Source organism: Eubalaena glacialis, chromosome 11, assembly GCF_028564815.1.
Source record: "Eubalaena glacialis isolate mEubGla1 chromosome 11, mEubGla1.1.hap2.+ XY, whole genome shotgun sequence".
Lineage (NCBI taxonomy): Eukaryota > Metazoa > Chordata > Mammalia > Artiodactyla > Balaenidae > Eubalaena > Eubalaena glacialis.
In genome coordinates, this window is record NC_083726.1 from 65,015,640 (window position 1) to 65,084,488 (window position 68,849).

General features: G+C 48.2%; 4 protein-coding genes across 10 annotated transcripts in view; 1 reads left to right on the forward strand and 3 right to left on the reverse strand.

The window, feature by feature from the left end:
* The first annotated feature begins 7,139 nt into the window (after positions 1–7,139).
* RACGAP1 (Rac GTPase activating protein 1) lies at positions 7,140–40,021 on the forward strand. Of its 5 annotated transcripts, none has more exons than XM_061204359.1 (17): positions 7,140–7,178; positions 20,431–20,519; positions 26,222–26,424; positions 27,448–27,584; positions 28,540–28,609; positions 30,281–30,334; positions 31,019–31,099; positions 31,853–31,970; positions 32,453–32,583; positions 33,239–33,403; positions 34,602–34,697; positions 34,785–34,983; positions 36,507–36,612; positions 36,788–36,920; positions 37,035–37,170; positions 38,518–38,626; positions 38,937–40,021. In XM_061204359.1, exons 2-17 carry the CDS (start codon positions 20,435–20,437, stop codon positions 39,010–39,012), a joined length of 1,899 nt encoding a protein of 632 aa, XP_061060342.1. In that variant the 5' UTR covers positions 7,140–7,178; positions 20,431–20,434; the 3' UTR covers positions 39,013–40,021. The 5 variants fall into 5 exon arrangements, with proteins under 5 accessions (XP_061060342.1, XP_061060344.1, XP_061060339.1 ...); XM_061204361.1 differs by lacking the exon at positions 7,140–7,178 and adding an exon at positions 7,591–7,610 and having other exon boundaries at positions 20,435–20,519; XM_061204356.1 differs by lacking the exon at positions 7,140–7,178 and adding an exon at positions 11,292–11,441.
* Positions 40,022–47,987: 7,966 nt separating this feature from the next.
* Positions 47,988–51,877, reverse strand: AQP6 (aquaporin 6). Of its 3 annotated transcripts, none has more exons than XR_009702481.1 (5): positions 51,327–51,877; positions 50,369–50,527; positions 50,028–50,108; positions 49,093–49,365; positions 47,988–48,406 (listed from the first exon to the last, which is right to left on the reverse strand). XR_009702481.1 is itself a non-coding variant. In XM_061204344.1 (5 exons), the coding sequence occupies exons 1-4, from the start codon at positions 51,717–51,719 to the stop codon at positions 49,153–49,155; spliced, it is 846 nt and encodes a 281-aa protein (XP_061060327.1). In that variant the 5' UTR covers positions 51,720–51,877; the 3' UTR covers positions 47,988–48,406; positions 49,111–49,152. The 3 variants fall into 3 exon arrangements, 2 of the variants coding, with proteins under 2 accessions (XP_061060327.1, XP_061060326.1); XM_061204344.1 differs by having other exon boundaries at positions 49,111–49,365; XM_061204343.1 differs by having other exon boundaries at positions 47,988–49,365.
* Positions 51,878–59,005: 7,128 nt separating this feature from the next.
* On the reverse strand, positions 59,006–62,229 carry AQP5 (aquaporin 5). Its single transcript, XM_061204345.1, has 4 exons — positions 61,867–62,229; positions 60,581–60,745; positions 60,125–60,208; positions 59,006–59,335 (listed from the first exon to the last, which is right to left on the reverse strand). The coding sequence occupies exons 1-4, from the start codon at positions 62,227–62,229 to the stop codon at positions 59,150–59,152; spliced, it is 798 nt and encodes a 265-aa protein (XP_061060328.1). The 3' UTR covers positions 59,006–59,149.
* Positions 62,230–66,364: 4,135 nt separating this feature from the next.
* Positions 66,365–68,849, reverse strand: part of AQP2 (aquaporin 2) — an 8,320-nt gene continuing 5,835 nt past the window's right edge. The window contains exon 4 of the mRNA XM_061206348.1: positions 66,365–68,849. This exon is cut by the window's right edge and continues 966 nt beyond it. The gene's annotated coding sequence lies outside the window, so the exon portion shown is untranslated.

Consider the following 68,849-nt stretch of genomic DNA (forward strand, 5'->3'; position numbering starts at 1 on the left):
AGTCTAGGTAAGCCCCAAGATTACAAAGAGGTAGGACACATAGTCTGTGCCCTCGGAGAATCCGTTGGGGACTCTCTTGGGGAATCAGGACACATTCAGAAAAAGTGACTAGTAAGTTGAGGAAGTCTATGCTTATTGCCACTTTTGGTGGTAGGAAAGGCTTCAAGGAGGAGGAGGCCCCTAATCTAGGCTTCAAAAGATTGGTGAGATCTGGATGGGTAGAGGGAGAGGGGGAGAGAGGAATCAGCTTGATGTGTCAAGTGGAAAATGAAGTGAGGAGATCTGGCCAGAGGGGAGGACCACACAGAGGAGGTGGGTTGGGAAATGAGGTTGGAACCAGAAAAGAAGCACATGGAGGTCTAACGCATTTGAGCAGGGCTCTACACTTTCCAAGGCAGTCTCTGTGCTAAGTTGGTTAAGAAGTGCCATTCTCTTAAAAATCTGCCCAGGTTCCCAGCTCAGCCATGGTGAGCCAGGCCTGAGGCCGAAGCCTCGAGCCTTCTGCTCCAGCGGAAGGCAGTGTGGAGTGATGGGACCCAGCAGACCTGAGCCACAGTTCCTTCCAGCAGATAACAATGGGCAAGTTATTCAACCTCCGTGTCAATTACACCTGCCTCTCAGGCTGCTGTGTAGACCACATATCAGATGAAAAACACTGCATGTGTTTCCAGGCAGCCTAGAAATCAATGTTAAGTCCATCCCCTAGCCTCCCTGCCTCGCACCTTGTCCATCACCTGGAGGCTGGGCCGCAGTTGTCTCACTCCCATCTAGGCAGACATGCCACACTGCCCAACTCCAGGGGGCACCATTCACGTGTGGACACAAGGCTAGGAGGAGTTAGGAAAGAGATACTATTGACCAGCTGCTTCTAAAATCTTCCCCTCCAGAATGTCTTTCAGGACAGGTCCAGGACAGTTGACTCCTCAGCTCAGACCTGTTTGACCAAGAAATCGCCTGATGTGCCTTCCCAGAGAGGTTACACTCTCCACTCACTGGAGAGGGCAGGGCACAGAGCCAGGATCCTAGGGCCGGAAAGAACCATCTGGAGCTTCTGGTCGAAGCTCAGTCCCATTCTTCAGCCAGGGAACATACCACGAATTGCATGTAAACAAGACATTGCAACCCTCACAATTGTTTACAGCTTTCATATCACCACTGCCCTAGGAAATAGTTAGGTCTTGTTATTTGCTTCACCCCCACTTTATAGATGAATGGGAGCTCAGAGACGTTAAGTGATGTTGCCCAAGACCACTGAAGTAATGGATGGCTGAGTGACCTCAGGATGTCAAATGCCATGTTGTCCCCCAGCCCACTCTGTTCCCAGACTCAGAGATGCTCAGTGACTTGCAGGAAGTCTCTCGGCTTGGACGCAGTAGGGGGTTAGAACCCAGGCCTCCTTTCCAGCCCCTAGAGCAGTGTTCTTTCTGCTCCATCACCCTGCACCGGTAGAAGAACTGCTGCGGGGAAACAAGTTTGGCAGTGGAAAGGGAGAAATGATGGGAGGGGAGAGGAGGGAACTGGAACCCAGCAGGTGACTGTGGAGGATGGGGTCGATACAGAGACAGGAGGCCTGGGGCACCAGGGTCCCCATTTGGCTGGGGCTGGGACCAGCCCTCCCCATTCCATCAGGCCTGGGGCTGCAGGCTGCCAGTGCTCCTCCATCGAGACCCTGGAGAGCCTGAAATCGAATATTCCTCCTCCCCTGTTCAGGCAGCCTTATTGCCATTGACAGTAAATGTATTGCTCTAATTTTTTCTCATTTTGCCAGGATGGGCTCCATTCTGACCTCCCTCCCAGCCTTGAAGGCTTCATGAGGCAGGAGGGAGGCACCGAGGTGGGAAGTGTAGGGGCTGGGTTGTAATGGGGCAGCTGCAGTGATCGCAGATTTGATATGCCTTATCTCCAGAAGGCTGAAAGAGACTAGAAAATTTGGAGATCTCTGCGGGGGACCCATAACTGAGGGTTCCTCTGGGAAAGCAGATGGGAAAGGCTTGGTGGGCAATGAAGAAACAGGGCCTAGAGCCCCAGGGAAACAGACTTCTGCAGAGCAGACAGGCCTGGTGTGTGTGTGTGTGTGTGTGTGTGTGTGTTGAAGCCAAAATTCTAAGCTTGGGAGATGGTCCTGTTGAGATGGGGCAAGGCAGGGCGTGCCCACCCTCTCCAGAGTGGCAAGTCCCCCTGTCCATCCTGCTGTCCACTCTGCTGCCCAAGAAACCTCACCAGTGTGAATTCCCGTGCTCCTCTGGCTGCTTCTCCATCTGGTCTTCCCTGCTTAGATGAGCACTCAAGCTTGGCAACCTCAAAAAGGCATCCTGGTTGGGCTTCCCTGGTGGCGCAATGGTTGAGAATCTGCCTGCCAATGCAGGGGACACGGGTTCGAGCCCTGGTCTGGGAAGACCCCACATGCCGCGGAGCAACTGGGCCCGTGAGCCACAATTGCTGAGCCTGCGCATCTGGAGCCTGTGCTCCGCAACAAGAGAGGCCGCGATCGTGAGAGGCCCGTGCACCGCGATGAAGAGTGGCCCCCACTTGCCGCAACTAGAGAAAGCCCTCGCACAGAAACGAAGACCCAACACAGCCATAAATAAATAAATAAATAAATAAATAAATAAATAAAAAAGGCATCCTGGGAGGACCAGAGGTGTGGGAGGGCAGGAGGAGTAGTGCTTGCGAGACACTCAGCCTGGGGGTCAGGGCTGGTGTCCAGAGCCCAGGCGGAGGGGGAAAGGGGTCAGGTAGGGCTGAGTGACTGTGGGAAGGAATCTGCTGCTCTGAGCCCACTGGCGGCCACGAGAAGGGAACAGCAGGTGAGTGGAGCTCGGCCAGGGAGGAGAAGTGGGGGGAGTGAGGCAGTGCTCTGGCTCTGGGTCCTTCATTTGTTCTGCTAAAATCAAGCCTGAGCTTGTGTGTGTGTGTGTGTGTGTGTGTGTGTATGTCTGTCTGTCTGTCCCAGGGCAGGGTAGAGTTTGTCAAGGTGAGCACCTGTCTGGCTGCATGCACCTTCAGGTTGAGCTGGAAGCTTTTCTGGATCCTGACAGTTTATGAGTGTGACAGGGCCTCAGCCTCTGGGGTATATTGTGTGGGAACCTACTTCTCTCTTCAAGGTCCTCCGGCCCTTGCCAGGGAGAAATTCCTGGTTGGAGAGCCTGAGGTGGGTCAGAACTCTGCCCAGGGTTCAGCAGGTTTGGGGTGGGGTGGGTGAGAGGGTGACAGCAGAGGAGGGTGCTGGCCTGTCCTGTCCTCCCCTCTGGCTGTGAGCTGCTGCTTCCTATTGCCAGGCGAGGCAGGCGCACATCTCAGCAAAGGTCTTCTCATAATGATTCCTTTCTTAGACAGAATCTCTGCCTGAACTGACCTTCCTGCTCCTCTCTGATTGTCCCCAACTCCACCTTCAGAAAGCATTCCCTGCCTCCACGGATCTCCACCTGTTCCCCACACTCCTGAGGTTCGTGCCAAGACCACTCACTCGGGATGGCCATCCGTGCTTTGTTTGGTACCTTTTCCTTCCTCAGTCCCTTCCCTTGCCTGAAGATAGCTGAGGTGAAATGTGAGAATTTTTCTATGTGCCAGACCAGGAACTGGAGCTCAAGGTCCAACCAGATGGGACTTAGGTGTATGCACTGTGCTGAGTCCCCTCTGGGTCCCTTACCTCCCCCAGCTCTGGAGGTACATCTCCCTTACAGAGCCTTATGTGTAACAGGTCTCAGTTGTGGTCTCTAGACCCAAGGCCACACCCTCTCCCCGTTTGGAACCACCCTCTCACGCGCGGCCCTCAGTTTCCATATAGCACGGGGCTGCAGCGCCCCCTGGTGGCGGAAAGCTCCTTCTCTTTTTGTAGCTTTGTAGCATGGCAGCTCCAAGGGCCTCCAAAGGATTACCAAACTTTTTCATTCCAAAACATTTCCAAGGCCCTGACATGTTAGTAGCTGCATTTTTTGTTTTTTGTTTTTGGCCGTGCCATGCAGCTTGCAAGCTCTTAGTTCCCTGACCAGGGATTGAACCCAGGCCCTTGGCAGTGAAAGTGCTGAGTCCTAACCACTGGTCTGATAGGGAATTCCAGTAGTTGTATTTTTGATATCTGTTGATTGAGAAAACACATAATGACTGAGCTCTGGATCTCATCATTAAAGTTCATTTGTATTTTATTCATCCCCCAGCAATCACACAGTTACACACAGACAGTTAATTACACACAGATGGGTTACTCACAGTCTTTATGGAGCCAGGGGCTAAATCTCCTGTGATCCCTCCAAGGCCTCTAAATTTGGGAACCATGGATTTAAACCACTCCTCATGTCACAGATGAGAAGACAGGCCTGGAGAGGGGAAGAGATCTGTTTAAATTCACACAGCTCATGAGCAGGTTGCACCAGAATTTGAATTCAGGGTAGATATTTGCCACAGGGACTGCCAGTATCAGTCCTATAGGGGCCGAAATAGGGAGGAGGTTGCAGGCAGAGGGCTGGGTGGTGGGCAGGAGAGCAGGACCATCCCCGAGAGGTGCAGAGAGAAGCCCCCCCCCCCACCGACTTCCTTCTGTTCAGCTCTGGTAAAACACACCTAGAGGAGCTGTAAAAGGGGCCCACGGGAAGGAGATGGCAAAGGAACAAACAGAGAGTAAGTGGAGAGGAGCAGCCCGCTCTGCTTCCAGCCCTTCCCCTATTTACCCAAACTGCACACACTCCGGGCAAGTCATTTAACTTCTCTGAGACTCAGCTTTCTCATCTGTAATATGGGAGGGAACGAGCAGTTGAACATTCCCCTTCCTCTGGGAATAATGCCTTTCTTTCTTCACAGGACTGTTGAGAATCTAATGAAATGTGTGTGAAAATTCTGGATAAATAGCAACAACTGAGGAAGGGAACTCTGCATCCGTAATCTCCTTTTTAATCCTCAAATCGATCCTGTGAAGTAGGTTCTGTTATTCTCATTTAACACGGGAGACAGCAGAAGTTGAGCAGAGAGGGAGAGAGCCCAGATTTCATTCCAGGCCTGACTCCGATCACTGGTTCTTGACTTAACTTTCAGGGTTAAGAGTTAGTAGTAAGTGTTACTTGTTACAATTTACATAAATCTCTGGTCTTTTTTCAGAACCAGCTACTTTCCTCTTCACAGCCTGTCACCCTACAGTTCCAGCCACCTTGAACGTGAGTAGGGAGCGTCCTCTGAGTAAAGTGCAGGCAGGCAGTAGCCCTTGCTGGGTCAGGGTTAGCTGAGGTGGACACAATGAGGAGGGGAATACAGGAGTGTCAGCGGGGGGAGAGTGCAGGGTGGCAATACAAAGCTGGTGGAACTCAAACCTGTTTGCACATCAGAATCACTTGGGAAGTTTTTAGAAAATTCCTGAGTCTCACTCTTCATGATTTTAGGCCTTGGATCCATATTTTGGATGCTCATGACCAGCTGGGCATAGGAAAGGGGTGGTGAAGCTACTTTTATTTTCTTGGAGGTAGCCATTCAACAGCTATTCTAGAGCAGTGGTTCTCAAAGTGTGGTACCTACATCACTAACATCAGCATCACCTGGAAATGTGTTAGAAATGCAAATTCTCAGGCCCCACCAAAGACCTAATGACCAGAAACTCTAACAGTGGGGCTCAGCAATCTGTTTTAACAAGAACCCTTGAGGGGATTCTGATGCATGCTTGAGAACCACTGGTCTAGAGCAGGGACCTACTGAACGTCAGGCACGTTGTTAGAAGTGGGACGAGGTTAGGGTGGATGAGCTGTGGTCTCGACTTTCAAGGAGCCTGGAATCTAGTAGAGATGAGTTCAGGACCTCGATAACTACACCTCCTCCCCCAAGCTAGGCTCTGCTGAGCCTGGGCACCTGGGAGAGGCACAGGTGTGTTTCTGAAGGGGACTTGGTTCTACTAGAGTCTGATTTAATTCAACGCTTTATTCATTGTGAGAGGGTGATTCCTAGGCATGGGGCAGGGAAACCACGGATTTGGGAAGATTTTTTGTTTCTGTTTTTTCATTGAGAGGGAGGAAAGAATCAGAAGAAAGAGAGGGAAGAAACAGAGAAGAAGACAGGGAGACACAAAGTAATAATAACTAATACTTATGGGGCACTTACTATGTGCCAGGCACTGTGCTAAGAGTTTTGCAAACACTGTCTCATTTAATCCTCCCAACAGCCCTTTAGACTATAATTATCATCCCCATTTAATAGATAGGGAAATGGAGGCACAGATAAGTCAAGTTGCCCATCACACAGGTCATAAGTGACAGAGATGGACCTTGAACCAGGGCCAGTATAACTCCAGAGCCCATGCATTTTACCACTATGCTTTGCTGCTTCTCTTAGAGAATAGGAAGAAGTACTCGCCTGCCATTTGCTCAAAAACCTTCAATTGCTCACTAGTGCCTAGAGAATTAATCTTAATTTATTCGTCTTGGTATTCAAAGTCTCTCATACTGTGATTTCAAAATTCCCTCCAGTCTTTACCACCCCCCTTCAAGATCCTTGCACTTAGGCCATGCTGGATTTACTTCTCCATTTTCTTTCTTTCTTTTTTTTTAATGAAATTGCTGGGTCTCATGTCAGTTTTCCTGTTTTATTTATTTTAAATTTTTATTTATTTATTTATTTTTGGCTGTCTTGGGCCTTCGCTACTGCCCACGGGTCCTCTCCAGCTGCAGCAAGGGGGGGCCACTCTTCGCTGCTGCCAGCCTCTCTTGTGGAACACGGGCTCCAGGCGCGCGGGGCTTCGGTAGCTGTGGCACGCAGACTCAGTACTGTGGCTCACTGGTCTCCAGAGCGCAGGGCCAGTAGTCGTGGCCCACTGGCTTAGTTGCTCCGGGGCACGTGGGACCCTCCTGGACCAGGGCTCGAACCTGTGTCCCCTGCATTGGCAGGCGGACTCCCAACCACGGCACCACCAAGGAAGTCCCCTCCATTTTTCTCTTAACCCTTCTGACTACTTCACTTCCCACTCCCCTCCCCGTTGGGATCCTGTCTGTCCCTCAAAGCTCGGCTCAGACGCCTCTTCCTCCCTGATTCCCAGCCAGAAATGGGCTTGCCTCCCCCGAACCCCCAGAACACAGTCCCCACCTCCGCACTCTGCGCCGCTTGTACCCCACCCCACGCGGGTGCGGAGCGCACTGCCTGGAACGCGGAAGTGCTCCAGACGTCCTGGTGTAACTGACGGAGGGAACAGTAATTCTCGAATGGAGGTAGGGAGTAAGACCTCTAGAGATGGAGAGCAAATGAGAAGGAACTGGGAGATAAAAACCGAGAAGGGGAGAGAGGATGAAGACAAACACTGGGCGGCGACTAGACGGCCCGCCGCCACGGGCCCAGTCTCGCCCCGCCCCGCCAGGCCCCCCACTGCCCAGCGACCGACGGTGCCCGTTCCCAGGTCGCGATTTCTGGGCAGGCGGCCCGCCGGGCGAGAGGTGGGGCGCGGGTGGCGGCGGGGCGGCGCGCTCGGCCGGTCATCCGCGTCCTCGCATTAGCATAAATCCCATTAGCTGCTCCCGCGCGCCGGAGTGGGGTGAGGGCAGCGAGGGCGGGCGCAGCGGTGCTAACGCATCCTCCGACGGCGCGTTCCAGCCGACAGAGGCCCGTTTACAATCGTTATCTCGCTGGCACCTCCGAACCATCCGGTGCGTGGGGCTCTCCCAATGCGAGGGATTAAAAAACCAGGCCAACATCTCTCGTCTAATAGGTGGCCGAGCTGGAATCGAATCCATGCTTTCTGGCATCAGTTCTCATGCTTTTTCCGTTACAGGTGCAGCCCCAGGATGCCTCTCTACCCAGACAACTATAATTTGGGAAGAAAGAGGTTTAAGACACCCCCGCCCCGCCCTCCCACACACCCTCACCTTTCCTGTGCTTTCTTCTCACCGGGCTGGTGCAGTAGGGAAGGGGGTTGAGTGGAATGGGAGGGGTGTGGTGGTGCTTTGGGTGGAGGGAGGAATTGGGGGGGGCAGTGTCACCAACCCTCATCCATCATTTGGGACAGAATTTGGGTGATGGCGTGGAATGCTTCCACCATCCTGTTGAACTCACCTCCGCTCATCCAAAGGACTGTTTATTGGAGCTGCAAAATCAAGAGATTATAGCAGTAAATGAGAGGAGTACCATCTCTGTTCTCTGGAAGTTTACAGTCTAGTAGGGAAAATCAGGAATATTTACGGAGCACTTACTCTGTGCCAGGAACTGTGCGAACTCTTTTTTTTAAACCTATTTTTGGCTGCATTTGGGTCTTTGTTGCCGCCCGCCGGTTTTCTCTAGTTGCTGGGAGTGTGGGCTACTCTTCCTTGTGGTGCTTGGGCTTCTCGTTGTGGTCAGGCTTCTCTTGTGGCAGAGCACAGGCTCTAGGCGCATGGGCTTCAACAGTTGTGGTGCGTGGGCTTAGTAGTTGTGGCTCGCGGGCTCTAGAGCGCAGGCTCAGTAGTTGTGGTGCACGGGCTTAGTTGCTCTGCGGCATGTGGGATCTTCCCGGACCAGGGCTCGAACCCGTGTCCCCTGCATTGGCAGGCGGATTCTTAACCACTGCGCCACCAGGGAAGTCCTGTGTGCCAACTGCTTTACATGGATATCTCACTTATTCCTCTCAACAACTCTATGAAATAGGTATTATTATGGTTTACATTTGTAGACGAGTGAGCAAAGGCACAGATGACTTCTGAAAGGCCATATAGCTGGTGACTAGAAGAACCAGGAAGATGAAACAGATGAGCTGACGTGTGACAGCGGAGGAAGAGGATGATGGGGAAGCTTGTAGCAAAGGCATGGCTCTAGGCCTCAGAGACCTCCCTGAGCAAGGCAGAAAACATCTCAGCTGCCCAAAAGGCTGAGTAGAATTTAGCCAGGTAAAGAGGCTGTAAGGGTGGGGAAGAGGAACTGCAAACGCCAGAGGGTCAGGAAGTGCAGCTCTAGGGGCAAGCCAGGGCCAGGTTAGGAGAGCCTTATTAAGGATTTTGGTCTTTATTGAGGAGGAAGTTGAAGTCATTAATGGTTTTAAACAAAAGAGAGGCATGATTAGAATTGCATTTTTAAAAGATCATTCAGGGGACTTCCCTGGTGGCACAGTGGGTAAGACTCCTCGCTCCCAATGCAGGGGGCTCGGGTTCAATCCCTGGTCAGGGAACTAGATCCCACATGCATGCCACAACTAAGACCCACGCAACCAAACAAATAAATAAATATTAAAAAATTAAAATTAAAAAAAAAGATCATTCAGGGTGTAAAGAATGCAAGTGAGGGGTAAACAGATTCACTGATGGCTTGGACCACTGAATTGGATTAGGGTGGTGAAGGTAGGAAGAAGTAAAGTGGGTACATACAAGAGATACTTAAGAGCTGTGCTAAGTAATTGGATAAGGGGTGAAAGGGAGAGGGAGAAAGCTGAGTCATTTTACACCCCCTTCTCTCCCTCAACCCCTAGATCCAATCATTTAATAAATTCATTTCATTTCATGAATGTCTTTCCCACCCGTCCCCTCCTTTCCATCCCCGCTGCCACTGGCCTAATTCAGCTCAGGTCCTCTCCCTAACAATGAAGCAAGAGTCTTTCTACCTTCAGATTTTCCCCTCTCCAGACAATCCTCCATGCCATTTGCGGGTATGACCTATGTAAAATGCAAACATAGTCGGAGTCAACCCAGGCCCCATTGTCCTGTCATTGTGTCAATTACAGGATAAAGTCCCATCCTTTCCTAGTCTGGTCATTCTTTGCTAGCTTCTTCCCCTCCTCAGGCCCAAGCTGCACAAGAGGTGTCACACCCACTGAACCCCCAAAGTTACCTGCATGTTAAGGTAAATATTCCTTCACAGCACTAAACCTTCACAAATCCTTTGCTTGTGTATTATATATACATGTGACTCATTTCTGAGAGGTCACATTGGCAGAAATTGCCTCCCCTTTCTATCAGGTAAATTCCTATTCATACTTCAAGTCCAAGCTCAGATAACAAGTCTCTGTAGGCTTTTCTAACACTCCCGCTCCCCTGATAGGATTAATTGCTTCCTCATCTGTGCTTCTAAAGCACTTTACACATATTCTGTCCTTGTATATGTTTAACTGTATTATAGGTGTAAGGAGGCACAGGCTAATGCAATCACCTAAATGAGTGCTCCTGACCTTGAAGGGTTGTGGGAAGGATTAAATGGGACAATATATGTACAGTTAATATTTCTTCATCTCTTTCCTAATAATAAGAAAAATCTTTATTACAGTTTACAAAGTGTAAACTTTGATAGTGTTCCACATACTCTCCTGTTTGATCTAGGAATAAGCCTGTGAGATAGGGTTGATACTGTTATTTCTGTTTTATAGTTGGAGGAAGTGAAGTACAGAAGGGTTAAAAAGTGATGATGCAGCTGGTTCAGCAGTATGCGGAGGCACAAAAGTGCTCCATGGTATTTGTTTAAATGGAGTCAAGTTTTCTGGTTATAAAACCTGTGATCTTCCCCTTAAACCGCACTGCTTCTTGCATGCATTAGCCAGTATTTTTTTCAAGTTGCAGGTAGCTAATCATTAATAAATTCAGTGAGGTAGGGACAACCAACATGGCAGGGGTGGTGGTAAGAGAATAGGAAAAAAATAGTTCAGAATACATTCATGGAGTAAGGATAAGCAGAGTTCTGTACTAGGTGGTTGTAATGTAAAATCTGTTTCTCACTGTGGATTTGGATTAAAAGAAAGTATGAAAGCCCCGTGTTAGCGCAATGCCAAGTTCTAAATGAACGTTTATTAAATGAAATCATGGCGCTTTCATTTTATATTTATTTTTGTTTTCCCGATGTGTAGCTACTGGAAAGCAGATATCATGTCATCTTTATTTTTCCAGTTCCTAGGAGAGTCCTTGTTACAAATTTGGTGCACTTCATAAATGTGTGTCAAATGAAAACCTGGAATGCAGGAATGAATGAAGGCAGTGTACAGCTCAGCATATATGGTTGTAAATGACTGCTGTTCTAGCTCCTTCCGGAATTCTTCCTATTCAATCGAGAGATGACACACTGTTCAGTTAACAGTTTCCAAAAGTCCTATTTCCCAGTCTGGAGAAAACAGTAAGGCCAAGAATAATTTGCACTCAAGAAGTATCACTTGCCCTTAGTCAACATGGTATCGTGAATGGCTTCAGGAAAGGGCTCCGGAGGGTGTGGGGGGAAGGGGGAAACAACAACAAAAAACAAAAAACGGTTGACCTTAGTCAAGATGGCTGCCTTTGGCTTCTTCGCTCTATCAGAACGCGCATGCCCAGCCTTGTCCCCGCCCCCCTCCGTGTCCCCGACGCGTGCGTCGCAGCGTAGGGGTCAGCGCGGGAGGAATAAATTTCTCTGTGATTGGTTGGTGCCGGATTTCAAACACGAGCTGGCGGCGAAGGGCTTCTCTGCCGTTGGGTGAGGCGCGGAGGGAAGTGGAAGGCCGCCCAGGTGGGGCCCGGGGGACCCGGCCAAGTGGGTGCTGGGAGTTGCGAGAAAAGGTGCGTCTGGCGCTGGGTTTGTGGTGGGAGGCAGGCGTCCGCGGTTGTGAGCCGTGGCCTCCTCGCGGGTCGTGGTGGAGGCCGGCACCTACAGCCCCTCCTTTGAAGGCTCTCCATGGGCCGGGGGCGCGGGCGGCCTGAGGGGGCGGTGGCTGGGAAGTGGGTGGCTTCTTTCTTTCTTTTTTTTTTTTTTTTTGGCTTCTTTCTTGGCGTCGTGTTTTGTGGAAAGCCGGGGGCGTCTTTTTGAGATGGTGGCTTGAACAGGGCAGGAGCCACCCCAAAGAAGGGTCTCTCACTTAAAGACAGAGTTAGGGAGTGGGTGGGCTAACACCCCCGTTCTCCACAGAGGAACAAGACTTTTTCGAAGGGAAAAGCCCTGGTGTTTGAGAGGTCGGCGCGGCTCCGAGTGGAGCCCCTCTCCCTAGTGGGCTGTGTGTGTCTAGGTAGGCAATGACATCTTGCCCTTCCCGTCCTAAATCCCAGCCTTAGTAACAACGAGGCCATTTCACGTACATCCCTCTTCAGGATTTCATTCCTCGACAGAGGGTGTGCATAGGAACGTGAGGTGGGTGGGAAGATAAGCTTTTTTTTTTTTTTATTTAAAGAAACGTCATCATACTCTTCAATGTGGAAGGTGAACTTTTCGAGTTATTGAAAGTGTTTAGAGAAGACGCTTTTCCTATAGCTTAATCATTCAACAGGTACTTATTAAGTGCAAAATGTAAGTACAAGACAATCTTACTTGGCTTTAAAGGAGCTTGCAGTTTATTTGGGTTAATAGAACTTAGAAAGGTAACAGATTGTGTTACCTTTAGTAGGCCTTTACACTGTTGAGAGTACTGTGCATTAGTACGGCCCTTTTAGAAAATATTTTGGCACTGTTTATCAAGAGTCATAAGAGGTTTTTACCCTCTGACTTGGTAATCCCAGCCTTGGAAATCCATTTTAAGGCACACGGCCACCTGAAGAAAAACACTGTCCTCGGTGATGTTCAATTTATTTATTCGGTGAATATTTAGTAATCATTTGCCAAGTGTCAGGCACTGTTCTAGGCACCAGGGGCTCAGCGATGAACAAACAAAAATCTCTGCCTTATTGGAACTTAAACTATTGGGGAGACAGACAATAAACAAAATAAGTAAGTTAATATATAAGTATGTTAGATGGAGATGAGTGCTTTTGAGCAAAATAAAGCAGAGAAGTGTTGGGGGGAAAGATGCAGTTTAAAATAGTGTGGTTAAGAATGAGACAATGGGCTTCCCTGGTGGCGCAGCGGTTAAGAATCCGCCTGCCAGTGCAGGGGACACGGGTTCGAGACCTGGTCTGGGAAGATCCCACATGCTGCAGAGCAGCTAAGCCCGGGCGCTACAACTACTGAGCCTGCGCTCTAGGGCCCGCAAGCCACAGCTACTGAGCCCGCGTTTCACAACTACTGAAGCCTGCATGCCTAGAGCCCGTCCTCCACAACAAGAGAAGCCACCGCAATGAGAAGCCCGTCGACACAACTAGAGAAAGCCCATGCACAGTAACGAAGACCCAACACAGCCAAAAATAAATAAATAAAATAAATAAAATTAAAAAAAAAAAAAAAAGAATGAGACAATGACTTTTTTAAAAATTGAAGTGTAGTTGATTTACAATGTTGTATTAGTTTCTGGTGTACAGCAAAGTGATTCAGTTTTATATATATATATATATTGTTTTTCGTACTCTTCTCCATTATAGTTTACTGAATCTAGTTCCCTGTGCTATACAGTAGGACCTTGTTGCTTTATCTATTTTATATATAATAGTTTGATTCTGCTAATCCCAAACTCCTAATTTATGCCACCCCCTTTCCCCTTTGGTAACCATAAGTTTGTTTTCTGTGTCTAAGTCAGTTTCTGTTTTGTAAATAAGTTCATTTGTGCCATATTTTAGATTCCACATATAAATGATATCATATGGTATTTGTCTTTTCTCTTTCTGACTTACTTCACTTATAATCTCTAGGTCCATCTGTGTTGCTGCAGATGGCATTGTTTCATTCTTTTTTATGGCTGAGTAGTATTCTATTTGTGTATATATACACCACATCTTCTTTATCCATTCATCTGTCAATGGAAATTTAGGTTGTTTCCACGTCTTGGCTATTGTAAATAGTGCTGCTGTGAACACTGCGGTGCATGTATCTTTTCAAATCATAGTTTTCTCCACATATATGCCCAGGAGTGGGATTGCAGGATCATATGGTAGCTCTATTTTTAGTCTTTTAAGGAACCTCCATACTGTTTTCCATAGTGGCTACACCAGTTTACATTCCCACCAACAGTGTAGGAGGGTTCCCTTTTCTCCACACCCTCTCTAGCATTTGTTATTTGCAGACTTTTTAATGATGGCCATTCTGACTTGTGTGAGGTGGTACCTCATTGTAGTTTTGATTTGCATTTCTCTAATAATTAGCGATGTTGAGCATCTTTCCATGTGCCTATTGGCCATCTGTAAGAGGCAATGACATTTGAATAAATACCTGAAGGAAATGAAGGAGTGACCATGTGAGAGGTTCTAAGTAGATGTAACAGAAAAACGAAATTACCTAAATGTCCAAGGAAGAGAACAGTTAAATAAATGTTCATGAACTTTTTGTAACTTAATGGAAACATGATATAAAAAAAGTAAAACACAAAATTATGTATAAATCTATGATTGCAACTTGATGAAATATGAGTGCATAATGGGCAAAGATTAGATAGGGAGGTGCATATATAGTTGTTTAGGGTGGTGAGGTTTTAGTTTCACCATTAAAAAACTTTTTTTTTTTTCTTTTTTTAAAATTTTTGGCCGCACCTTGCAGCATGCGGGGATCATAGTTCCCCTGCCAGGGATCGAACCCTCACCCTTTGCAGTAGAAGCCCGGAGTCTTAACCACTGGACCACCAGGGATGTCCTTTTTTTTTGAACATAGAAAATTAACAGTATGAGGCAGTGTTTTATATCTGCCAAATGAGTGTTATAGATAATAAAGAGGTTATTTTGGACTAAAATGGTTAGGGAATGCTTTAGTGAGTTGGTAAGACTTATACTAGACCCTGAGGAAAGGAACAGTTTGGAATGGAAGGAATTCACAGAAGAAAAAATAAGAAGAGAACTTAGTATAACGAACTGGTAATCATTTGCTGAAAAATAGTAATTCAACTTGTCTTATTCCGTTTTTTTGTTTTGTTTCATTTTGTTTTTTGGGCCATGCTGCAGGGGCTTGCGGGATTTTAGTTCCCCCACCAGGGATCGAACCGGGCCCTTGGCAGTGAAAGTGCCGAGCCCTAACCACTGGACAGCCGGGGAATTCCCTCCCATTCTGTACTTTAATCTTCATTCATGTTGGACTGAGGATGTTCTATTTACTCTTTCTGCAATTGACTTGCTCATGAGAACATTCGGTTTCAAGATGTTCCTTCTGCCTGCCAGTTGAATAGAGGCTTTGATATGGTGAAGCAGAAGCTGGACATTTGGGAAAAAGAATTATTCCGAAATGCTTTCATTTGAAAGAATCTTGTAGTATTGAGACAGTCTTAGGGAATGTTTTTTCTTGACAGCAGAGAACAGAGAACCTGTATTGTTGATTTCTTGGGACTCTCCAGATTTAGTAATGTTTGTGAGAATGCTTTTCATTAAAACTCGTCCCTGAAAAACGCACTGCTTTGTGTGACAGTATTTAACACCCTCAATGCATCTAAAACCTGATGTATAGGTCTCTTAATAATGTTGTTTGTAAGGGGAGGAAGAAGAGGCTAGAGACTTTTCCCAGGATACTCTGCAGTAAGATCTGTAATAGTCTGTTATTCTGAAGGATGATCTCTGTTCTCTTGGCTGGGTGATTGAAATTAAATTGGGGACTGAAAGCAATCACATCAAGCTGAGACTCTTTCCTGGTGATGCCAAATTGCTCCCTTAGGGATACTCACAGATTGGGAATCTGTAACACAGTGACTTCTCCACCTCTGGGGCTTCTCATCAATAACAGCTGAGATTCTCTAGCACTTTTTTGTTTAAAGCACTCAACAAACTGATTTCCTTGCTACACACAAGGATCATTTCAGCTTTCCCGAAAGGCAGCCGCCTCTGTAGTGAAAAAGTGACATCTGTTTTACAGCTGCAAAGCAATGTACTGCAATATGACTTTGTTTTTGTTTCCTTTCACATTAGTGTATCTCCTAGCTATGAGCTAAATAATAAAGGGGGGGAAATAAAGAAGTATTCATGAGGGTAAATATGTGACCCAGCAGGAAAATTAAGGCCATTTTCAATTGACATTGAATAGGATGAGTAAATTTTAGCTTTTCAAGCTACAATTTGGCTGAGATATCAGAGTTAGTACTGATACAGAAAGATATTTTTGGCATCTATAAATAATTCCTGAGAGTCACTTCTGTAGCACATTAATAAAAGTACATGGTCCCTTAGCATATAAAGAGAAGAGGATTATATTTTCTAGTGCTGTTGTTGGATTGCCCAAAGTAAATCTGTGTTAGAGGAAAAATTAACTCTTCTCAGATGCTATGAGCCTCATGTAGAAGAGCTTGTTTAAGAGCCTAGACCAGGTCAAGTTTTGCTATCTCCTCCCTTCTTTTTGATCTGGGTTCCAGCTATGATTTGGTAATCACTGTTCTAGGATGTAAATAACAACAATCAGACCAAAACAAAAGCAAAAAATTTATACCCACTATAATACCCTACATTCTTTTTTAAAATTAATTAATTAATTTATTTATTTATTTTGGCTGCGTTGGGTCTTCGTTGCTGTGCACAGGTTTTCTCTAGTTGTGGTGAGCGGGGGCTACTCTTCGTTGTGGTGCGCAGGCTTTTCATTGCGGTGGCTTCTCTTGTTGCGGAGCACGGGCTCTAGGCGCGCAGGCTCACTAGTTGTGGCTTGTGGGTTCTAGAGCGCAGGCTTCAGTAGTTGTGACACACGGGCTTAGTTGCTCCGCGGCATGTGGGATCTTCCTGGACCAGGGCTCGAACCTGTGTTCCCTGTATTGGCAGGCGGATTCTTAACCACTGCGCCACCAGGGAAGTCCAATACCCTATATTCTTATAATGAGTTTCAATTTATACGGTATAAAACTTTTACCTGCATTAATTTGTAACATTCTGTGAGGTAAATAGGACAAGTATTATCGTTCCCATTTATAGATGTGTCTCAGAATTTAAGTGACTTATGCAAGGTTATACGACGGGTAAATAGAGTAACTAAAATTTTATCCTAGGGCTTCTGCCCCCTCACCTTTCTTTTAACTGTTCTGTTTTCATCTATATTAAACATTAATGTTCAGGTACAATGGAAATCCTTTTGACAGTAGAATCATGGGGGGGGGGGGCGTGTGTGTTTGTGTGTGTGTGTGTGTGTGTGTTCGTTCATGTGTTTGTTCTCTGACTTCGATTTATCAAGTATTTTTTAAAAATACTGAGTCTTTGTGCAATACAGTGGTGCAAAATGTAAGGTTTCTCCTCTCAAATCTACAGTTTAGCTGGGACATAGGATAGAAACATGGTAAAGTTAAATTAGAGTATAAGGTGTCTGAGTGCCAATTGAGCAAAGTCGTTGGGGAAAGGCTGGGGCCAGGGAGGCCAGTTGAAGTGAGTGTTAATGACCTGCAAGTGATGACGGGCTGGGTATAACACACATGAGAGAAGAATCCACAGAGTTTGGTGATTATACTTGTAGGAAAGGGAGTAACTTAAGGTGACTCTGAGGTTTGGAACTGAGTGACTGGGAGAATGATAAAAATAAGGAAATCAAAGTTGGGTGTCGGTAGGAGAGGGAGTAGGGTAGGTCATTGGGTAGAGTAGTTGATGACATGTGTGGGGGAAGGATAGAATGATGTCTCAAAATCGAGCTCAACATCCAGGGCATCCGAAACAAATTGAGAGTTACAAGATTGACTTAGGAGAGAGCTGAAGGCTGGAGAGAGAAATGGATGAGTTGTCTGTAGAGATGTAATGACTAAAGTGGGATAGTTTGATATGTTTAGTCAAACAGCTATCTCCTAGGTACTAGGCATCATGATAGGAGAACAGTGTAGATCGAGGTAGTTCTATGAGATAATAGTTACTATGGTGAGATGTCCACAGGTAGGTACTCTGTGTCTGTAGTCTTTTCAGGAATCAGGTTGTATTTTCAAGAAAGTACCTCTCCACAGCACTCACTGTAGGGAGTGGTATGCACAAAGAAAATAGAAAAGAAGAATAGAGGAACTTGAGAAAATGAGGGATTTCTCTTAAAGGAGACAAGGAATCAGGTTGTTGTATTGTCATTTAAGACATAAAAACCCTCTGAATTTTGTGTGGGTGTGTGTTTAAGGGTAGTGCCATTTATTTATTTATTTATTTATTTATTTATTTATATATTTTGGCTGCGTTGGGTCTCTGTTGCTGCGCGCAGCCCCTCCAGCTGCCGCGAGCGGGGGCCACTCCTGCTGCGGTGCGCGGGCTTCTCATTGCGGTGGCTTCTCCTGTTGCCGAGCACGGGCTCCAGGCGCGTGCGGGCCTCAGCAGCTGTGGCTTGCGGGCTCCAGAGCGCAGGCTCAGCAGTCGTGGCGCACAGGCTTAGCTGCTCTGCGGCACGTGGGATCTACCTGGACCAGGGCTCGAACCCATGTCCCCTGCATTGGCAGGCGGGTTCTCAACCGCTGCGCCATCAGGGAAGTCCCTTCTTTCTTTTTTTTTTAAATAACCAGTTTTCAATACCCTAGTTGCACTGTCGCATTTTCCTTTTCTGCATTCCTGGACAGATAGAAGTTTTCCTATGTACTGAGCTCACTGTCTTATAGTTTCAGAATATACAGATGAGTGCAGAGATGATAGAAACCAATAATACCCCATATTAAAACTGATCACTGGGGGGACTTGCCTGGTGGCTCAGTGGTTAAGAATCTGCCTGCCACTGCAGGGGCCACGGGTTCGAGCCCTGGTCCGGGAAGATCCCACGTGCCACAGAGCAACTAAGCCCATGCGCCACAACCACTGAGCCTGCACTCTAGAGCCTGAGAGCCACAACTACTGAGCCCATGTGCCACACCTACTGAAGCCCACGTGCCTAGAGCCCGTGCTCCACAACAAGAGAAGCCACTACAATAAGAAGCCCACGCACCACATGAGTAGCCCCCACTGGCCACAACTAGAGAAAGCCCGCACACAGCAACAAAGGCCCAACACAGCCAAAAAAATAAAAAATAAAAATAAAACAATTGATCACTGGGAATTCCCTGGTGGTCCAGTGGTTAGGACACCGCGCTTCCACTGCAGGGGGCTCGGGTTCAATCCCTGGTTGGGGAACTAAGATGCTGCATGCTGCGAGGTGCGGCCCCCAAAAAATACGCTGGATGCAATAAATGTTTAAAAAAAAACAAAAACAAAACTGATCACTGTCTTTCATTTTTATTGGGAGCCAAAGGAAATCATCATTTGAATAGGCTACTGAATGCCCTGCCCCTGTTTTCTGTCCTGTAGCACTTAGAAGTATTTGCCTTTTTTGTCATATTTTTAAAACCCATGGGCATCTCCATGACTTCCACATCTCTTCCTACCAGTTTTAATGCTATTCTTTTAGTTTTGTTCTTAGTTTAGAGGAAGAGCTTTGTAATAAATTTGTTGGTCTGGTTGCTTAGCAGCTTGCTGTGATTATGTAGCTTGGAACAGACACATTGCCATTTGAAAATCTTGGTTTCCAGCCCTGATTCATGTATATATTGCATCCAAGCTTGGAATTGAAAGCTTTTTTGCTATTAGAGCAACCATCATACAAGTACAAATGAATAAATCTGTAGCATTTAATAGAAAATATCTTTACGTTTATATATTCCTTTTTCCTTTGTGTTTTTTCTGCCCTTTCTTGCCCTCATAGCTTATGGTACAATCTTACAAACATTGTAAAATCACTAAACCTTCGTAAAAGAGTTCTTAAAATTTTATTTAGATGCATGAAAAAAGGGCCTGGACTAGAATGTTGAAGGGGTGATTAGGAGAAACATAAGAAGAATCCTTTAATGGTGTTTCTGAGGACATTCAATTTTCAAATGAAATTTGACTTTTTAATTTCATTTCCTTGATAATTTTCATAACATTCCACTGATTTTTTTCTTTCTTGAAGATCTTAGTTCCTCAAAGTGTTCCCAGTTAAAGTCTATTTGGAATAGAACTGCCTGTAAGGACACCATTTTTAATGTAATATCAGCAAGTCTTTGCGGGGGGAAATATGAAGCCTGAAATTCACTATTACAGAACACAGTAGCAAATGATTTTTCCTTTGCCCTTCTAACTGTGAAGGTGGTGTATTGTCTCCTTGATGCCAGAATATGGTACAACATAATCCTTTGCCTATACTTAGTATAAATTTATTAGACATAGTCCCTGCACGCAGTCCAGCAGAGAGCCCTGCATTACAGAAATAATTCTTGAGCTGCTGAGCTGGCAATTTCCCCACTTAATCACTTGTGTGACGTCATCTGCGCTGTTGGTAGGAAATGTGCTGACCATGTCCTGCGTGTTAAAAGGCAGTTGCAACAGGGGTACTAGCTAAAGATGAAATCAAAAATAAACCTTTTAATTTACATTGAAGGTCTCCAAAGTGCAGCAGGATTAAAGTGGCAAAAATGTTATATTGATAGGCTTGACTAAGTCGTTGGTCACCTAGTAATCAACTGACATACTTGTCCCTAATTGCTTCTCAGCTCCAGAGTGATTACAGAGTGGAGGAAAAGAAGTAGGCCGGAAGGGGTGTTATATTCAGGGGACTGAAATGCGTTTGTAATTTTCAAATGAGTCTTAAACATTCCAACTTTGTTTTTTAATAAGGATTACATGAAACATCAGTTGTTAGCTCGAGATTCTCGTACTGGTAGCTACACATGGAAGAGTCCAGATGTTAGTCACTGATCACTGTACTGGATTGCTTCTGAATCTTTTGTCTGGGGGAGGTGGCAGGACCCCTAATGTATATTTGATTTCTTGGCAGAAAGATGGAAACTATGATGCTGAATATGCGGAATCTGTTTGAGCAGCTTGCACGCCGGATGGAGATTCTCAGTGAAGGAAATGAACTCCGTAAGTCATTCTGAGCTGGCCTGTGTGAAGAGAAAAAACAGATTTCAGATTTGGGTTTTCTGCAAAGCCAAAGTGTATTCCAATCCTAAAATTGTTTTTCATTTGAGTTATCTAAAAAGAAAATGATGGTCATTTATCTATGGTCAAAGCTTAATGGACACTCATTCTAAATGGTCACTTATTTTTCTGTAGTTGTTTTTAAATGGGTTTTACCCGGACTTTTTTCATTATCAAGGTTCTCTTTTCACTAAATAGTTGGCATTAGTTGTCAGTTTCATTTTCTTATCACGAACTGGGCAAAATCTACTGAATTTCTAAGGATGTTGCCTTTTTTCTTTAGAGTAGTAGTTGTCTACATTTTTTATCCTGGGTTTTCCCTGTGTTCTATAAAACATTTTCAATTGAAGAGGAGAAAAATGACAGTTTCGTTTTGAAGGAGGGACAGTTCATCTGCTTTCATCTACCTATTTGATGCTTAGTAATAAAGGGTTGAGGTTGGGTGGAGAGCTAGGAAGAAAAAGGAGGTGGTGACACAGTAGTCTTCTGGGAAGTAGATTAGTGAGAAAGAAAGGTGGGGCTGATAGCACTGACCTAAGTGATGTAAGGGAATTTTTCTTTACCAGCTTTTCTTTGTGTTACCATGCTCTCCTATTTCAGGTTTTCATGTATACCTAATTTAGCGGGTGTTGCTGTTAAGTCAGTCTCATTGGTAGAAAAGTAATGTAAGAACTGTGTCTTAAACTTAAACAAAAAGAAAAAAACAATCTCCATAGTACTTAGTATGGTGTCTTGCTTGTGCCATTCAATATTTTCTTTAATTTGATTCATGTTTTTGATTTGATAGCTCTCATCTACTTACAGGCCTTTCAAAACAATATTCTATTTTCTCTCTCTAATAGCTGTTGCATGACCCTATCATCTGGTACCAACTCAGTAACCATGATGGCATACTAATTAGGCTTCTCTTTGAGGTCACATCATCTCAGAAGATGGATTCCTTTGGAGTCTAGTGGGGAGGAGTATAGAATAAGAGATCTTAAAATTCAGGTTCACTCAGCAAATAATGGCTTTATGGAAAAAAGTAGGGTTTGAGTTGAGCCTTAGATTAGGTATAGGGTAGGATCCCAACAGACAGACATGAAAGAGGGCATTTAGGGTCTGGGCAGCCACCTGAGTGGAGACAAGAGGGTGTGGAGTGTGCGGGGAATAAGAGTAAGGGGAAGTGGTTTAATCAGAGCAGTGCTTTTAGAAGGTTACCCTGGCAGAGGTGGAGGCTGCATCAGAAGTGGAGGCTGGGAGGTTGATTAGGACATGGTTGCCATTGCTCAGGAAAGAGGCATTGGGGAGCCCCAACTGGAGTGGTGATTGTGAAGATGGAAATAAGGAGAAATGGGTGGAAGAGATTGTGATAAGATCTCTAGGAGGAGGCAGCTGATAGTATTTGGGGTCAGAGGGAGGAACCTGAGGTTTGGAGTATTAGTAACTAGTGCTGGCTTTTAACTGTTATTTCTGTGTCTGTTTCTCCATCTGTAAAAAAGGAATTTTGCCATGAGGATTTCGAGATAAATGAGATACTAGTTGTGAAAATACCTTTTGAAATAATTATGCCACCCAAAATACAAGATATTTACTTTTACAGGAACCTTTATTTTATAAGCAAATTTCTATCTTCCCTTGATTTCTGTTATAAAATAGAGGTACGTTGGGTTTTTTTTTTAATTAATTAATTAATTTTATTTATTTATTTTTGGCTGCGTTGGGTCTTCGTTGCTGCGCGCGGCCTTTCTCTAGTTGTGGCGAGCGGGGGCTACTCTTTGTTGCAGTGTGCGGGCTTCTCATTGTGGTGGCTTCTCTTTGTTGCGGAGCATGGGCTCTAGGCATGCGGGCTTCAGTAGTTGTAGCACACGGGCTCAGTAGTTGGGGCTCGTGGGCTCTAGAGCACAGGCTCAGTAGTTGTGGAGCATGGGCTTCGTTGCTCCACGGCATGTGGGAACTTCCCGGACCAGGGCTTGAACCGGTGTCCCCTGCATTGGCAGGCGGATTCTTAACCACTGCGCCACCAGGGAAGCCCAGAGGTACGTTTTGTCCCCTCTCCAAATCCCTAACTTGGAATGTTGGCTTTTTTTTTTTTTTTTTTAATTTGGCTCTGCCAGGTCTTAGTTGCGGCATGTGGGCTCTTAGTTGCATGCAGCATGTGAGATCTAGTTCCCTGACCAGGGATCGAACCCAGGCCCTCTGCATTGGGAGTGTGGAGTCCTAACCACTGGACCACCAGGGAAGTCCCGGAATGTTGGCTTTTGAGGAACTAAAGTGGCTTAGTGTTTTCTAGACTCTAGAATCTCCTTTTCTGCAGCCACCCCAGTCTGTCCTCTTCTTAGATCCTAGGAATTCCTCCCATCCCTATGTGTCCCCTGACTCCTTACTCTTGCTTTTCATCATAATAACTTCATTCCTCTTTCTCCTTTTTGTATAGTTATAGTTTTTTTTTTAAAGCTAAGTCCAAGGTTACCGAAAGATCAGAGTGAAAGTTAATATTCAAATAAAATGACTTCAATAGCCTAGATATTTTATCTTTGTTTTCCCCAGTCTACATGATTTTTATCTTCTATTTTTATCATGAGACGCCTGAACTTTTTTGACGTTGGTGTGTAAATTAGGAATAAATATAACTTAATATTTATCAGGTGCCTATTGTGTGCCAACACCATACTAGGTTGGTGCTATGCTATATGCAGTAGGTGATACTAAAGTGTATGTGACATGGTGCCTGTCTTCAAGAAGATTAAGGTATTTAACTTTCAGAGACAGGATTCTGTCTCATGAAACAGAAGATAATACAAGTATAAAAATATATGCTTTGGTGAAGTATAGAAAAATGGAGCAAACAAATTAGGAAAGGATTCATAGAGCAGTTGGGACTAGAAAAATGGGTACATAAAGAAGAGTGGGGAATTCCCTGGCGGTCCAGTGGTTAAGACTCAGTGCTTTCACTGCTGTGGTTCCGGGTTCAACCCCTGGTCAGGGAACTAAGATCCCATAAGCTGCGTGGCACAGCCAAAAAAAAAAAAAAAAAAAAAAAGAGTAGGTAGGGCATTCCATTTGGAGAGCATAGCTTGATCCTAAGTGAGAAGACAGAAATGAACACAGGTCTTTCCTGGGGCAGGGACAAATTGGTTTAGCTAGAAAGAGGGTATTGGGTAGTGATGGGAAGTTTGATCAGACTGGTGAGGTGGGCCTGGATGCCTGGAGTTTAAATTTGATCTGAACAGCAATTTTGTTCAGTCATTCATTGAACATTTAAGTGCCTACTATGTGCTGGGTAGAGTGTAAGGCCCTAGGGATAAAAAAGCAGAAGAGACACAGGGTCCTTGCCCTTAAGAAGCTTAGAGGGTAGTGAGAAAGACAAGGAAGAGCCTGTACAAAGGCCCTAGCAGGAGTGAGCTGAAAAAAACAGGATTTCTGGAGCTGCTTTAATCTCTTTGCTGAACTATGAACCAAGTCCTGATTTTTTTTTTAATGGATCTAAGGTTATTCTTAATTTGTTTTAAGGAAATTTCCCTTCTCCTTTCTCCTTTTTGATAGATGCATTTTGTAATTTAATATACACATAACTTTTTTAAAGAGACAATTTGAATTTAATAAACCTTTTGAATGTATACTTCATGACAGAGGCTAGTACCAAATTGAATTGTGATTCACACACTGACCAAAAAAATACCATTTGTGTTTATTGATCTCCAACATCAAAGTTTTTCCTGGTCTATGGTCCGAAGCGCCTTTTTGACCCATGCTAGCACAATTAGTTCATAACAGAATTGTACATAAAAGTAATATCTTAGTCATGTATGCAAATGCTCTGGTTTTGGTCTAACAAACTAAACTAGTAATTTAACCATTTGTACTATTAAAATAGAAACTCATTCCTTGAAATGAACTGATAGTTTATTTGGTTTCAGTTCTGTTATCCAATTCAGTTAGACCTGTAACGTATGCCAATTAACGATGAATGGGATTTAAAACCCCAATTTAATAAGACTTTTCAAGGAGTATCCTAAGGAACAAGCAAGCCAGCAAAATTAGGTCAAATGAAAATCTTTTCATTCTCAAAATTGTTTTTCAATTCAGTAAATATTGGAGTGTGTAGGCAACACTATATTTAGAAACATTTAATTGACCACAGTGTGGAGCTAGAAAGTTTTTAGACTGTGTAGTTGAAAAGTGTGTTTCCTGTTCTTTATTCTTTAAAATGGAAGTATCACATACATCGAGAAGTACACAAATAATAAGTGCATTGCTTGGTGAATCACGAGAGTAAACATGGCTAAGAACCAGCTCTTGTTTTTAATTTTTTCTTATGAATCTGTAATTTTGAAATAGTTAAATTTGCAAAAGGATATGTTGTTTGTTTTCTTTTTGTTTAAGTTAAGGAGAAAAAAACCCTTAGTAATGTGTTCCAAACTGTTAACTAAACCAGTACATCATTTAAAACTATTTGAATTTTGTAATAATATATTTTATTTTTTGAGATTCTTGATATTTGCATTGTCTAAGATAACTAGGTCATAATATCCTGTTTTGCTAAAATCAATTGTTTACTAAAAACCTGTTTCCCTATGTGTCAGACTTGGTTTCTCTAGATCGAATTGTTATCCTAATTTGTAAGTTTGAAATTTAGTCAAATTATTAAAATTGCTTTAAAAAAGCACTATATTATTTCTGTGCTCTCAGGTTAAATTCAAATGGGAAAAGTGCCCTTACTACCTGAGAATCTGCTAGCTTTGTGTGAATTTGGCCTAGTTTCAGCCGTAAACTGGGTTCGTTTAACCTGCAGCAGATGTACACCTTGGAAAGTTCCTCCATGATGATGGTGGAGTGAAGCTTAGAGGTAGATTGAGGTTAACTAGAATAGTAAGGCATTATAGAATAGTCTTTGCCAGTAACAGGTGATAAGAACGGATGCCACCAGGGTTATCATGCTTTGAGGTGCTGCCTTAGAAGGGATACTTTCTTTGCAGACATTTGAAAAGAGTCCACGTTCCTCTATCAGTGACTCACCCAAAGCTAGTATGATCTTCTCTTCCTCTGTCTTTCCAACTGGAATGTTTACATACCCTTCAGGGCTGTGTTAAACAGCAAAAGCAAATTGGCTCTTTACTTTCAAATCAGTATTTGTATAATTATATAGCTGAATGCAATTGTAGGCCTAGACATCTGTAATATTAATCTGTATCTACTGGAGCATATTACAGCAGTTACATTTGAATTTGCTGTTTAACGCCTCTCTGGCGCAGCAATGCGTGACTCTAAAGGAGGCTGTTTTTGTTTTATAGCTGTAACTGTCCTGGTGGGTGACAGCTGCCCCAAAGGTATCCCCTTTCATTGCCTTCTGTTCAGGAGCTTTCACTGTTAGTGTTACATCTGGAGCCAGGTGACTAATGACTTACTTATTCCATAGCAGATGCCACTGGCTAAGCCAAAAGTAACTGGCCTATTGAAATAGGAATTGCTCCCCACAAAGCTCTCATCCAGAGTGATGAACATATATCCAGGATCTACTCCTGGTTATTTTCAGATGGATTTGCCCATAGTTCAGCTGGTCCCTTAATTATGCATTTGGAGTAAAACTAACCAGAGGACTCATTTATTAGAGCATTTATACTCTGTTTGGTGCTTGAATTATTAAAGTTTCCCCCTTTTCTTAGAATTTATCCAGTTGGCAAAGGACTTTGAAGATTTCCGTAAAAAGTGGCAGAGAACAGATCACGAGCTGGGCAAATACAAGGATCTTTTGATGAAAGTAGAGACTGAGCGTAGTGCTCTGGATGTTAAGCTGAAGCATGCACGCAATCAGGTGGATGTAGAGATCAAACGGAGACAGCGAGCTGAGGCTGACTGTGAAAAGCTGGTGTGTATTGTTTTTTATGCTACAGCTGTGACAGTGGGGACGGGGGAAGATCAACGTATAATGTTTCCACTTGCCCAGATATACCCAGTTTCTTCTTCTGCATTAAAGAACTAAAAGCCGTTTGCCTATGATTGGAGCTGAAATTGCAGCCAAGGAATCCTATTCTTCATAGGCTGAAATTTAAATTAAAAAAATTTTTTCTCCTTTAGACCTGAAACTTTTACTTAATAGACAGATTTCAAATGAGAATTTAAAGAATTAAAATTAGGGGGAAAGGCAGAGAAATCCTAGCATATTTGATCTGTCTCATTGTTGATTATAAGTGCTACCTAGAACATCCTCATATAAGATATCAATAGCTAGTACTTTGTCATTGATATAGGCAGGACAACTCTTAAGTCTTTCCTTCATAACTGCTCTTAATTTAGGGTAAAGGGATAGATGTATTCAACCAATGTGAACACTAGAACATAGAGCACTATCATTCTGATGTACCAGGGTGGGTCATGGTACAAAGGCAAGCCTTTGCTAGGAGGGACTAATTCATCTTGGTACAGTGTTAGATGCCTCAGTCAGCTCAAATTGTCTGGTTCCAGTGCATCACAGCTTTATATCCATTTTAATGCATTTTGCTCCACCATTTAGAAAGGTGGGTGGCTGCTTTGATCTGTAGAAGAAGCCAATAATTGTCCTAATTAGATGACACTAAAGTGTTTTTGCTACGTGAAATCTATTTTGGGACTCTCATTTTGCAGTACTGTCTTCTCTTGGATTAGCGGTTTGATCCAAAAGTCCTGTAGCAGAAACCCCACTATTCTAGATGGAGTTCATTTTACCAGTCAGAAATCGGAGACACAACCTGGGCTTGATGTGAATTAATATGCTATTGGTGTAGCAGCCTTCCTGAAGGCTCATTTGCATAATGCTGTATTTTAATGTCTTCTGGTCTGCCTGTCCCATAAATTTGAGGTGAAGCTTTCTCCCCTGGTTAGTTAGGGTGTTTTACTCTGCTTTGGTCTGTAGGAAAGACAGATTCAGCTGATTCGAGAGATGCTCATGTGTGACACATCTGGCAGCATTCAACTAAGCGAGGAGCAAAGATCAGCTCTGGCTTTTCTCAACAGAGGCCAACCATCCAGCGGCAATGCTGGGAACAAAAGGTGGGGGAACTGCATCTGTTGTTATCTGATCATAAGCAACACAGCTGTCATAAGTTCTTGTTATCTAAACTCTTAGATATACTGCTTCTGGAATGTGTGCTGAATAAAGCAGAAAAAGACTTTGGAGGAAGGGTGTGTGGGAAATAAAGGCGCAGAGGCCTCCCTCTATATTTTATTTTTTTATTTTTCCTTAGGATGTTTCATCATGGGTAAAATTTGATGTTGATGCTGAATTGCACATCAATAACTAATCTTGCACATTGCTAAGAAACCTAAAGGTGGAAGTGGCAGTTCAGCAGTACTTCCAGTGTTTACTCTCTAGAGAGCTCTCGTAGCTCTTCTGGTTTAGAAGGGCCTTCTGTGAGCCAAGACCAGACAATAATTTTGGTTCCACTGCATCGCTATTTAGAATAGTCTCAACCAGGCTTTCAATTTAACACCCCCAATACAATACGTAGGGAAAGGTCAGCACTCTTTTAGAGATATTTATTTTGTTGCCTGATTGTTTTATGGGGAATCTTTATAACTAACAAGATGTACAGGCTTCATTTCTTAAAAAGCTAATGCTGGGTAATACTCTGTCTTGTAGAAAGCAACCACAATTGGGATCAAATTAAACTTCACTCTTCTGCCTTGTGAATTTTTAGTAGCCTGTAGTACAGACTCAGCAGGGAATAGCACCCATACCCCTGACTGTAACTTTCAACTTCTGTTATAAGGCCTTAGCTGAAAATAGCAGCTGTGCTGCATGTGTGCTCCTGCACACATGCACATAGTCCCCCATGAAAACCATAAAAAGCAACCCACCACAGCTAGGGTTTGAGCTTGTAGTTATCTCCACAGGGAAGATGCTACTGTGAAATTGCTGATGTTACCTGACAAGTGTGACTTGTTCTGGTGTTGGTGGATTTTACTTTCCAGTCTTGTTTCTAACACTACTGTTTCACTCATTTAGACTGTCAACCATTGATGAATCTGGTTCCATTTTATCGGATATCAGCTTTGACAAGACTGATGAATCGCTGGTAATGAACACTTGATTTCTGAGAGTTATCTATTTTTCTTAACCCTGCTCCCTCAGGAACCTCTCTCCTGTCCTCTCTTCTGAAATTCCCTTATTACTATTTTATTAGTTGATATGTTATAGATACTGACTAGCATTTAAAAATATAAATATAAGCTGTAAGAGACTGGCTTATATATTTAATTTTGGAAGTGAGAATATAGAATTTAGGATTTGGCATGAGGTTAAATTTATTTAACGGATCTGTGAACTGCCTGTATTAATTGATTACTACATCTTGACTTACTAAAACCCCAGCTAGCAAAAAAAAAAAAAATAATAATTAGCAAGACTCTATCCAGCCAGGGTTTATTTGCTGCTCTTGGGGAGAATAGACTTGTGCCTTATTTCTAAATTAAATTGGTTCTTGAGGAAAACTTAGACATACTTCACAATTAGAAGGAAACCAGTGCCCTGAAACTTCAGCCAGAAGACTGATGAAAGTTTCCAGGCACTAGATAATGCTTTGATGAACAGTGGTTCACCTGTCTAAGCTCTTTGTTACCCTGCTTTTGTGGGGCAGAACCCTTCTTGTAACTTATGGTGGTGTTTCTCCATAAAAGGTCATCTCCTGATATTTCAATCTTTGATGTTCCAGAGACTTGTAGTTTATTGGTTTATGTATCTCTCCTGTTTTACTGGCTGAAAGCTAGCAAACAAAACAGTAAATCAGGAGGTTATTAGTAGTTGGTTTTCTGATGATAGCAAAATAAATGACGACTACTTGTTACATAGGCAGGGTTTTATGTCCAAATTGTCAGAGTTTGACTGGGGAAATAATTGCCATTTTGTAGATATTAGTATTAGGTATCACCTTTTTGAAATAAGGAATGACATAGTCTGGGATATGTAATAAAACTAGAATATACTACTAGCTGATTTTAGAGCTAGACCTATGATGTGGTATCTGTTGTAACTGAAGCTGAATCAAACAACCAGTAGCTAAATTACTTGACCATAAATTGGAGACGTTAAATTTATTTAGCTAAGCTATATACGACTGTTTTTGGATTTTGTGTTTTCAGGGATTATCAGGATCAGGAGGTCATAGGTAGCTACTAAAAATGAATGCAAATGGTTAAAATGAATGAAGTGAAACTAGACCACAGTGAAAGACAAATGATTCTTCAGTGTCCACATGAATGTCTTTTTTAGGGCCCAAGGAGGAGGGATGATTGAGAGATGTAAAACCTAAACTAGAACTTTTAAAGTGGCTACATTGTACAGAACATCTGATTAGATGATAGCAATCCCTTAAGAGTAAGGCTCACATCTAATGCCAGCAGTATAGTGCCCAACATTCTGTAAGTTCTAAAACTAATTACAAAAATAATCAGAAATAAAGGACCGGGCTGAAGATAATCACGACAGAAGTTGATTCTTTCACCTTTTCTTGCCTCTGTGGTATTGATTCCTGATTCTATTATAATAGATTCAATTTTGGAAAGAAAGCATGTTAACTTACTACAGCTCTATAGCTATAACATTTGAGACCCTCCCTTTCTGTCTACCCAAATTGTGAGTTAGGTACTCTGACTCAAGAGGCCTTTAAAATTCTCTGTAAATTTATTTGTACAGCGTTTAGGGGAGGACTAACCAAAGAAAGAAATTAACACAGTGTAATTGTCAACAGGATTGGGATTCTTCTTTGGTAAAGACTTTTAAACTGAAGAAGAGAGAAAAGAGGGTATGTATGGTTTTGTTTAGTTTTGGGGGTTTTTTGTGTTTGTTTTTACAAAGTAACAATAAAAGAGTTTTCTCCAAAAATGTTGCCATTGTACTGCATTCCTGACATGTTGCTCTAGCTGTTGTTAAACATAGATTACAAGATAATCCATGTTGCGGGGGCAGTAATTGATGTTCCTTGATGTCCTAACTCAGGACAGGATCCTGTCCTGTTTCACTCTTCTGGGCTGCTCTCAGTTCATTCATGGAGAGTAAAAGGATATATTTAAGTTTGTTTGAGTTGTCATATGAGTTTTTATGCAGGACTTTTGTGCTCTAATATAAGCTTCAGATGAAATGTGTGTATAATGGGATATACAGAGATCTATCTTTGTGCTTGTTTAGGGTCCTTAATATGTTTCCAAAGACTTCATGTCCTTAGATAGGATTACACTCTACTTTTTCTGGTGCTGTCATCTAAATTTTTCCAAAGCTTGCTTGTTTCTTCTAGGGCACTGAGGGCATTTTTGTGTTGGTACAACTTAAGCTTCATGTGGAAATAGGCAGTGAGAGAGTGCACATTGTTATTTCCTGCAGTCCTGGTACCTAGGACTTGCATCCAAGTTATCCAATGGAATAATTTTATCTTTTGTGCTTCAGATCTTCTATTTGGCACTAAAGTTCTTGGTTTTTGCCCCATCTCTAGCGCTCTAGTAGCCGACAGTTCATTGATGGTCCCCCCGGACCTGTAAAGAAAACTCGTTCCATTGGCTCCACAGCAGACCAGGTAAGAATAGCCAGGCCAGGGCCTCCCTGGTGGCACAGTGGTTAAGAATCTCTCAGTGGTTAAGAACCCTGGGACACGGGTTCAAACCCTAGTCTGGGAAGATCCCACATGCAGCAGAGCAGCTAAGCCCCTGTGCCACAACTACTGAGCCTATGCTCTAGAGCCCGCGAGCCACAACTGCTGAGCCCGAGTGCCACAATTAGTGAAGCCCGCGCGCCTAGAGCCCGTGCTTCGCAACAAGAGAAGCTACCGCAATGAGAAGCCCACGCATTGTGACAAAGAGTAGCCCCCGCTCGCCGTAACTAGAGAAAGCTTGTGCGCAGCAACGAAGACCCAGCGCAGCCATAAATAAATAAATAAATAAATAAATAAAAGAATAGCCAGGCCAAGAGAATTGTGGTCTTGAACACATCAAAGTTTAGCGGCCCCAAGCATTAAAAATCCCAAGTCAACATTGCAGTGTTATTTTGAGAGAGATGTTCAGTGAAAGTTTTTCTGTGTAATAGGATCCTTATCATCCATATGAATAGAGTAGTAAACAGCTGTCAGCTTTATGTGTGGTTCTTAGTTGCTTGTATGTATGTTCCTGTGACCTGTATTTCTATTTGAAAGTATGAGATTTCAACTTTAAGAGTGTTTGGGGCTGGGGGCTTAAGTCCTGACCGAGACTCAGGTATTTTTTAACTATTCCAAAACACCTATAGTAGAGGGGAAATTAGATTTATCCTTCCCTCATTACAACCTTTGTTTCAGGGAAATGAATCCATAGTTGCAAAAACTACAGTGACTGTTCCCAATGATGGCGGGCCCATTGAAGCTGTGTCCACTATTGAGACTGTGCCATATTGGACCAGGAGCCGAAGGAAAACAGGTCCGCTGGGTTTGTGGCTGAATTGCCTGTGTAAAACAACTGGTAAAATCTGAGGAGAATTGGTTTCTTAGAACCCTCATGGCAGGGGTTGGATGTTTTGGGTAGTTTCTTACTGCTGCTTACTGAGGGCCACAGCACTGTTTGTGTCATGCCCTGCCTTTGGCTTGCTAACCTGGCCTACACCACTATATAACTTGTTTCTCTGGAAACAGTTTTTTGAATAGCCATTGTACTCACTTCTGATTATTGTTACAGATTACTGGTTATCTACCAGTTATATTAAAATTGGGGTAAAAATCCAGAAGGGGGAATTCCCTGGGGGTCCAGTGGTTAGGACTCTGTGCTTTCTGCCGAGGGCCCGGGTTCAATCCCTGGTCGGGGAACTGAGATGCCACAAGCCATGCAGCGCAACAAAAAGAAAAAAAAAATTCAGAAGGAACAAAATACCTAAGACACAAAGCTTAGAGTTGCCTGCTTTCTAGGTTCTTTACAGCCTTGGAACAGTGACTCCACCTTGAGCAGCAGGCAGCCGGAGCCAAAAACCGACACAGACGGCTCCAACACTCCACAAAGCAATGGTGGGATGCGCCTGCATGACTTTGTCTCTAAGACGGTAAATCTGGGATTGCTGCTGCTCTTGGGCACATCTACTTTTTTAATTGTGGGAGTAATATTTACTAGCAACAAATTTAAATACTTTAGTGTTATAAAGTTAAATGTCGAATTTCCTTCCTCCTTCTTATCCCGCTTTCCAGGGTTACAGAGGGTGTGTATCTTTCCATTCTGTGAGTAATATTAAATTAAAAGAAAGCAACTTTTCAGAAGCAGTTGTTGCTTTTTAGTGATGTGTATTTACATTTCATGCTTGAACATGGCACGTTTTAACTTTGTCCCACTTGATTTACTCATAAAAACCCAAGCAAACTGACTGAGGCTAAGAGGAATTAACTGACTTGCTTGAGCCACAGGATAATAAGTAGCAAAGTTAACATGGGGGTTTTCTGACTCCTTACCAACAAATTCTTTCCACTACTGTACAATGATCCCTTGCAGCTGGATGCCCTTATGCAAGTTACTTAGCCTCCTTTTGCTTCTGTTTCCTTATCTTAAAAAAACAAAACCTATTCTATAGGATTATTGTGAGAATTACACAAGTAAATATGTGTAAAGGGATGAGGAAGTTGTTTGGCACATGCTAAGTGCTTAATAAACATCGGTTGATATGATGATAATTTTCTAATTCATACCACTTCCTGTTTCATCCTCAGGTTATTAAACCCGAATCTTGTGTACCATGTGGAAAGCGAATAAAATTTGGCAAGCTGTCTCTGAAGTGTCGAGACTGTCGTGTGGTCTCTCATCCAGAATGTCGGGACCGCTGTCCCCTTCCCTGCATTCCTACCCTGATAGGGACACCTGTCAAGATCGGAGAAGTATGTATGACCTGTGGGAGCCATCATTGTGTTATGGCTTCTTTAGCTTTTAAAAGCTGAAGGTCATTTTTTTCAAAAATTAATGATGCCACATATATTTTTTCCCACAAATAATGAATAGAAATTATAAAATGTTAACCTGCAGCAGAATCCTGTTTGGGTTTGTCTGTCTGTTTAGTAACCTTTCTAAACCAAATTCCTCTTCCTTTTCCTCCCCTCCCTTCCCCTTTCTCTCTCCCTCCCTTTCCTTGTTTTCATCCTTTTTTCCTTCTCCCTTCCCTCCCCCCTTCCTTTCCTCCTCCTCCTCCTTCCCCTCCCCATCCCATCCAATTTTGTAAAATTTCAAACATATACAAAAGTAGAGAGATTAGTATAACTAACACTAGCTCCTATCACTCAACTTCCACGATCACTGATTCGTGTCCAGTCTTGATTTATTAATACCCCCATCTCCTCCTCCTCACCCTGTTCAGTGAATTATTTTGAAGCAAATCCCAGCCATCATGAAATTTCATCTTTGAATATTCTTTCTCTTATGTTAGAGATATTCCATACTATGCTCTTAAGATTAGATTATTTCTAAAGTTTGATTCATTAAGAAATTATTGTTACAAGCAACATTAGCAAGAATCAAAACAAAATGACTATGCTGCTACCCAGCCTCCAGCAAATCAAAGGTTACTTTTCTTTAGAGTTCTTATCCATGCATGTAATTTTTTACAAATTTTCTGTATTCTAATACAGAACCATGGAGTTCTCTCCTACAGATAGGTTTGTGTCATGATCAACTGTGAGTTAGTTGTGTTAAATAATTTTTCTTACTAAGAATAATTACAGTATAGAAAAGGTTTTCTTTTTTAGAGTAATAAATTAGTTTATATTATACTCCATACCTGTGATCTCATTATTGCTTTCTTTCTGATGCCCTTGACTATAAGAGGAGCAGGGACAGAGTTGTAGCTAGTGGTCTTTTATTACTTGTTCATGCAAAAGTGTGGTATATGTGACCATAAATCAGACCTGGTGTGGAGGTAGGAAAATAATTGAGTCTTTGTTTTAATACATGCTTTGGGAAGAGGAATTTAAAAGTAAACATGATGTCCCAGCCTGAATATTAGTCTGGGGATGGCTCTTTCCATTGGTCTTCATCTGCTGGTCTAAGTGGTGTAAATACTAATTTTAAACTCGCCTTTTTCAGGGAATGCTGGCAGATTATGTGTCCCAGACTTCTCCAATGATCCCTTCAATTGTTGTCCACTGTGTAAATGAGATTGAGCAGAGAGGGCTGACCGAGGTAAGAGTCCACCCTTGGAGAGGGTGAATTTGTTACTTGTGTCAGTAATTAAGAGTTTTTTAACTGAAAGTGTCATCTTGATAATAGACAGGCCTGTATCGGATCTCAGGCTGTGACCGGACAGTAAAAGAGCTGAAAGAGAAATTCCTCAGAGTGAAAACTGTACCCCTCCTCAGCAAAGTGGATGACATCCATGCTATCTGTAGCCTCCTGAAAGACTTCCTTCGAAACCTCAAAGAACCCCTTCTGACCTTTCGGCTAAACAAGACCTTTATGGAAGCAGCAGGTAAGGGCAGATCTTAATACTTAAACGTGGGACTTCCCTGGTAGTCCAGTGGTTAAGATTCCGCACTCCCAATGCAGGGGGCCTGGGTTCGATTCCTGGTCAGGGAACTAGATCCCACATGCTGCAACTGAAAGATTCCGCGTGCCGCAACGAAGATCCTGCACCCAGCAGCCGCAGCTAAGACCCGGTGCAGCCAAATAAATTTAAAAAAACAAACAAAAAAAACCCTTAAATGTGAGTCCCACGGGGGCAGGAATTTTTGACTTTTCTGTTTCCTGTTTTATCCCCTGCCTGGTACAGTGCCTGAAACATAGCAGATGCTCAAATACTTTGATGGATGAATAACTATATCCATGTTCCCTACGCCTATCTCCTCTTCCTGTCTAAACTGTATAGGGTCCTAACAGGTTTTTTTGTTGTTGCTTTGTGTTGTTTTTTTGGTCAAGTTTTAGGTTGTCCTTTTGAACTTGGAGCCATCTTTGATTTTTTTACCTCATGCCCAACATCTAATCCATTGGCAAATCATGTCAACAAAGGCCCTGTAAATATATCTTAAATTTAAAATGTGTCACTCCTATTATTATCTCGACCTCTCTTACCCTGGAGTGATGTAAGAACCTACTGGTTTTCCTGTTTCTACTCTTGCCCTCTACAGTATAATCTTCACACAGAAGCTAGAGTGGTCCTTTTAAAATTTAAGTTAGGTAATGTCCCTTCTGTCCTCAGTATTCTCCAAAGTCTTCCCAAAAGTCTCAGAATAAAATCCACAGTCCTTAACAGGCCCCAAAGACCCCACATGATTTGGGTCCTGGCAACATCATTTCGTTCAACACCCTTCCCCTCCTTTCTTCTTTTCTAGTTACACTGGAATTCTTGCAGTTCTTAGAACATAACCAAGCTTACTTCCATCGAGGCCATCATGTTTGTTGTCTCAGCCTGGAGTGATTTGCATGATTTGCTCCTTTATTTCCTTTCGGGTTTCTTTTTGGATAGCTTGTCCTCAGAAACACCTTTCCTGACCACCTTGTCAGAAAGAACAGCTACCATTACTTTCTAGTTTCTTGCCTACCTTACTATTTATTATATGTATCACTGCCTGATAGGTATTTGCTTTTTGACTGACTCCTCTGGTAGCATGAGGCAAGGTCTTTTGTTTGGTTCTGCTTGATCCTGAGCACTTAGAACAGTGCCTGGCACATAGTAGGCTCTTAACATGTTTTGTGAACGAATACCTTCTTAATAATTGTAGTCACTGCACTTATATGTCTGCATTCCTGGAAACATGAGTTTCCAGCTGCTTTCCCTAACTTGCAAGAGCTGGTTTTTTAAGAGTTCTGATTTCTAATATTGAGCTGTTGGCCAGTATCCTGCTTGTTAATGAAACTAGAGTCTGATGCAGTCATGAACTTAATCAGAAGTTTCAGAAGCTTACTGTATAGATGAGACTTTGTGATCAATATCTTGGAAGCCCGCTGTCAAAGGAAAGAAGTCTAGGCCTCTTGGTACTTTCTTTTCATTTATAGAAATCACAGATGAGGACAACAGCATAGCTGCCATGTACCAGGCTGTTGGTGAACTGCCCCAGGCCAACAGAGACACATTAGCTTTCCTCATGATTCACTTGCAGAGGTGAGTAGAGCAGAAATTTGTCTCTGGGAGTCAGGGAATTTTGCCAAGGGGAAGAGAATGGGGTTGGGTGTTAGGGAGGGAATGTGAGGGGTGAATTGCTTTCCTATAGATCTTATATTTTGGTATGCTTTTAAGCAGAGGGACAAGTCTTCTAATTTAATGCTCTTTTACTTAGAGTGGCTCAGAGCCCAAGCACTAAAATGGATGTTGCAAATCTGGCTAAAGTCTTTGGCCCTACAATAGTTGCCCATGCTGTGCCCAATCCAGATCCAGTGATAATGTTACAGGACATCAAGCGTCAACCCAAGGTAAACAAGCATGTATGTCTATATACATGAACTTGTGTAACATAACAGGAGAGAATGGTGAGAGGTAAAAGCCCTGAGCATTGGAAGTTTGCTAACATATTTGGTGGCATTTAGGTGGTAGAGCGCCTGCTTTCACTACCCCTGGAATACTGGAGTCAGTTCATGATGGTGGAACAAGAGAACATTGACCCCATGCATGTCATCGAAAACTCAAATGCCTTTTCAACACCACAGACCCCAGATGTTAAAGGTAAGGTAAGGCCTAAGGTGTGCTTTTTAAAGGGCCTGACTCCCTCTCTGGTTTTTGTTCGGGTGCCCTCTCCTTGCCTTTGCTAGAGCTGTTTGAAATGTATATTCTTCAATAAAATTAAAATAATTTTGAGAATTCTAACATTAAAGAAAAATTTGTACAGTTCCATCCTAATTTTTTTTCACTTTTCCATATTCTCCTTTCTTTACCCATATGGATATTTTTTAAAAATATATATAGAATAATTTAGATATAATTATTTCTTATTTTACTTAGCATTTTGTGAGAACTTTCTCTGTTACTGTATGATCTTATTTATCATTTTTATGGTTGTAAACTAGAATTTGCTTAAATATTCTATTAGGTATTGATGTTGTTTTTCAACTTTTCATAATTACATATAGTGATGCCATCAACATTATATGTATATACCTTTTTTTTTCCCTAATGATAAATTCCCAGGAGTGGGAATTACTGAATTAAAGGTTTTAAACATTTTTATTTCTTGGTATGTTTTACCAACTTGATTTCTCTCTTTCTTTTTTTAATATAGATTTTTAAAATTTATTTATTTATTTATTTATTTGTTTAACTTATGACTGCATTGGGTCTTCGTTGCTGTGCGCGGGCTTTCTTTTGTTGTGGCAAGCGTGGGCTACTCTTCGTTGCGGTGCATGGGCTTCTCATTGCGATGGGTTTCCTTGTTGGGGAGCACGGGCTCTAGGCGCATGGGCTTCAGTAGCTGTGGTGCACAGGCTTCGGTAGTTGTGGCTCGCGGGCTCTAGAGCGCAGGCTCAGCAGTTGTGGTGCACAGGCTTGGTTGCTCCGCGGTATGTGGGATCTTCGCGGACCAGGGCTCGAACCCGTGTCCCCTGCATTGGCAGGTGGATTCTTAACCATCGTGCCACCAGGGAAGCCCCAACTTGATTTTTTAAGGGCTTTTGCCAGTTTGTACTGCCACCAAAAATATATGAGGCTGGTTTCATTCCAACTTCACTGGCTTCGGAGACCTGTTCTTTCATTATTGCAAGTTCCTTTTTAAGGGAGCATATTGTTTTTTCTAGTATAGGAAAAAATCAAATAGATGTTAGATTTGTGAAGTTTGGAGTTTGAGAATGGCTTAATTCAGAAAATGAATGTCAGCTACTCATTGAGCAGTTGCCTGCATAGTTCAAAAAATATACTGGTGTGTTATAAAATGATGACAAAAATGACCTCTGGGACTTTGCTAGGTCTCTAACCTTAGCTCTTAAGTGTTTCACAGGATATTCAGCTTAATACTGGCTGGCTGCAAGAGTGCTTTCTTTTTTCCCTTCCTTTAAAAATATGTCTTACCTTTGATTGAAGTGAGTTTACTGGGGCCTGTGACCACTCCTGAGCATCAGCTCCTCAAGACTCCTTCATCCAGCTCCCTGTCAAAGAGAGTCCGCTCCACCTTCACCAAGAACACTCCCAGGTATGCAAAATTGGTCTACTCAGGAAGTAAACAATGACCGCTTCCTTAGACTTCTTTCCCATCTTGCTGAAGCTTACTGAAAGAAAAATTGAATTAGATCTCAGCTAGCAGCTCGACTTTAAAAGCCCCTTTTTAAAAAGGGTCTGAAGGTCTTTACTGTTTCCTCTCCCTCATCTCAGGTGACAAATAATAGCTTACAGAGTAGTTGTTGAGGGTTTCCTACTTTAATTGATTATGTCAAGTAATGTTATAGTTGTTTATTTATCATTTTTTATAGAATACTTTTCCAGTTCATTCTCTTTTTCTTTAGATTTGGGAGCAAAAGCAAGTCTGCCACCAACCTAGGACGACAAGGCAACTTTTTTGCTTCTCCAATGCTCAAATGAAGTCACGTCTCCTGTTACTTGCCAGCGTTTACTGACTGCAAGGAAGGGCGCACCTGTACTCTCTGCTCTGCAGCCTCCTGTACTCATTACTACTTTTAGCATTCTCCAGGCTTTTAATCAAGTTTAATTGTGCATGGGGGCTTTATGAAAACTATATATATCTCCTTCTCCTTCTCCTCAAGTAGTGTAATATCAACACCTTGTGCTGTCATTGGGAGCTTTTAGATGGGAGATCTTTACAGGGGTAGAAGTGGGGTATGAAATTCATTGTGATTCTTTTGGGGGCTGGGGGTACGTCCCTTTGGCTTAAAGCCAAATTCTCTCATGTAATGACCTTTCTCTGGTGTAATTTCCATGAGACTGGTGGAAGCCCTACCTCTTTGGTAAGACTGACTTGTCTCAGGGTGGGGAGTGGGAGGGCAGGGTAAAGAAAGGTTTTGACAGAAGATTTAGGATGGCTCCTTCGAGAACTTGGAGATTGCCCTTCCCCCATTATGAACTGAGCTATAACACGGAGCCTTCATAGAAATGGGGTATGGTGAGGACTGAATTAATAATGGGAGTGTGCTTAGCTTTAATTTGGATTGATTAGGTTTAATAGTGTTAAGTGGTACAACCTTGTAAAAGTGATACTACAATTTATATTTATTTCTAATGGGCCTCTGGCTGGACTTTGGGTTTGGTTGGGCTCAAAGCCAGTTTGTTCTTAAGTTGAATTCATTCTGATGCTTGACACCCCCCACCCCCTTGTCCATTTAGAAGTCCTGCTTCTAAAGGTCAGTGTACCATCTATTTGGTACCCAACTAACAAGAGTAGGCTATAAGGGAGGATTGTCAGTATTTTGAGTGGCAAGAAAAGCCACAGTCATTTTGTCTTTGCACTTTGGATACTGAAATCTTCCTGTGTAACATAGCTACATCTAGATAAATATGAGCTTTTTCTTCTATTAAAATTATTTTCAATGTCTATCAAAATGCTTTCTTTTAGAGAATGTTTCTGACCCATAGTGGCCTGTAAAACATGTATTTGGAATAATATTTGGAAAAAAGTAAATAGTTTTTTCAAAATGAATGTGAGGTTGGTTTTCTTGCCCTGGAAGTTAACCTTAAATTCCTTTTTTTAGGAAATATTTTTCCTCAAAGTGTCCTGAGTCTATCATTCATTTCTCCCCTCCCCCATCACCACCTTCTCCCAACTTCACCACCACAAGGAGTTTGTTTCTTCGTTTCAGTCTCTTTCATTGTCCAAATTGAAGTCCTAGATTTTTCCTGACTCTTACCCTCTTGTTTGAAGAAACGACTTTAAACAAAAAACAAACTTTTTAAACAAGTCTTTAGGGACCAGAATGGTGCAGAAAAACAACAACAGCAACAACCCAAACGATTCTGTCTGGCTCACTGCCTGGAACATCCTTCACTGCTGGAAGTGACTCTGGAGTGAGCTGGGATGATTAACTGAGGGCACCTGCACTTGGAACTCTGAAGCTGGTGAACAGAATGTATCTGATATTGAACGTAAACAGTGGCAGGCTTAATAGAGGAGAGAGGAGGCAACCTACTGGCTTTTTTCCCAGGAGGTGGCAGCTCTCGCAGCAGGGCCCATCTGCCTCAGCAAATTAACAGAAGATGGGTCCTGTCTCCCCTTACCCCCCTTTACACACACACACACAGGCCTGTTACATTTTGTTGATTTTTTTAACTTTGTTCTAGATGCCATCTCCTTTCTTATGTCTCTGCAAGCCTAGTGTTGGCCTGGCTCCATATTTGCTGTTCTGTGGTATCTCCCCAAGGTGCATTTTAAGTCACTAATGTAGAGGAAGTAAATGGATTGTATAATGTGAGTGAAGGCAAGATGACGCTATGCAGGAACTGATGGCCCATTAACGAAAAAGGAAATGGTCCTGTGTGTCAAATGTTGGCAGCCAGTTGCTCAGTTTTTGGGCTAGGCCAAGAGACCTTAGCCATGAAAATAATTCTGATATCGGCAGAGGGAAATATGTACCAACCTTCAACTTCTTTAACAGTACTTCATGTGGAACAGCTTGAATTTCGAGGGCTTTCTTAATTAAATTGTGCTCCCTTGATGTGAGATCTATGGAAGGGGCTTTGGAGTGGGTGTCACCCTACCTCCTGCTCCTAACCGTTTCTGATGCTGCCTCTTACTCTGTCTTTAATGCAGTTTAGCTTTATTACCCCACTTGCTAATAGCTGGAATATTCACATCTTTAAATCCATTCACCTCCGTCAATGTATGTAAGTCTTCCTAAGTTTGATGGTTATTTAACTGGGCAAGCATTACATGGTTTGATTTAGCAGCAACAATTTGTGTTTATTATTGGTATTCAACGATTTTTTTCTTAAGAAGGTGAATTCTTTGCTTGCAGAAATAGAGGGCAAGAAGGCATCATGTGTTTCCATCAGAGGACTACAAGGATGCTCAATTGATTTACCATGGGGAAAAAAGTCATTTTTGGCTGTGAACTGATGCTGTGGCATTGAAAGGGGTCTTGAGTTCCTAAATTCATGCTTAAGTTATCAGGCAGCACAAAGTGACAAGGAGTGCTGCGTGAGTGCAGTGAGCAGAGATCCCAGGCTTGCTGTTTTTGTTTTATAGGGCTTCTCTGCCCACCTCACGCTTCAGGTAGGTAGACAGACGTACACACACGCATATACGTATGGTATATGGTTTCCTATTGGAAAGCATTTGGGAGACCAACTGCTGTGCCTGGAATACTGACCAGTTTGCTTAATCATGCATCACCTTTTCTTAGATTCTCAGCAGGAGCGGGGAAGGGAGCTGCTGTGGCGTCCAGATCTGAGAAGCAAGGGTGGCAGGCACAGAGTTCAGTGTTCGAGTCGGCACAGCTCACACAGTAGGTTCTCGATCAATGTGCTTTGATGGTAATCTCAGTTGTGACTCAGGCTTCAGCCACTGGTGCGAAAAGCTTTTAAGCATGCAGAGTCAGGGCATGTTAGTCATTGTGCTTTTAGTATAAACGGGGTTTGGAGAGTGGCCACTTAACCTAAGAATTTAGTAATTTAAAAAAAGCTGCTCCCTGTAGCTGGTATATTTTGTAAATAAGTGAAGGTCCCAGGCCAAGAGGTCCTTAACTCGTGTAATTTATTAGACTCTCGTTTTCAGAGTCTGTATTTGTTGATGGTTTCTGTTCACGAAGTCAGGCTGAAGACAGCTTGACGTCACCAAGAATAACCTTGCAGTGTGTGGGAGCCTTGTCCTCTGCAGCCGTGTGGGATGGGAAAGGAGGCCACTTTTCAGGGACACAGAGTTGGAAGCAGGAATTTTTTCCTCTTGTATACTTTCTCCCTCTGTAACTTGCCAGGCTTCATTTAGTTGCACTGTTTTTATACAGCATTACTCTCGCATCTCACATGGCTGGACACCATCTGTGTGTTAGGCTTAGACACATGTAAATGGATATGTAGACTTCTCATAAAGCACTTGCCAGTTAATATCTTCTCTGGTCATCAATGAAGATGGAATTAAGAACTGATTCCCCACAAAGCCTTTAGGAAATATAATATGGTGATTTACAGTATACTGGTTGCTTCCATTTATCATCTTATTTGACCTTGGCACACCCATGTGTGGTGGGCGGGATAGGTGATATGATCCCAATTGATGAAAAATTCAGAGAGGTCATTTGGCTCAAATTCTCATAAACTGTAGTTTAGTTGGGATTAGAACCTGGAGATTACAGCTCCTGCTCTGGAGGTCAGCTGTGGTGCTTGCTACTTCAGACTTCCTCAGCTTCGTGGGGCCTGTTAATATATTATTAGGTATGTAAATAATTCCACGCAGGGCTGTATGTGGATGTGCCTATGTGCTCTCAACAGATGACCCAGAAAGAGCAGGAAGGCCCAGGCTGCTGGGAAAAGCAGTGGGATAGGAGAATGTCTTAACGTTGGGTTGTTGTCTGGTAGGATGGAGGACCTGGGCTTGGTGGCCCGGGGCTGAGCTCTGTGTGGAAGGAGGAGGATGAGCTGGTGGAGGGGGAGCTTGAGGTTGCTCCTGGTGGGAGTCTGTTTTCAGACCACCCGTGAGCGTTTTGTGTGCTCTGAAGCTTAGAGCCAAGAACAGGCAAGTCTCTGAGCGAAAGCCATCAGCCTGCTTTGAGAGACGTGTCAGCGGATTAGCTTATTGGCTTTCCCCCTGAGTGGCATTAGCTCTCACCCCGTCTCATGTTCACCATCTGGCTTTGAGTAAGAAGTCTTCAAGTGATCTCTCTTCAGCAGCCCACTCTGTGCCAGGGCTTTCTGAGGGCTGTTCAGCTTTCTCTCTCATCAACCCCAGGGCCTAGTGCTCTCTGAGAAGAGGAAGCCCGTCTGTTGTGTCCACATATACACACACCTGGGATCCAAACAATACTTGAGACCTCAGAGAAAAAATCAGTTCAAAGGAGAATGAGTGTGTGGTTAGTGGCCTAAAGTCTTGTCAGAACTAACAAGTGGATCTGTCCTTAGGTGAGTTTTAAAAATGGAGTTGTTCTTGCTACAGAGAAAGCTCTTTCTGCCTGTGAGATGATACCAGTTGTCCAGATTTTAGTAGAGTGAACACTATAAAGGGGCTGGGATTTTTCTTCTTTATTGGAAAGCAAAGCCTGTGGGTGGAGGTGCCTAACTGAACCCCCTCCCCTCCTCCCAGGGAGCTGGCTGCTCTCTCCTCCTAGGTTAATATACATCGACTGGGGCTAAATGCCTGATGCTTCTGGACAGAGTCCAGCCCCTCACAGAGCAGCCGCACTGTGGAGATACAGCTGCTGGCATTAAAGGGCTAAGCCCTTTCCAGCTGCTTTGCTTTAATGGGAACTGCCTGCAGTCGGCAGCTTAACGGTGCTGTCTTAGCCCGATTAGGGGGAAATAACTAATCTCGGCATCGTCTCAGGGCACTGGCCTGGAGGCTCAGGGGAAGGTAACCCGGTAGGGTGGGAAGTGGTTGGATAAATGATGTTGGAGTGCTAGGTGATGATATAAAAAATGGCGGTCCCGGCTTTGGCAGGGTTTGTGTTTTGTTTTGCCTCTGTGAGAAAAGTGGGGTTCTCTTCAGTGGACTCCCTGGCGCTGAAGGAGAAGAGATGGCCGCTGTGAGGGGCAGCCTGGGTATTCAAAAGCTGGAATAGCAACAGATGCGCAGAGGAGTTGAGAGCGTACAAGGGCAGTGGTGTCCGTTGGTGTACAATGGCCTTCCATTCCCAAATCTGACTTAAAGAGCCAAGATTTGAAGGAGAAATGATCATTTCCTTGATTGTAAAATGCACTTAAAAATACAATTTAATATCTGAGTATTGAGATGACTTACAATCAGTGGCATATAATGCAGTGCTTTTCTTTCTTAGTGGCTTGTACAATAGCGGTGCATCTTATTATCAACGTTATTTGGGTTGGAAATGTTAGCTGTTCTTAGGAGATAGGCTGTTGGCTAGACCAGATGTGGAGGTGAGGGAAGCTGCTACTTAGCTGTGATCAGAGAAAGATTAAAATGGGGAGTTTCCCCAGGTCTGAGGGAAGCTACAGTGTAGGAAAAGCAAGGCTCAACCCCAGGACGCTTGGCATGAAGAAGCAGACAAGTAATTTGTAGGAGAGGATCAAAATCTGTCCCAATCATGACCCCCAGAGCCCTCACGTGTGACCCCTGAATTGAGGAAGGGGCAAAAGAAGCCATTGTGAATCAGTGAGGCTATGACCAAAATAATAGCACCTTCTGGTGGAGTTCTGAAATCACAGTATAGTACTGAAACATTCAGCGTTCTTTAACACAGAGGTGTTAGATAATCTGTGCAAACCTTTGGCTCACCAAATCCAGAATACCAGAGGTCTTTGCTCACTAGAAACTGGAAGGCCATGGTAGGGCACCAACAAAAAAGGGGACAGATGGTCAAGTTAGGGAACCTGTTGCCTGGAGATGAGATTAAAAATACAATTTTGCTTAAGAAAGTCTTCCTGCTTGGGTAGAGAGAGGTGTTCAAATAACTATGAAGTGATGTGTTCAGTGCCAGGACGGAGGTGGGTGCAGAGTGCTGTGGGAACTCAGAGGAGGGAGGAGCTGGAGGCTTCAGAGAGCCTCAGCGGTGATGACATTAAAGCGGGGTCTCAGCATGAACCGGGCAGCTCGAGAGGCCCGGAAGCACAATCGGGGCTGGGGAAGCACCTCTAGGCTGGTGCTCCATAACCGGACACTGTCCTGGACTGCTGTCCTGGTCTCTCCTCTGACCCGGGGCTGGGCCCTGGCCTGGCTGGGCCTTGTTCCATCTGCCCACGGGGGTGCAGGGGGAGTTATTGGTCCCTGCCTCTGTCTCTGGCCTCCTCCACCCCCAGCTCTGAGAAAAACTGCCCCTTTATCTGACTTAGAGCTCTGAAAAATTTTCATCCTCCCCTTTTCTGCCCATTAACTGCAGCCTATTAATTAGAGTCTTTGGGCTCCCCACTTTCATAAACCCCCTTCACTTACCGTGCCTCCCCTCTGCAGCTTTTACTAAATATGTGACTGCTCCTCAGTGTAGCTGCTCCCCCCGAGAAGTGATTACGTGTCTGTGCAGACCCCCTTCCCCAGCTGCCCAAGTGGTGACCTCTTGGCCGAATGCTTCATCTTGATTAGCCCTGACTTCTCCCCTCCCCCCGTCCCTCCTCCTCTCTCTCTCCTTTACTCAAGCTAAGCCTAGGGTATGGGGAGGAAGTAATCCCTTCTTTAGTAATAGCCTGGCCGTATTAAAAACTGCAGGAGAAACAGCTGAGCTCATTGGCAGAGGGCATGGCAATCTACCATGATGATGGTGAAAACCACCACTGATCGAGAGCTGTGTGTCAGGCGCAGTGCTGAACGCACGCGCCCCATAAGGTTCTTCCAGACGCTTATGAACAGACCCTGTTTTCCAGATGAGGAAAGTGAGGCTCAGGATCCTGAAGTGACTTGCTTAAGTTCATGCAGCTGTATGTTCCTGAGCCTGTATTTAAACTCTTTCAACCCTCTCAACCCCTATTCTATCTTTACATGGTCTTTTTTTTAAAAAACCTTGGTGCACAGAATTCCTTCAGGTCAAAGTGATTTTCTCTGGAAAGTGAAAGTCTCCGGATCGTCATCATGCTCCTCTTTTCCTCTCAGTCCATGGAGCCCGAATGCGTCCCAGAGCCTGGCCCCTCCGTGGAGCCGCCTCCACTGTGCAGTATGGTCCCAGATTAGACCTGTCCTCTTTACACCCGGAGGAGGCAGTGGCGGGGGGGAGCGGAGAGGGGCTTCCTGCCAGCCACTGGGGATGCGACAGCCATGGATGGCTCTGTGCTCCCATCATCTGCTCCTGCTAAGACAATCATCAACATAAAAGGCTAATTGTATTAATCACCAAGGCCCCCGCCCCGGGCCCCCCTCCCTTTCGGGAGAATTATGAATTGCAATTGCAGATGGCTCCGCTGATTGAAGGCAGCGCTCAGCGGGGAGAAGGGCCAGATCAGATTACACACCATTAATTAAAAACTTCCCCTGACAAAAGGGAGGAAGGGAGCGCACACCAAGGGTCGGCCTGGTTGGGTCTCTGCCCTCCCCAGGCTCCCGCCCCCCATCCAGGCTCAGGGGTTGTGCCTGTGAAGAAGCCCCTGGCTGGCACCGCTGAGATCTGCCCCCACCCCCACCCCGAAAGCCAACCCTTCCCACATCCAAGCAGATGGCCGGCTGTCCTATTAAAGGGCTCCAGAGAAGGAGAAGCTAACCTTTGGTTACTATTCCTGTGTCTAACTTTGGATCCTCTTCAGATTCTAACCTAATTCCTCACCTCTCATGAAGCTTGTCTCCTCTTGCTCTAGTCTGTTATGACAGAAAACAGCTTTAAAGAACTATTTGTGAAAATAGCCCCCAGCTTTCTCTTCAGGCAATCACCCTTACCCTCTTGTCCCGGAAGTCCCTGGGACAGAGGTTGCCCAGTCTCCTCTGGTGTAGGGTCAGGGGCTCAAGTGTGACTGTGCACCCTCTTCCCAGCTCCCCTGACCTGCGAGCATAGGCTTCTCAGCTTCTGTCATCTTGGCTCGTTTAGAGCTATGACTCCTGAGTTCTCTTGATCAATTACCACCTCCCCTCCCCAGCCGCCAGCCTCATTCATTCATTCATCAAACTTTTATTGAGCACCCACTGCGTGCTTGGCTCTGGGGATGTGGAGATGATTTGTCTAGGAGATTTAAAGCCTACTGCAGGAGCTCCACTCCCCTGCCCTCTTCAACCTCCTAGTTCCTGCTTCCTTCCTTCCTCTGGCTGCAGTTTGTATAAGCCCCCCTGGAGCTCTATTCTGGAAAATTCTAAGCTGGGAGCTGGGGAGACCTTGGGGGGCTGTGGTACCGAGCTGGGTGACCTTTAGCAAGTCAATCACACACACACACACACACACGTGCGCGCGTGTGCCCAGCTGTCCCTGCTCATAAAAGGGCACAGGAAGCCCTGGGCTCTGAGAGATCATGAAGATGGATGAGTGGGGCCCAGCTTGGAGAGATGTGAGTAGTACTCTGCACTGACGATATTACAGAACACGGCTGCTGTGGCCACGAGCATTTAGGACTCAGCCACTGCACTGTCACAGGCTGGGCCCTGTCCTTGGGAGACTTTGGCAGCCCCTCCCCTATCTCCAGCCCCTTTGCAGACATTGTGGAAAAGGAACTATCTTTTTTGTGCATTTGGCTGCTCTATCGCAGGGTACCATAGTGACGGGCACGATAGAGATGAGAACTGACTTTTATTGGCTTGTCTCTTCATTCCAGGGTCCCTCCCCAGCCTGACTCCTGTTCCCCCAATCACCCCCCACACACACTCACAAAGCTCCCAGGTCAGTAGGCCCAGGAGAGAAGAAGGCAGGGCCTTTGGTAAGTAAAGCAGATGAAAAGAAAAGCCTACTCTCTTTTCCCTCCCTCTCAGTCATCTCCCTCTCCCTTCTTACCTCCTTCCTCCCATTACCAACAGCAATTGTATTCAAGCCCAATAATTACAGTAACAGCAACAATAATCATCATTTATTGGGTTTGTTTTTCTAGCTTTTTAACCTCCAAAAACATTTTCCAACCTCTTGTTTGTTTTAACATCAGTCTCTGGGGGAGATTTTTACAGCTGAGGAAGCTGAGATCCAGACAGGACCGCAAATCACAGGCAGAGTAGATTTACCGCAGCTTGTAAATATTAACAAACAAGGTGAGACTCAGATAATACTTCAGAGGCACTGAATTGCAAATCTTGGTTTCCTGGGTCATTCCTGAGTTCCTACCATCCTTGGGACGTATTCAACAGCTTTTGGGGGATCCCGGCAGAGCTGAGAATGAGGCTGGAGACGGCTTCTTCAGGCCCAGGTCAGGGACCAAGTGCTGGGATAGGACATTTCCCCTCTCAGGATCGCTCTTGTGAATGGGGCTGTGGAGTGGAAAGCAGGAGAACACCTGGGGAGAAAGGCCTGTCTGGCCTGAACCTCCCTTGCCTATATCATGCCCCTCTGCTGGCCGGAGAAAAGGTTCCTCTCTGTGTCAGCTCTTCCCAAGGGAGGGGCTCTCTGCTGAGCATTTGGAGGAGAAAGGAATGAAGATCTATTGGGAGGGCAATCTCTGGCCTCAGGAAGCCCCCCATCTGACGGGGGAGCCACAGCCCCCGTCCTCATCCAAGAGCAGAGACATCCCTCTGAGGAGTGCAGAGGCTGTCCTAGGGCCTGATTCTTCTGGGAAGTCTGGCCCCTCCTCCCCAAGGGTGGGGTGAGAAGTTGTGATTCCCAGAGGTCCCCAAAGCCCTCAGTCTCTAAGCAGAGTGTCTGTCTGGGCTCAAATTCCCTTTTCTCCAAGATATGGGGACCTGGAAGCCCAGGACCCCCACTGGGGTCCAGACAGATGAGAGACGGGGAGAGCAATCATGAATTCCCCCTGCCTCGCTCTGCTCTGTACCATTAAAAGAGAGGTAGGAGGAGGAAACTGAGCAGATTTGCTTCCCAGATTCCATCTAGAAATGTAATGCCAGGGATCCCCCGCCCACCCTGTTAGGACAAGAGGCCAAGCCTCCCTACCGCACCTCGCAAGCCCCCCGCCCCCCAGGAAAACCTGAAGTCTGGTTACACAAAGCATGCTGCCCACTTTCAGGGCTCTTTTCAGAAGCTTGAGGGCAGGGGCCAGGTTCTATGCCACCTGACACACATTCTCCATTTCAGTGTCCTCTGAACTGGACTGGGATTCTTTCTTCTGGGGCTCCACCCCTTCCACCTCCTCCACCTCCGCAGTGCCTGTGAGGATGGCCAGTCGCTGGGCCAGGGTCTTGGTGTCAGGGAACAGGATAAAGTTGTAGATCAGCGAAGCCAGGACAGCCCCCGTCAGGGGTCCCACCCAGAAGATCTGAGGAGGCAGAAGTGGGTACCCTGCTCGTGAGCCGTCAGGACCATAGGGTGGTTTTGGGACCCCATCTGCTTCCCAGTGTTGACTTGGTCTCCCAGGAACCCTGGAGCCATCTACGTGGTGGCAGATTTGAGAAGCACAAGTCCTGACCTCCCACTCTGAGTGCCCGCAGGTGAAGGGACCTTGCCTCCCACGGGGCTGGGCCAGGCTCCCCGCCACTCCTGCCTCTCTCTTCTCGCCTTCCCCATTCCAGCCCAGAACCCCGGCTAGTGCTGTTCCTGTCCCTGCTGGTGTGTGTGTGTGTGTGTGTGTGTGTGTGTGTGTCTATTTCTGTTTGTCTTTTTCTTTATCCAAGTTTGGAAATTGGTCCAGCTGGAAGGAGTGAATAAGGAAACAGCCAGGACTTGAGGCCTGGGCCAAGGCTGCAGCTCCTGCCCTGGCTCATTTCTTGCCAGTCCACTGGGTACCCCGGACTTTTTGAAGCTGGAAAGAAAGGATACTGGCCCCGGTCTTCTGAGCTTCGGGAAACCTCCATTGGGGGTCAAGATGGTCTGTGGCAGGGGGACTTGTCTCCCCAGGTGTCTGTGGTCCTCCTGCTGGTGAAAGTCCCTATTGCCACTGGGGCCCTCTCCCTTCCCCTGGCTGCCAGCAGAGGGTCTCACCCAGTGGACGGCGAACTTCCCGACGATGACAGCAGAACCAAAGGAGCGGGCTGGGTTCATGGAGCAGCCAGTGAAGTAGATCTGGGGAGTGAGTGCAGGTCAGGGCGTGAGGAGGCTGAAGGCAGGCCTGGGAGGGGACGGTGCCCTCCACCATGGCTCAGAGTCCCAGCCCCAGACTTGGCCTCTGCAGCACCCTATCCGGGGCCTGGAGTGTGGGGCACAGCCTTGGCCCCAAGACACGAGGGCTCAGGGAAGGACACTTCCTCGCCTTCAGGGCCCCTGCAGCCTCCCCAGGGAGGGACCAGTGGGTACATGGGCCCGGTGTCCCGTTTGCCCCTTACCCCAATGAGGTGGCCCACTGCCACAGAGGCTCCAATCGTGGCAGCTGGGGAGCCAGTAGTCTGTCTGCTGTCGGTGGAAGCAAAAACGCAGAGCACAAGCTGCAGGGTCAGGACTAGCTCCACTGCCACCGCCTGGCCCGTGGAGACGCTGCTCCGGACCTGCGCAAGGGGGTTACACTGCAGCCAGCGGGCTCTGCCCGGGGCTGGTGACCCCTTGGGCCTCATTTCCTCACTGTAAGGGGTGAGACGCCTCGCTACCGCCAGTCCCAGGACTTAAGGAGCTAATGGGCTGAGGAGAGCTGTGTGGTGGGGTTCAGGTGAGCCCCAGACACTTGCTCCCTGCAGAAGTGAGTGGCACCCCCCCACACTCCACGGCTCGGTTGGGGCCAGTGGTTCAGGGGGAGGCGGGGGCTCAGGACTCGTGGGAGCAGGAAGGCTGGGGCAGCTAAGATGCACGATGCACGTCTGCAAGCTGCCTGGCTGGGAGGGGCCGTGGGTAGGAGTGGAAGGTGGGGACTCAGGGAAGTAAGTGGAACACAGATGATTAGAGGAATCTGGGGGAGTGAGACAGGCCTCAGGGTGCTGGGGAGGGAGGAACAGGGGACAACAGAGGAGCGGGGGACGTGGGGTGGACCCAGGGAGGTGAAGTGCGTGCAGGGTCCCCTGCTGCTACCCACAGCTCCATCTCTCCCCACCTACCCCCACCCTTAAATGCCTGGTCCTTTTCTGACTCCTGTCCCTTAGTGTGGCTTCTTCCTGCTCCCCCTGTTCCTTGCACCACAATCCCATTCCTGCTCTCCCTGCACTAAGGCCACAGTCATTCCCCTGGGTCCCAGGTCCCAGCCCAGAGCAGGTGTGGAGCACATGCTCTGTTACCTCCCTGTCCTCTCTCCTCCAGCCTGGCCCTCCTCCCCTTTCCACCTGTATGGACCTGCCCCCTCCCCCTCCCTGCACCTACCACGTTGACCCCAAAGGTCTCTCGGATGTCCCCAGGCGTGACCCCGTAAAGCAGAGCAGCCCCCGCTGTGGCCCCTGCCAGCTGGGCAGCCACGTAGGCCACAGCACGGGGCAGGGAGATTTGGGAGCCCACGAGGAAGGCCAGCGTCACAGCAGGGTTGACGTGGGCCCCACTAGCCTTCCAGGTGATCTGCACGATCACGGCCGTGGCCAGGTTGAAGGTGATGGCAATCTGCAGCATAGAGGGAAGCGCCAAGGGCCATCTCAGAGCCGAGCCCACGCCAAAGAACACGTACAGCCCCGTGGCCAGGAACTCGGCAAACAGAGCCTTGCTGATGGTCGTCCAGAGCCGGCACACCAGCATCTTGGCCAAGCTGTGCCTGCCTGACTCCATTGCGTCCGGGTCCTGGTGCCTTTGCTCCCGGGGCCTCTGTTTCTCTTCCCTCTGATCTCCTCTGCCTCCTCTGGTCTCCTGTCTCTGGGCTGCTCCGGCCCCAGCCTGCAGCTCTTCCACAGTGCTGCTGCCCTGAGGACTGTGTGGTCAGACTGGCAGGGGGCGGGCTGCCAGGGTTATGTGCGTCTGGGTGGGTGGGAGTAGGAGTGGCATGAGGGGTGGCTCTCACATGCCCGCTCCACCCTAAGCTCACCTGACGGCTGGAGGAGGGGGGCCCTCCCCGGGCACTGAGCTGGAACCTCCCAGGAGTTTTCCAAGCTGGACAGGCCTAATTCTGCTGCGGGCAGACGCCCAGCCTTGGGGGCCGCAGGTGCCGGAGTAGCATGGGCCATGGGATTCCAGGGTGCTCCCATCCCCGATGTCAGCTCAGACAGAGCAAGATCACTCAGATCCCCAAGTCCAAGGCCTGCTTCAGAGGGCCCTGTGCGCTCTCCGCAGCACCAGTTCTCCCGGCCCCCTTTGCCTGCAGGCTCGGCCTCCAAGTGGGCTCATGCTATTCCGAGCCCCATAAACCCAGATGTGAATGAAGCTCTATCCTCCATTCCCACCTAAAACCCCACTCACTGAAAGCTGATGTGAACGGAGTCAGCTTTACTGAGGACGTGGGCCTGTGTGGGTGCAGGGGGGCAGATGGAGGGGGTGTTTATTCCACAGCTGATCAGTGACACCCGTGGCAATGGGCACCTCTGCTGCCCGCCAGCCAGGAGTTTCCGCTGGCCCTTCACCCACTTCTGCCTCTTTCTGCCTCCCCTCCCCCAGCTCAGCCCTTCCCCTTACTTCTCTGCTCTCCTCCTTCTCAGGGGCCAAAACAATCCCTCTCACGCCACACAGCGTAGCTTACCACTTTTGTGGCTATGCTGGCCCTAAGGTTACCCACGCCCTAGGCTCTGCCCTTTAACCCCCAGCAATATACCAAGGTATTTTCTCAAATAAAAGTGTTCCTTCCCTAAGAAGAACCTGCCGAGCTGTTAAAATAGTACACTCTTCACCTGTTCACCACATCTGGGTGCCCTGACCTCACCCCCCGCCATATCTCCCTGCCCAGTGGTTGTCCCCTGGTGTCCTCAGGCTCCCCAAATGCCACCTGTCTCACAATGAGATCCTCATCTCTCCCTGTGACCCCAAAAGCACTCCTCCTGTTGTCCCCAGCTCAGTTGGTGGCACCTGGGAGGCATCCTTGACCTCACCCTCCCGCCCCCATCCAGCGAAGGCAGCAAGTCCTACTGATACTGAATCCTAAATATTTCTTGACTGTGCCCTCTTCTTGCCAGCCCTGCTGCCCTGCAGCCTTTAACCATTCTCTCTGTCTTCTCCCTTGCTCCGCGCCAATCCATTATCCACGCTGCAGCCTGAGTGATCTTTCCAAAATGCAAATCTGATCCTGCTAACATCACTTTAAAGCCTCCCGTCCCCTCTGTGAGCTCCGTGCCTGGCCTACAAGGTCCTCTGGGATCCTGCTCCTCCTACCTCACCTCTCCCCACTTTTTGCCTTGTCCTTTACCCTCTGGCCTCACCAAATGGCCAATGGTTCTAGAACACTCCATGCTGGTCTCCCCTTGGGGGATGCTCTCTCCTCTCCCTGGAAAGCCCATCCCACGTCCTTTGCTTGGGTGAGTCCTATTCCTCAGGCTCAGCTTTGATGTCACCTCCCCCTTTCCTGGGTGAGGGGGCAGGAGCCAAGTTTTGTTCATCCCTGCATGTAACATCTTGCACAGGGATTTGCTCACTGCTGCCAGTAAGGTCCTCAATAAATATTTGTTGAATGAATGAATGAGTGAATAAAAGCTTCTTGGCCTCCTGGAGGCAGGTGACTTTCATGTCTGCTTCATTTCAGCTGGCTCTCCTTACAGCCTTATACCTGTCCTCACCTGGGACTGGGTCTTCTGAAATCTTCAAGTGAAACATCCCAACTCTGACCACAGGCTCTGTCCATCCACCCTCTCCCATTTCAGTCCCAGTCACATTCTTCCCCAATGTCTCCCCCAGCCCCTTTCTGTTCATCCAGCCATCCTGGCTTGACTCTACCTTCTCCAGCCAGATCCCCTGGCATCTCACCTCAGTGCCCTCTGTGCCAGCTCCCTGTTCTCTGCACCCCGCCCGCCCCAACCGTGTCCCTCCATCCTCATTCTTCTCCACACCCCTCTGCCCCCATCTGCCCTGCTGAGCGCTGCTGGAGAAACTCGCCCAGCCGTGCAGACTGCCGCCATGACAAGTCCATGGTCTCTGGCCTCAGTAGGGGTCACAGCTCTGCTCAGCAATCCTTACACCACACCGTCGCCAGGCGGCTATCTCCCCATTCTTCTAAGCCCTACTTCATACCTTCTGTACTCTCTTCAAGTGCCCTACCTTGCTCTGGTTTCCTCCAGCAGATCTACTTGCCTCCTGTCCTACCTAGAAAGTGAAACCAGCTGGCAAGACGTCTTCCCATCCCTCCACCCCACCCTCCCCCCAGCCGCAAACTCACCTGCAGCTGCCCCATGCCCTCACCAGCTTCCCTTTGGCCCTGAAGAAGAGGCAGCCCTTCTCCTGTGTCTGCGTCAGGGGGCCCCTCCTTGTGTTCTTGGCTCCGTTTGAGCAACTGGGGCCCTCTCTTGGCCATTCCCAGCCTCATCTACGATTTTCACTTCTCCCTCTCCTGGCTGCTTCTTTATAATGTGCCTGGGTAATCACGGAGTGGTGGAGAGACCATGGGTTTGGAATGCCTTTCCTCTTTGTTTCTCTTTCAAGACTTTGCTCAAGTTCAATTCCTCTATGAAGCCTGCCCTAATTTTCACCTCCAGGAGAGTCAGGGCAAGCTTTGTAGAGAAGCTGGGCTTGGGCAAAGCCAGTGGCTACTTCTGGTTTTGACCTCCTCGGTGCCTCCACTGTTCCAGTGCAGACTCCCAGGCTTGCCTGGCATGAAGGAGTCTTTCAAGAAATGCTCAAGATTGAAGGAATGTAGTGTGAGTGACATTCCTCTCTGGCCCTGGGGTTGGGGGGTGAGAGTGGGGGGAATTCCCTGCCTAGGGGCTGTCCCAGGGAATCTCACGGGCATCTATCTCCTTCCCTCCCCTCAGACAGGGTCATACAGGGCCTGGGGACAGACACCTGCCAGTCTCTACATCTTACCTAGCCTCAGTTTCTGCACCTGTACACAGGCACCAAACAGCAGTAATGCCTGTCTGTTGAGAACCTTTGATAAGACAAGAAAGTGAAAGCATTTGAACACTGCCACATATTCTGTACCCCTGACCAGTGCTTAACTCCTGTGACCTCAGCTTTCCCACTTTTAAAGTGGAGATGTTGGGAATTCCCTGGTGGTCCAGTGGTTAGGATTCTGAGCTTTCACTGTCAGGAGCCCAGGTTCGAACACTGGTTGGGGAGCTAAGATCCTGCAAACCACATGGTATGGCCAAAAAAAAAAGTGGAGATGATAATTCCCACCTTCCTAGGAGAGCGTCCCCCAGTCAGAAAATGTTGGTTATTAGGACTGTCACCTCCCTTCCCACTCCAGCGAGACAGCTGTGAGGGCCGTGCTGGGGTGGGAAGGGTCCAGGACAAGCAGCACCTGAGGCCCCTGCTCTGGGCCCTGGAGATTGAGAGCCTTAAGTGTAGTGGCAACCCTGGTCTCTAGCTGGCCTAGAACCTCCTGGGGCCCTGCCTGGCCTGGAACAAGGTCCTTCACCCCCTGAGGACAGGTGGACATTGGCCAGGACTTGCTCCAGCTCCAGCCAGCATGTCCCTGGACCCAGCCAGTCCTGGGCCCTGGTAGCACGCTTTTGAGGTCACTCTTGCTCCAAGAGCTTTTGTCAAGACTCACACCTGGCTGCCTACAGCTGCCTGTCAGGTGGCTGTGTGCTCTTAACCTCTCAGAGGCCTGTCTCTGGGCTCCCCAGACTAGCAGGGTGGGCGTCTCTGTGGGGAGATGTGTGTGCGGTGTGTGCATGGGCACGAGGGGCAATGTGAGCTCTGACTGAGGTTCTCTCTCAGGGCTTGGAGAGGATAGGGGAGCCAGAAGGAGGGGAAGGAGGAGGGAACTGGAAGAGATGAGAAGGGACAATAAAAACATGACAGAAAGGGAAAGATTCAAGGTAGTTTCCCTTGTATCCCCTCACCCTTCCCCACAAAATGGTGGAAAGAGGAAGCTGAGGCTCAGAGGGGGGCTGACAGAGCCGACCCTCCCGGCAACCCCTCCTCCTGTCCATCCATCTAGACAGCAAACCCTCTGTCTGTTCTCTGCATGACCCCTAGTCCTCCTCCATCTTTCCATCATGTCACCATGTCCACCTTCCTACCTGGTGAAACTGGCAGCCCCTGGGCAGAGGAGGAGGGGAAGGGGAGGAAGCCTCCTACAGGAGAGTCAAAGCTCTTTTGGGTTCTGTCTTCAGGTGGAGCAGAGGGTCAGAGGGATGACTGAGCATGTGTGTGCCTGGATATGACACACACGTATACCTCGCTGAGAACACGTGGGGCCAGGCAGCTGGGTCTGGTCCCGAGCGGCCCTGTGAGAGGGAATGGGGGACGGGCGATGTGGCTCTGCACACACGCGGAGTGAGCGGTCTATGCCGAAAGACGGAGCCCGCTGGGTACAACAGAAGATCCTTGCGGAGCGGCGCTAGCGTGTGCGGGCTCGTGTGTGCGCAGGTCTTTGTGAGCCCGGGACTCGAGCCGCGCGGGGAGGATCCGACACCAGGGAGCGCAGCGCCCTCTGCTGGCCAAACCGCCCGGCCCGCGGCACCTAGTCAGCCCCACATGCCCTAGGCGGACCCTCGCCCTCGGACTGGCCAGTACCTCCCTCGGGCTGGGTGCCCCGCCCATCCCTGAGGGCCTGTCCCTCATAGGCCCACCGTTCACCCCGTCATGCTCCCCGTGGGGCCCGTCGGAGAAAGGAACCAAGTTGCTGGGCTGGATGGAGAGGCCTGCCTCCCAGTCACGGCTGTGCCTCACTTGAGTCTTGCGTGGAAGTCTTGCGAGGAGGTCTGATATTCTCTTCCACAACCGCCGGAGGAGGAAGCTGAGGCTCAGATTGGGGTTGAGAGAGCCGACCCTCCCAGCAACCCCTCCTCCTGCCCACCCATCTAGACAGCTAACCCTCTGTCTATTCTTGGCCTTGACCCCTAGTCCTCCTCCATCTCTCCATCCTGTCACCATGTCCACTTTCCTACCAGGTGAAACTGGCAGCCCCTGGGCGGGCAGAGGAATCCCCTCTCTTCTGTACAGACAGTGGGGTGGGGGTGGGGGGCTGGGGGTAGCTGCTTCCTGGTGGCCCAGGGGACCGAGGCCTGAAAGACTCCCCAGGACCCCCTCTCCTCCACGCCGCATCTGGCCCAGACCCGGGACTTGAGGAAAAGGAAGCGCGGCAGCGGTGGATTCGGTGGACGAGGTCCCCCCCTGCTGGTCGGAGCTGGCACTTGCGCCGGGCTCTCGGGTAGGGGCAGGGGTGGAGGCAGCGGGTGGGGGACCGCTCCTTTACCGGGGCTTCACACACACTGCCATTTGGTGTTAACTGCAAGCCGCCAGGCAGGCAGGGCAGGGTGCCGGCTGCCGCTACCATTTACATATACTAGACTCAAGTTTGGAGGAGGGCTGGGGAGTCTGCCCCTCCTCACCCCCAGCCCCTGGGACTGACCCTGGCCAGCCACTGTCTATAGCTTCTCCCATCGCTTCTCAGTCCATCTCCTGGCCCTGCTGGCCCCTCCTCTTCTGAGGCAAAACTGAAAACCACGGGGGAGAGGTTCCCACACCAGGGAGAAGCGCGAGCTCGGGTTTAAACACTCTCGGGAGAGCAGAGGCCCAGAACTGCGGTGTGGCTGGGGTCCCAGCTGTGGACGTGCTGGTTTTTCTTCACACTAGCAAATCGAGCCCTTGATCTGAGGTGCCTGTCCCTGTTTGCACAAGTGTTTCGCTTTTATCCATTGTTTCATTTTATCCTCATAACAATCCATGAAATGGGTACAAGTATCCCCATTTTACAGATGAGGTAATTAAAACTCAGACAGCTTGTGTTATCCAAAGTTGCACAACCAGGTTTGAACTCAAAGCCAGAGTGACTCTGATAAGGAGTTGTGTCCTGAGCTGTTGTGTGCCCCTTTCGCCACAGAGAGCAGCCCAGCCCCAGGAATCTCACTCCCTCCATTCATCTGACCCCACAACGACCCTGTGAGGAAAGCATTTTTTATCCTCACTTTATAGCTTAAGAGATGGGAGGCTTAGTGAGTTGAAGGGGGTTTCCTAAGGAGTGTCAGTGGCAAGGGGACAAGGGCGGGTAAGGGCAGAGCTACAGGCCCAGAGGGGAAGACGGTGGGAACCATGGCTGGTAGAGGCTGGGCTGGGTATGGCTTCTGGTAGGGGTGGGGGCAGGGGGCTTCTCCCTCTGAGCACAGGCGCCCAACGTGGCACATTTTTGGCACACCGAGGGGCAGAGAGGGGAGTCGGGGACTGTGTCTCCTGCCCAATGACAGACCTGGCTGGTCACCCCATCGGCATCTCAAGGGGCTGCCGGGCCGGTTCACTTCTGCCTAGCACACCCTGGCACTGGTGCCAGGCCCTCCTCAAGTGGCAGGGACTTGACATAGCTGAGGAGGGAGGGGCAAGCAGGCAGGCAACTCGGTGAGGACCCCTCCTTCTCTGCTCCCACCGCCCCCCTCCTGACCTCTAGCTCTGTTGCTACATTTGGTCTCTTTCTCTCTCTCCTCCCAACCCCGTCTTTGACTCTCTAAGCCTCCCCTGGCCTCAGCTTCCCTGTCTTTCCCCAGAGGATTGTGGAGACTTTGGAAGAGGGTGCGGGATGATCAGGAGGAGAGGTGATGAGCCAGAGTATCCTGAGGTGAGGCTTCTGGAGAGAGACGAGGCCGAACATGAATGTCAGTGGTTTATTGGGAAGCCTCCACCCCTAACACCAGCAGCCCTACCCCATGCATCCTTGAGCAGAAATAAATAAGGCGGCATGTAATGAACCAGTTTGCCTCCCTCCTAAAGAGCTCTGGGGAGGGTCAGCCTCTGCTGTCCCAAGGGCTGGGATCCCCCTGGCTCTTGAGGAGGGGCTGGGGAGAGGGAGGGGACACAGACTGCCAGCCACTCCTTCCTGGCCTGGCCTGGGGCAGCCTGCAAGCTTAGCACTGCGTTCACAATGCCTGAGGTCTGACCTCGCTGCAGCAGTCTGCCCTGTGCCAGAGAGACCCCTTCGCCACCAGACCCCAGCCCCTGGCCCCCACCCCAAGAGTCCCATCCTGGGCTCCTCCTCCCAACTCTAACCGTTCAGCCTGGGGAGCCAGCACCTCCTCCCCAGCCCAGAGGACCCGGCTGTGGGGGAAGGAAGCTTGCTGTCCTATATTTCTCTTCTTTCCCCCTGCGGTTCAGGGGCCGAGAGGCTGGCCCCCGCACGATGCTGGTCACTGGGCAGTCAGCTCCATGGTCTGCTTCCGCTCCTCTCGCTGCTCCTCCCAGTCGTCCTCGGGCTCATACGTGCCCTTGACGATGGCCACACGCTCACTCAGGCTCAGGGCGTTGGGGGAGAACAGGTAGAAGTAGAGGATAGCAGCCAAGGCAGCCCCCACGATGGGCCCCACCCAGAACACCTGGTGGAGACAGAGCAGTGTCAGTGGGCTGAGCCCCAGGCCTCAGAGACCAAGAGCTCCCCCTCCAGAGGACAGACCCATGGGCCTCTCAGAGGAGACAGACAGAGAGACTGCCAGACCTCCCGAAGGAAAGACTTCTCCCCACCTCAGGGGCAGATATACTGACACCCCACTCCCCAATGACAGGGACATGGACCACAGACACCCAGATCCTCAGAGGAGACAGACATCTCCGGAGGGACAGGGCCCCGCCAACCCCACCCTAAAGAGAGACAAATGAACCTTCAGAGGGAACAGACATGGAGATCCTCGGAGAGATGAACAGAACGCCTCTCCCTTCCACACAGGGATAGAGACAGACTCTGGAGAGCTCTCAAAGGAGATGACAGACAGATTGTCCAGAGGGACAGACCCACAGGAAGGAAGACTCTCCCCATTCCCCCAACAGGGACAGATAAATAAAACACCAAAGAGGACAGACACACGGGCCCCCTGCCCCCCACCACCCAGAAAGATGGAAGCAAAATCCTCCGAGAGCAGCACTGGAGTACAGATCCTTTTCCCTTCCCTAGAAGGCCAGACACACAGACAGTCCCTCCCCTCAAACCAGGGTCCCCTGCCTAAAAATCTACCCCCGCCCCTGTCCTTGTTCCGGCTGCATCCCCTTCTCTCTCCAGCCACCCCGAAGCTCTAGGCCCCCATCATCCGGAAAGTCCTGTTAGCTGTCAGCTGCTAAGGCCGGGTTTCTAGGCCCTCATAACCAGGGAGCCAGGGGAGGCCCAGACTTACCCAGTGCGAGGGGCTGAATTGCTTCATGATCACTGCGGGGCCGAGAGAGCGGGCCGGGTTCATGGAGCAGCCGGTGAAGTAGATCTGGACGGAGAGAGGGAGGTGGTGAGGAGGGCAGCGTGCTTGTCTACTCCCATCCGGCCTGGACTCTCCCCGGGTCCCCCAGCAGTTCAGGGGCTCAGCCAGGTCTCCAACTGTCTCCCAATTCCTAGGCTGGTGACCTCTCCCTCCACAGGTTCCTACGGACCCCTCCTCTCCTCTCTGTCCTGCCCTTGGGCTTGGCTTCCTGCCCCCATCCCAACTCCCACTCATTTCCATCTTTCCTCAGACTGGAGAAGGTTTGAGGGGATCAAGTCTGGGCCAGAGTAGAGCAGCTCCACTCCAGGCCTTAACTGCCAGGCTCATTGGTTCAGAAGGTACTCCCCATTATTTGCCCCAAGGGGCAGCACTGCTCACCCCCACTAGGTGGCCCAGTGTGACGGACAAGCCAATAGACAGGGCTGGGGAGCCCACAGGGCTGGTGCGGCGGGAGTCGGTGGAGGAGAAGATACAGATCGCCAGCTGGAAGGTCAGAATCATTTCCACCACAACGGCCTGGCCCGGAGTTGTGTTGTTGTTGAGCTGCAAGGGAAGGGTGTGGTAGAGACCCTGCCTTCTTCTGCCTCTATGGCCAGGGACTTGGGGGGGATGGGCTTTTGGTCTCCAGGGACATCTAGAGCCTGAGCAGCTGGAAGCCAAGCCCTGTCACATCAGGGAGGTCATCTGCTGAAGAGACTACATACTTCGCAGTGAGCACAAAGCTTGGAACGCAAAGCTGTGGCTAAAGGGCAAGTGTGATGGGAGCTCTTCCTCGACACAGGCCTGTCACTCGTTCTGCCCAGTCCCCAATCCCCACAAGCTGGCATTTACCCTCCCTCCTATGGGCAGCTGCCCAGTTTGCTTACGGCACCCCCCAAGCCCGCCTCCCGCCTGTGCCTGACCCACTGCCAGTTCCAACCTCAAACCCGTCTCTCTGGCGGGGCTGACTCACCGCTTGACAATGGCCGAGAAAATCCTCCTCTGTGTTTGATTAATGAACCCAGTTTGCATGGGACATGGGGGCTGAATCTGGGGCTGCGTGCGGGGGAGGCAGCAGGGGGCCAGGAGCAGGAACCAATACTCATCAGAGGCTGCATGCACTGGCACCACATTAGGGAGTTCACAAGCACGGTTTCTACACGTAACTCCCTGACCCCTGCTGTTATGGAGGAGTCCCACGTAATAGTCCCTGCTGTTACGGCCATTCCCACGTAGTGTGAGTGAGAAAAACGAGACCCGGAGAGGCCAGGGTCACCGAAGACAGCATCACAACCCGCCTCTCTCCGATGGTTCCATGAGACCACTCCACTGAGGAGCACACAGGAGCAATGAGGCACCCAAGAGGACAGAAGAGCTCAGAGGTAAGACAGGCGAAGAGAGAGAAGTTTTGGGTAAGAAAAGAGGGGCAGTAGGCAGGCACCAGGAGAGAGGCCAGGATGGGGCAGCATGATGGGGTCAGGCAGAGGAGGTGAATATGAACCACAGGAGTGGGCTGAGGGGCACACACGGAGATTCATCTTCCCGGCCTTAGGAGGCTGTGACCTTCCTGGCAGAGGTGTGCACTGGACCACTCTGTGGCACCCATTCGGGAGATGGGGTTTGGGGGCCAGGTCCAGAGCCCACCACAGGGTCCCTGCCCCACAACCAGCCCTGTGGGCACTCACCGCGTTGACGGCCAGATTGCCTCGGGCATCGCGCGGTGCCACCCCATAGAGGATGCCAGCCCCGGCAATGGCGCCCACCAGCTGGGCCACCACGTAGAACGCTGCCCGGAGCAGGGAGATCTGGTTGCCCAGTAGGAGGGCCAGCGTGATGGCGGGGTTCATGTGGCCACCGCTCACGGGCCCCAGGGCCTGGGCCATGGTGCCTATGGCCAGGCCGAAGGCCAGCGAGATCTGCAGGATGGTGGGCAGCGCCGACGGCCACTTGAGGGCCGAGCCGAGGCCGAAGAAGACGAGGATGAGGGTGGCCAGGAACTCTGCGAACACTGCCTTGAGAAAGGCCGCGGAGCACACCTCCTTCTTCATGGTCTCGAGGCAGCAGCCCCCGCAGGGGTCGCACGTCGGGGCGGCGGCGCAGCGGGCCGGGGGGACTGGCTCCCGGGCGCCGAGCGCTCTCCGGCGCCCGCGGCGTGGCTCGCCTCCTGGCGCGGGCCCTGCGGGGCGCGCTATATACAAGGCAGGCGCCCCGCGGCGGGGCGGGCGCGCGGGCGGGGGCAGTGGGCGGCTCCCGCACCCGGCGGCCAGCACTGCGCGCTGGGAGGGAACTTCAAGGCCGCCGCTGTCTCGCCGCTGACCCCGGCCCCGCGCTCCCCTCCCCCTCGCCCGGGCAGCAGCCCGCCCGCTCGGGCCACGTGACCCGGCTGGCGGTGTAGACCCGTCGGGCTGCCTGGGACCCGCGCATGGTGCGCTTTGGGCGGCTCCCGTGCTCTACTCCGCGCTGCCTGTCCCGGGCTCCCCGGGAGACTTTGTCGGGTCCGGGCTCTCCCGTCCTACCGACCTCCGGCCGTCTGCCTCCGCTGGGCCTTTATCTCCGGCCATGATCTTCCCCTTTTCTTCTCTTCGGGCGCTGGGTCCAGCTCCTTCTTTTCCTCCTGCGACCTGGGCATCCTGACCCGGCTTCGCGCCCGGCAGGGTTGGAATGATGCGCTTCCTTGAGGACAGCGCCGCCGCCGTCCAGCTCCCTACCGGCCGGTGTCAGGGGCGGGCGGCGGGCAGGGCCGTGCGGGGCGGTCCGGCCATCGTGGGCCTCTCTCCCACTCGGCCCGACAGGCCTCCAGGGTTGGAGAGGGGGCGTTTTGAGATAGGTGGGCACCGTGCCAGCCTGCCCCGGACTCAGCCATCCTATCTACTCTATTTCACCTTTCCTCATCTCTTTTACTCTCTATGACTTTGTCTCTACATCCTTTTCAATGTCTGTCTCTCTTACATGTGGTTTTTTTTAGTTCCCGCAAAGTCAAGTCCTCTTACCCCTGGACTCGGTGACACTTCCTTCCAGTCCCGTTCCTTGCCCCCCACTTCTTGCCCCTTCCCTCTGAGCTCCCAGCTGCTTTCCACCCACCCCTCCCACCCTTCCCTCTTCCCACTCCCAGGTTAGGCATGTGGGGAATGAGGCTGGAGGGCCCTCGAGGGCTTGGAAGAGGGGCAAAGACCCACCGCCAGGATTCCAGGAGTGGAGATGCACTAAACATCCCACCACCACTACCATGACATGTCTTTGGGGAAGCACTCAGCACAGTGCTTGGCACAGAGTAAGGCTCAATAAAGTTTCCTCAAGTTGTGACTGTAATGTTAAAACCCCCCTGAGGGCTCTGTGTGGAGCGAAGCGAGAGGGTGCAGCAGAGGGAGAGAACAGGTGCTCCTCTGTCAGGGGGCTGAAGGGAGGGGCGCGGAGGGAAGCCAAGGACCTGGAGGAGCGGGATGTGGGCTCTGTGGCAGCTAAGATGCCAAAGAAAACAGGGAAGGAAGAAACCTCGCTATTGTTCCTGCTCTGCCCCTGTTTCCTGCTGGACCAGCTCCTCCCCCAGGTCTCTCCTCTTAAGGCAGGAGGCCCGTCTGTCCCTTCTGCCATGGGTCCTGGGGCCCTGCCCCTGGCAGAGCATAGCAGCTGTATTCAGGATCTTCATCTGGGCTTAGGGCTCAGGGCTCTGCGGGCCTGGTTCAGACTGGTACAGACTGGAACAATGACCCACATGACCCCAGAGGCCTTTGGGGACTAAGCCCTTTCACTGCTGAACTTGCCTCCAGTCTGCCCCCTTCCACCTTCTTTTTCATCCTCTCTCTTCAGGCACTGTTGTGAATCCACACGTGGAGTGGGAAGGACTCGGCAGTGTCACCAGGGGAAGGAAGCTCCTACTTGAGGATTTGAGACCAATCCTTTACAGCTAACAAATGGCTTTGGCCTCCACTGTGTGATTAAATTCCGAGCTACCTGTGAGGAAGATCAGACTGAGAGGTTCTGCCTTGCCCAGGGTCACACATGACCTGAGATGGGACCCACGGCGTCGTCAGAAGTGGCCTGGTGTGGCTGAAGAAGGAGACCCTATCTGTCCAGATTGCTCAAATGGGGGCAGCTGGTTATATCTCCTAGGCCTGTGCTTAAGGCCCTTCCACCTCTCTCTAACCATCAGGGTCACTCTGTCCCCAGGTTGTCACAAGAGCGCCTACATGCTGGAATTATCTTTGTCCTGAGCACTTGGACCCTTCCCTGCCACAGACCCAGAGGAATGCTTCCCTGGGACCACTCTGGGCTGGGAGATGGATCTCCCCATGTGTGGCACAGAAAGTTAGAATCTCTCAGGGGGAACCCCTTCTTCCTCTCCTGATATTGGGCCCCCTTGGTTCTTAGGGAGCAGTTTCTGGTTGAGGGTGGAAATGGTAGGGTAATTGGCAGCGGGTGATGCTGCCAGGACTCCACATATCCCCAGGTTTGGGGAAGAGTCATTCATTCATTCCACAAAGACTTATTGAGCACTTACTATGTACCAGGCACTGTTCTAGGCACTGGGGATATAGCCATGAGCCAGCAGAAAATGTCTCTGCGTTGTGGAGCTAATATTCTAGTGAGAGGAGACAGACAATAAACAATGGACATATTGAAATTATATAGTACGATAGAATGTGGTTAAGTGCTATGGAAAAATAGAATATGTTACGGGAAACTGGTTCTTTGCATTTTAAATGGTTGTCGTGTGGGTCTTATTGAGAAGGTGACAGCTGAGCAAAGACTTGAAGAGTGAAGCCGAATCTGGCCTCTGTACCCCAAGGTCAAATTAAATCTCAGAGACAGAGTTTTGGGTGAAGTAGAAAAGAATAGCTCTATTGCTTTGCCAGGTAAAGGGGGACACAGTAGGTTAATGCCCTCAAAACTGTGTGTTCCACCCTGGGGGGGCCGGTGAGGAGTCTTATAGTCCAGGGGCAGGGTTGCTGATAAGGATCAGGGTGCATGCAGGGACCGCATTCCTTCAATCCAGAGATCATCTGGTGTCAGGTTATGATGGGCAAACTGTGACCTTCTCTGGAATGAAGAGTGCTTCATCACATCTTCCAATTGGTGAGGGTTTTAGTTCTTCAGAAGAGCTCAAAGATAACATTATGTGTATATCCCTTGAGGGGGAACCAGGACCCTGCCCCCAAGGCTGTACTACTGTTTCTTGACTGCTCCTTCCTTGTCTCGTATCCCCTCCCTTCCCTGATTAGCAACTGTTTGAACCTGCCCTTTGGAACTCAGAGAAGGGGACACAGAAAGGCTTTTGTGCCCAGGAGCCCCACAGGGTCCTGCTTGGTTTCAAGAGGAGAGGGAAAGAACCGTGCACGTATCTGGGGAAGAACCTTCCAGGCAGAGGGAGCAGCCCGTGTTGCTGAAGCAGGAGAAAGGGAGGGCAGAGAGTGGTAGCAGTGGGCAGACCTTGTGTGTCACCTGAAGGACCGCAGGCTTCACTTGAAAGAGTGAGGGAGTTATTGCGCGGGGACTAGCGTGGGCTGACAGAGTTTTAACACAACGCCTCTGTTGCTGTGTAGAGAAGAGATGGGAGGGGCGGGAATGGAAGCGGGGAGATGGTGGCCTGGCCCTGAGTGCGGTGCTGAAGGTGAGAGCGATGGGATCTGGATCCCTTGGAGGTAGAACTGACAGGGTTCCCTGGTGGAGTCAGGGTCGGGTGTGAGAAGGAGTCAAAGATGACTCAAGCCTTTTGGCCTGAGCAGTTGGAAAGATGGAGTTGCCATCAGCTGGGATGGGGAGGACTGTGGCAGAAGCAGGTTTGGGGAGACGAGCAGAAGGCCAGTTTTGGACATGTTGAGTGTTAGGCATTGTCCTAGACCCTAGGGTCCCTGCCCTGACTTCCCAGCATGGTGCTACAGCCAGCACGAGGGGACCGAAAGGGGCTGTCCTTCGCTCTTTCTCGAGGACACACAGCCGGCCCATGTCCTGGTGGCCCCCCTGTGGTGCCATCTGGGTGACAGAGCCCAGCATGCCCATTTTGGCCAGGTTGACAGTGGAAATTGACCACCAGAGTTCTCCTAGCTGAGCTTATTCAGCACTGAAATCCCCTCTGCACCATCCCTAGCAGCAGCTCTGGGAAGCTCATGACATGCCACAGACCCCAGTCTGTCTTCTGGCACCTTGGACTGCACGGACCATTTCTAAGTTGTGAAAGAAACAGCATTTATTGACAAATGAGCATTTATTGAGTGTTTACTGTGTGCGGAGGGAAGATAGAGAGGAGGGTGCCATCCAAGAACCGGAAGGAGCCCTGCCCCCAACGGGCTCACAGTCTAGCTGGGAGGCACCGCCTAGATACAGAATCACAGCTTAAAAGATACAAAACAATATGGAAGCAACACGTGCAGGTGCAAAGTCATCTGGCACAAAGTGGGAGCGCGGAGGTGGAGGCAGCTGGGACCCAGTGGTCAGCCACTCCTCCCCTCAGCTCAGAATCTTCTCGGTCTCCAGCTTGGGGACCTGAAGGTCTGTTCATCTGCCTCCATGCTTCCCTGCCTCTGTCTGGTTTGGCGTGTGTTTGACATCCACCCTCCTCCAGACTGGGTGCTCTTCAAGGGCAGAAACCAGCTCGTGTCTTTGTCATTTTCTCCCTCCCTGGCCACGGCCCTCCCCAAGGCCCCATGTCTACCACAAGGCAGCAGGCTGGGCTGGGCAGGCTGGGTTGTGTGTGCTGGTTTCTGCCAGGGGCTCCCAGGAGGGGCCTAGGATTGGTCTCAGCACAGACCTCGTCTCCTCTGATTTCTGAGTGGAAAGATCATGAGATTTTGCATAAGAAGGCCTGAGTTCAATTCTTAGCTCTATATACAGCTGTGTAACTTTAGACCAGTCTTTTAGCCTCAGCCTAAAATGGGAAGGACAGTATTTGCTCGCCCTATCTCAAGGGGTTGGGAGATAATTACAGGAGATGATAAGGGAGTGCTTTGGAAAAAGTAAAACCCAGCATGGCTGCTGGCTGCTGTCCTTCCCTAACCTGCCTGAAGTTTTAGGAGGCTTAGATGAGCTAACGCAGGTAAAGCACCCAGCACAGAAATTGGGACACAAGAGATGCTTAATAGGTGTCAGTTCCCCTCCACCCCCATCACTTGAATCCTGCTTTGACCTCTGACCTCAGTGACCCCAAACTGGGCAATAGGGGCTGGAAGTGGTGGGGATCTCACATTTAGTTTGGGGGGGAGATGCAATCTTGGAAGAAGAACAGACTAGAGAGAAATTCTTGGCAACTTCTAGAGGGATCTGTTGGGGAGAGGTGAGGTGAGGATGAAATACCTGAGACACATCCAGGCTTGGCTCACAGCTCAGTGCCTTGCTGCCTTTGAACTTCCAGAGCAAGGACACTCAGCTGCCAGGAGTACAGCCCCAGAAGTCACTTTGGTCTCTGACTCAACCCACTCCCCCGGTAGTGAGGCTAAGCGACTGTCATCAGCTGTCGGGGACTGGGAGAATCATCTCCATAGCACCTATGACCTTCTAACCCGAAGGGAGGTTTGTTCAAGGAAGACAGAAAAGAGCATAGAGGAGGTAGTGGGCATAATTACAGAGATGTGTTCCTCATACACAGTCAGTCTCTGAAGGGAGTGGAGGGCCCAAAGGGGCTGGAAACTGGTGCACAGTGGTGCTTGGTGCAGTGTGGGACAGACACAGATAAAAGCCTTGAAAGCATGGAGGCAACAGAGCATGGAGAAGGGGGCTCAAGGTGTGATTCTTAGGTTAGCTATGCAGCAGGCTGGAGAGGGAGGGTAGAATGGACGGTCTGGGTGGTGGGGAGAGGGGAGGGGAGAACAGCCAGTGTGTGCTCAGGGTTTAGAGAGATTAAGGGGCTGGACCAGGATGGGGCCAGCCCCAAACCCATCTCCTGCCTGCACCTTGGGGCCCCAGGGCTCTCCTTTGCTTTGACCACCAACTAAAGGAGATAAAGGAGGCCAAAGGTCAGGCCCCTTCTGCATTCTCCCCCCAGGAATCAGAAATAATGAAATGATCCCAATAATGCATGATAATGGTATGAGGAATACAGTTCACACAGCATCTTTACATGCATCATCTCACTTAATCCTAGTTAATCTCATTTGAGAACCATTGCATTGGCCTGGAAATTTAGAAGCCCAGCTCTAGACACAGTCCTGTCTCTGCCTGGACAAGTCATCTCCCTTCTTTGGTCCTGAGGGCACTAGGGTGCTCTCTGCACAGTAATGTCCTGTGGTGGGAGCCAGAAGGGAGGGAGCACCAGGGCTGGGGGGTGGAAGGGAGAGAGGGGAAGAAGAGCTGCTGCCTGGGGAGCGGGGCTGGCGGTGCGATGGGTGATGGAGGCGTGTTGCCTGGTGCCTGTGGTTGCGTGCCTGAGTGCCTTGCCCAGCCAGCCATAGGTGTGTGCTGGGTGAGAGGGCTCACTTGTGAAACTGAGTGTCTCCTTTCAAGAAGTGTCTAGTTGCAAATCTCCCCCTCTCCCAAGACAAAGGCCAGGGGCCTACAAAGGCCTTTTGTTTTCCCTGCCACAGTGGGAGGCTAATCTCTGAGTCTGGAGCCCCCCCTGGAGATGAGGTCGCACGCATGTACACTTGTTCGGCAAGCACACACACACATGCCTGCTTCCTCCCTGGGCGAGGTCCTCTCTTAGGGCAGGAAGGAGGTCCTTGGCCACTCAACCATCCCC

Bases quoted from the DNA above. Each gene is read 5' to 3' on its own strand.
- RACGAP1 (XM_061204359.1), top strand. From the start codon at position 20,435: ATGGAAACTATGATGCTGAATATGCGGAATCTGTTTGAGCAGCTTGCA. The intron at 31,100-31,852 runs GTAAGAATAGCC...CCTTTGTTTCAG, and splicing joins TTGGCTCCACAGCAGACCAG to GGAAATGAATCCATAGTTGC. The intron at 34,698-34,784 runs GTAAGAGTCCAC...TCTTGATAATAG, and splicing joins AGCAGAGAGGGCTGACCGAG to ACAGGCCTGTATCGGATCTC.
- AQP6 (XM_061204344.1), bottom strand. From the start codon at position 51,719: ATGGAGTCAGGCAGGCACAGCTTGGCCAAGATGCTGGTGTGCCGGCTC. The intron at 50,528-51,326 runs GTAGGTGCAGGG...CCCCTTGCGCAG, and splicing joins AGACCTTTGGGGTCAACGTG to GTCCGGAGCAGCGTCTCCAC. The intron at 49,366-50,027 runs GTGAGACCCTCT...CTGCCTCCTCAG, and splicing joins GGAAGTTCGCCGTCCACTGG to ATCTTCTGGGTGGGACCCCT.
- AQP5 (XM_061204345.1), bottom strand. From the start codon at position 62,229: ATGAAGAAGGAGGTGTGCTCCGCGGCCTTTCTCAAGGCAGTGTTCGCA. The intron at 60,746-61,866 runs GTGAGTGCCCAC...CTTCCCTTGCAG, and splicing joins GCAATCTGGCCGTCAACGCG to CTCAACAACAACACAACTCC. The intron at 59,336-60,124 runs GTAAGTCTGGGC...TGTCTCCACCAG, and splicing joins AATTCAGCCCCTCGCACTGG to GTGTTCTGGGTGGGGCCCAT.